Raw genomic sequence first — 72,089 nt, forward strand, 5'->3', positions numbered from 1 at the left:
GCATTACTTCCTGATAAAACATACCTGCATCACTAATAATAGTAACAGGGTTAAAGTGGAAACAGAATCCTAGTATGAATCCATCATTACTGTAGTTAAAAATCCCACTGCAAACAACAGAACAAAATAAATCCGAGATTATTCAGACATGATAACATCAAACAGCAAGTGCATTAACAGTATCAGAACAGTTCACAATACTGCATACCTGTATTCCTACAAAATTCACGCTTAGGAAAAAAAAAATGTCAGTATGAAAGTGCTGCAATGTGAGCTGAAAAAATAAGACATGCTGTGGGAGTGTGACTGAGAAGCCTGAACTGCCGTCTATGGGGACCTGCTTAAGTAATGAAGCCATTATTTAGCTTGTCTGATAAGATGTAGAGAATTTGGACAAAGTGCAATCTGCTGATACTACTACAATTTAATTTTAAATGAATGGATTGAGTGACTTATGAACAACAACTGATAAACATAATAAAATCAGGCAGCTACATTCATAAAATAATGTCATGAAACAGTATAACATGAGTGAGTGAGTGAGTGAGTGAGTGAGTGAGTGAGTGAGTGAGTGAGTGAGTGAGTGAGTGAGTGAGTGAGTGAGTGAGAGGTCAGCTGATCAGCTGGCTCCTGCTAAAAGACATGGTGTGACTGGTGTTTACTAGAGCAATGATCTAAAGCAGCTTTGCTTCTGCCATTTTACTCATGACTAGACCTGCTCACCCTGATGATTTAATCCTAAGACAATAAGTATCTTCAGGAGTACAAAAAAAAGCATGACGATTTCACCCACTGGTGGTTGCAGCTATTATACGAAGGAGAACATTGTATCCTACCTTAACAAATAACACCAAAACCAGTAATTTTGTGTTTTTTCCTTTTCTCATCATCGTTCTGCATGCATGTCGAAATTATTCAGTAAATGTTGCTGTAGCATAGCTTTTCAGATTCTACATGATCTGAATTTTACTTTCAGGTAGTGAGCAGTCTGATCTCCACAACCCCACAACTTGGTTACTGCTCTAGGGTATTGAGGATGACAGAGAGCTACTGCTGATGTATTGGTTGGATTGGGTACTGGTTAAACTTAAAAATAAAATCATAATTTAAACAGGCTACCTTGAATTTGTATAACAAGCTATTATTTCATGGGAAAATTAGCATTTTTAGGCACATACCAGACACCTGAGAGGTATATGTAGGAGTCAATTATTTTGCTTCAGGGAGAAGAGATTCAATAAATGTGCCTAAGGTTGGAACAGATATAGCAGATGTGCAATGAACACAAGTTCAAGTGTGGGAGTGTGAATGTTTTCACTGTGAGCCTGAGATATCTGAGAGGTGCAGACAGTATTCTCAGGATCACAGAATTGCAAAGATGGAAGCTGAGATACATACTTATAAAATGCCATAGTATGTAATTGATGGAATGTCTGGTTTGACACATGATACTGTAGAAATGACTGAGAAGAGGACTTTCCATCAGAAATGTACAAGAATAGAGTATTGATTTCCCTATCAATAATGAAATTAAGAAAAAACAGGGCCACAGTAAGGCTTCTATCCATAGACTTAAAGAGAGATGGTGGGGTGTAGTCTACTGGGAGAGGAGTATGGAAGAAACAGTAGAAGTGTGTGCTGAAACAAAAAAAACATAAGCAGGAGATGAAAAGACAGGACTGATGAAGCAGCAGGGAAAATAGAATATTTTTATTTTATTTATTTATTTTACATTTGTTGTCCAGGATAGTCCAACTGGATACATGTCCATTTTCAGCAGAGGCCCAGGGAGAAAAGCTCCAGACATTAAAACATTACACTGAAATTAAGCATGAACATTAAAAGCAATTCTTGTCAGACGTAGCTGAATCTTATATGGTTGCAGACAATCACATAGAAGTAGCTTGGTATTACAATACTGTTTTGTATGCTATAGTATGGGAGGAGTTAGTCTGGATTCTGGCAGGGGTAAAGCCAGTGTGTCATAAAATACTTTTTGAGATTTTTCTTGAATTGGTTTAGTGATGGTTCTAGTGTTAGATCAGCTGGAGGTGGATTCCAAATTTTGCCTACCGAGTTAGAAAACAAGGAGTCAACAGCTGAGCTGTTAGTTTTGAGTGTATGAATTAGTAGTTTGTTAGAAGATTGCAGTGGCGTAGTCTTCCTGTAGGGATAAATGATGTTTTTAAGTGCAGGGGTATTATCTGGTTGGGTGAGAATTTTGTGGGCTACTACAAGTTGATTGCACTGAAGTGAGCTAGTCAATTCTAGCCATCCTAGAGGTTTAAAGTTTTGACAGTGGTGAGTTCTGTAAGTAGAGCCAGTGGCAAATCTAGCAATGTGATTATAACAGCTTGAGAGTTTGCAGAGTTCAAATTTGTTCAAGTTAGTAAAAATGGAGGAGGCATAGAAAAGGGTGGAGAGAAGTAGTGGGGTAAGGAAAGGTTTACGTTTATATAGGGAGCCCAGATTTTTATTAATGGTTTTAATTGTTTGATTGATATGCACATCAAATTTAAGGTTATTATCAGTAGTTACCCCTAAGTGTTTAATATGGTTATCTTGGAAAATAACAGTTCCATTTTTAGAGGAAATCATAAAGGAAAATAGTGTTGACCTGTGATTGGTGGAGAAAAGTAGTAGTTTGCTTTTTTAGGGTTCAAGAGCAAATGATGACATGAGAGCCAGTTCTCAACTGTGTTAAATGTTTTCTGGGATAGCGTATGCAGGTCAGATGAGGTGGAGGCTGAGCAGATCAACGTGGAATCGTCTGTGCATTGTATACATGTAGCATCTGGAATGGCAGAGTAAAGATCATTAATAAAGATTGAAAAGAGAAGTGGTCCTAAGATAGAGCCGTGGGGAATTCCAAGGGTGAGGGGTAGTAGAGTAGATACATTTTCCTCCCATAGAACAGCCTGCTGTCTGTCATTCAGATGGGATTGAAACCATTGAATGGCATGGTTATTCAAGGAAATGGATTTCAAAGTGGCAGTGAGTAGTTGGTGGTTGATCATATCAAAGGCTTTGGCTAGAATGAGGAAGAGGGCTGAGAATAATTTGTTGTTATTACGGTTATGATTTATGACATTGGAGAAAGAGAGGAGGGCAGAGGAGGTACTATGGTGTGGCCAAAAGCCATACTGAGAGTTAGCCAACAGATTGTTGTGTATGAGATAGTGCAAGAGTTGTTTATGAATACATTTCTCCATTATTTTGGCCAGTGGAGAAAGTATGGCAATGAGTCTATAATTTGATAGTTCTGTGGAATTGCCACCTTTGTGGAATGGTATGACATGGGAAGTTTTCCAAATGGAGAGGATGGAGGCTTCAGATATGGTTCTATTAATCAAGATTGAAACTGGATAAACTATAACATCTGCAGCTTTTTGTAGATACTCTGCAGGTAGAAAATCTGCAGATAGGGTAGTCGGTTTTAGTTTTTTAAGCGGGGAATGGATAAGTGAGATAGGGACTGGTTGGAAACTTAAGGGGAGATGGGTAGTGGGTGAGGTTATGATAGAATTATTGCTTGTGGGTGTTAGCTGGGTAGCAAGGATCTGGACAGTCTCAGTAAAAAAGCTGTTAAAGGTGTTGGCAATCTCTTTTGGAGATTTATGAGTAGAAGTGGAAGGGATAGGAGTGTTGGATTGTCCTGGATGGAGGAGTTTATTTATATCTGCCCAAAACTTTTGAGGTTTATTTTGATGTCTTTGTTGAAGATTATAATAGTAGTTTTTTTGTCTAGCAGAATTGATTGATTTGTATCATTACGAAGCTGCCGATATCACAGATGGTCTAGAAGGGCTTTGGCGCCATGCCAGGTAGCCCATATTTTATTTCTAAGTTTGATCTTTGCTTTGGTATCCTTTGAAAGCCATGGTACAGTTTTTGTTTTAGTTCTAATGGAACGCACGGGGGCATGTGAGTCAAGTATGGCAAGAAATTTAGTAGTAAAGAATACCACAGCTTCATCAAGTGGCAGCCATTTTAGAACTGACCAGTTAGATGCTTTTAGTTAATTTTGGAAGTTGGCGGGATTGAAGTTCTTATTGTTTCTAATTGTTTTGTGAGTGGGCTGGTGGGAATCATCAGTTTTATGTCTGATGATATAGGTTAGAGAGTGATCACTGAGGTAATCAGGGAGGGTCCCACCTTTATACATATGTGGATGACTACAATGCTTTCTTTTTTATTGAGTTTACTGATCCTAGTGGGGGGGGGGGTTATAATTTGTGTAAAACCATATAGATTTATATGGGTGGAAGGGGATTCTAAGGAGTATGAGTTCCAGTCTATATTGAAATCTCCAAGCACAATGGTTTCCTGAGGGTGGATGTTGGTTAACCAGTGGAGTATGTCTTCTAGGATGTTAGTGTTATTGCCTGGGGGAATATAGATACAGACAATATTTATATATTTGTTTTTGTTAATTTGCAGTTTGGTGGGAAGAATTTCTGCTTTATCAAAACTGGGTGGTGGAAGGGGTTCTCTAGTAACTTTTAGTGTATTTTTATAAATTGTAGCTACCCCACCTCCCTTTTTAGTACAGAATACCAGATAGTCAGTGTTGTTCGGAGGCTGAATTAGCAGAATATGAAGAACTCCACGGTATCTAATGTGACGCTAATAGATATTCGACATAACATGCATCCTAGAAGGCAGTCTGAATAGCAGGGAAATGTGGCTGCTGAAACAGTAAAAGTGACAAAAGAGATTGTTTCATTTATATGTGAAATAGGTCAGCTGTGAAAGATGTGGAGATGAGCAGACAGGAAACAAGTATAAAATTACATAGACATATATATATATATATATATATATTTTTTTTTTTCTACATTGTTTTTATATTTATAATGCCAGTCTTTTGTGTGTGGGTGTATACACACACAGACACACACACACAGACACAGACATATATATATATATATATATATATATATATATATATATATATATATATATGTGTGTGTTTTTGAAAAAGAAGGAATGATCACATGACATGTCTGTGGGTCATATGACTTTTGCACACTATTTAAGAAAGGGGAGAGGTATATGATATGTAGGTGATGAAATTTTATGGATTGTATAACAAAAGTGTTTATACTATTAAAAAGTGAAAATATACATTTTGTGGGTGTGTTTGGTGTGTTGGTGCTTATTCCTTGTACCTGGTGAGCCTGTCTATTTGTTGAGCTCAACATCTGAGGTTGGGGTGAGTTGCAATTTTTTCTATAACGAAACAGAATTTAGATTATGCAGTAGCATCAGGTCCTAGACTATTTATGGAATTACATAATTTATAGTTGTCAAGAAAAATCTATAAATAGGTTTACACTGGAGCATCACAAAATATGTATGTTATTTTCATAAGGCATGTTTTAAGGCAGAAAATTGCTATTAGGTGGTTGAAGTTTATAAAGAAGTTGTACATGAAGGATATATTCCATAAAGGCAGGGTCAAAAGGTATTTCACCACGTGTGGACAGGAAACATTTAATCTTGGGAATCAGTATTAAAAAACTGAACAATCTCTGAGTAATTTGTCATTTCTTGTATAAGTATGCCAGTTTATAGTGAAATAGAACCACACAAAATAAGTGGATTCAGTTGGAATGAGAGGTTTTTGAGCTGAGTCAGCATGTATGGGGGGCACAAAAGACAACCTGTCTTTGGCAATGATATGATATGCAGTATTACTGAGTCAACAAGACCTCTACATATTGTGGAAAAAACAACAGATGTCCTTACAAATAAGTATATGTTCCACTAGCTCCCTATGGATTAGATACAGGTATCTTTGCATTGGAACCAAGTTTATGTAACTGCACAACTATGCATTCCTTCAAGGTACAGGAAGGCATCAAGCTCAGGATTTTCTTTTTCTGTTCAATCTTTGACCATTGATCTGTGTTACAATGATATTGTCTGAATTAGAATTTGCTAAATGAGTTTGTCCATAAGATGAACTTTGTCTTAGAAAGGCATTATGAGAAAAACAAAGACTTTAGCTGATAAGCAAAAGCCATGAGACAATAGATGATTCTCATCTTTGGCAAAGCAGAATGATCTTTTAAAAACCTCATCCTTGGCAGACACATGGTGGATCCTCCTAGAACAACACCCGTTGATTAGCTAACTGTTGATTTTAATTATTTTATCATTGATTTTTAGGCATCATTCTTCATAATGTAGAATACAGCACCAGTGACTTTCATTCCTACATGTCATGGGAGAAGAGCTTGGTAGCATTATTATCTATGTACTTCATTTTTGAGCACCTAAGGTTATCCATTCCCACATGGGCATCCACAAGGTCATGCTCATATTTAGGACAATGAAGAAAACTGTGTCTCTTGTAACATCCCTAATCCTAGCACCAGATGGACAGCTTATATTAGCCCACTGTCCTTGCCCACGCTGATAACTGGTGGATGGTATACAAATGAGTGCATAATGCCAAGCAAATGAGGGCATATATTCCAATGAATCTCATTTGTGTAACTGTGAGATCACCGAAATATTGATCATGTATTTTATGCAGGCCTGCAGGACCGTAAATGAGCAGGTTTGCAGTTCTTATGATTTGCAGTAGAGGTATTTATGGGTGTAGGTGTCGCTAGAGATACAAGTCCCTTGTTGGCTGAGATTCACTACATGGAAGCCTAGGAGTCTTAGGCTGATATTCTTTAACAACCTCAGCATACATTGGTAGGTTAATATGCTGCCATTTACTGGCATGAGGTATTGTTGAGAAACAGGTATTAAAGCTATGTAAGCATTTTCATCAGTTGCTTATGGAATCAGAGTTTCTGCAATTGTGAAGAGTGTTTTCAGTAAACATTAGAAAATTGCAACAGTGCCTTAAAACTTGTAGAGCTGGCAGATAAGTAATATAAGGTATAAGCAAGCAGTGAGTCTGTAATGATACAATCAATACTGGTTTTACTGGAAGTTTTAGTGGAGGAACAAAGCAACAGTTGCAGTGACTGAGAAACACTGCTGATATTGACTGCTACCCGACTATGCTTAGAACTGGTACCAACACATGTGTGCTCAGCTAGGAATCAACATATCTCTACTTATTCATTTACCAGGAGCAAAATAATAGCAGTAATCCTGAGTCAGGTCATGGAAAGTGCATCACAGTGTGTCTGGTGATCTGTGTTAGTATTCTAGATGGTAGCTGCAGTGGATAACACATGCAGCAGCTGAGCACAATAGAGCACTAAATGGTGCTAATGTCCAAAATTTAATCTGAAAAGGTTCCCAATAAAACAGTAAAAAGACCAGATGGGGAAGTCAAACAGGCACACACACTGCCTAATTAGAGTTGTCCAGGAATCATTGTCTATCTGCTTTTTAATCGGAACCAATGTCTATCTGCTTTGTAATCTTTCTAACAGGAAAAAAAAAGCAGTTGCATCAATTCAAAGCTGGTTCTTGGGTAGCAGTTTGCAGACTATTCAGTGATAAACAGATTAATCCTATGTAAGCTTGGAAAACAGATTAATGCAGTAGGTACTTTTGTGTGCAACTAGTTTATGGGAAGATGTGAAGGGGAGTGTATCTGATGTTTTATCAAAGGGAAGAGTTTTCCTAATCTGATCTTCTAATGTTAACTAACGTGAGTAGATGAGCTTAGACTGAGGAGAGCTTCTGATGCCTAAATTACATAAGGGGCAGGCAAATCAAAAAGCACTGAGTATAAAAGTACAACAGAGACAGGGTGGACAGGTTGGACAAAATTCCAAAATGATCAGAAGCAGCTTTGCCTAACAACTCACAACTAGTTCTGTGCTAAATGCCAATCTTCAGCTTCTCCCATGTCTCAGAATCAGTTTTCAGTCAAATAATGCAGCACAAATAATTAACAACTGATCATACCCTGGAAATATTTAAATAATCCATGAGAAAATAAACAAAGTAAAACAACAAATTTAAGATAATGAAAACTGCAATAAAAGAAGAAACAAACATGAAGCAATGTAAGTTAGCAAACTGTAAACCAAAAAATCCAAAATGGATACACAGCGCCTCGTACAGATGAATGAAGGTATTCAGAAGCATTTAGCGCATAGTTTAATCAGAACAGTATGAAGAGTGACAATGTACAGGGATGAGACAATTCAGAGACAAAAGCAGAGTGGTTGCACTATAGGAGATGTGACGGCCATGCTAAGGTCCAGCAATCAAGGAGCCTCAGTCCTTACCCCTAACACCATGGAGGGCATCTCATATAAGAGGAAAAGATAACAAATACACACAGTAAACTACGATTTCCCTTAAGTGCACACAGAGATCACAGTCAGTCTGGGGCTGGTTGCACCCTTGCTTTTTAGGTCCCCAATAAGACTCCCCACTGGCAAAGCTATAGGGTCCAGATCTCAGCCTAGCTGGCAAGCTAACCTCTAGTACCCTCTCTCTCCCACCAGTGCTTTGTGCCCCTGCCCAGGTAGCTGACACACCACACCGACTTTGAGATAAGTATTTATACAACTTCACAGACAGGAATCAGGACATCTGCAGGATGGTAGTTCCATATCACTGTGTTCTCAAGACAACCTACTATTGGCATTTTGTCTTTCCCACTTACTCACTCCCTCAGCTTTGGTTCCCTGCCTTGCCTCTGTGAACACCTGTATGGCACATGGCCCAACTGGTTGCATTCAAAACATTTAACCCTAGCTCCTGGACATGTATCTGGACTAGTGGCTTCCCCTGCTACTGGCAGATTCTGTTGCAGCAGTCTGTGCTGCCCACAATGGGTTCCTTTAGACCCATGAGCAATACTGGGTGTCCCCTTCCTGTGCAGGGCTGCCTTGCTTGCCAGGTATTGGTCTCCTGTCTTCCCCAACTCATCTGAAGTAGCACATTGTCTATAACTCAGCTAATCAGATCCTCATGTCCTCAGGCAAAGTGCTAAGGGCATGTTCCCTCACCAATAATTCTGCCAGCCCTTCAAAAGTGGTAACCTGACATCCACTCACCCAGCTATAAAAATAAGTGCTCAGTTCAGCAACATATTCATACACACTTTCATCTGCCTTGCTTCTATGTTCACAAAACTTTTTTTCTATACATTTCAGGTGTTAGCTTAAAACATTCTAAAAGAGATTTTTTACAGCAGTATAATCAAAACAGACAGAGTCAGGCATTTGTGATATACAAGTTACAGCTTTCCCATAGAGTAAGGGGGTCAGGAATCATAACCAGAGCATTTGGTCTACACTATACTGTTTGCATACCCTCTCAAACATATGAATGAAACTATCAAAATGATCCCCCTCTTTAATTTGCGGAAGATATTTACTGACCTGTTGTGCTTCTGGGGTCCAGTTACTCCCTTCCCCATTACCTCCATAACTCTGGCAAAGAGTCAGCATTTCCCTCTCATGCTTCCTCTGACACTCCTTTTCTTCGGCTTCTATCTCCAAATGCCTGGCCTCCAACTCAAGTCTCTTTAGCTCCAGCTGGATTTTTAAGTCCACTGCAGAAAGGTTGAGCTGTCCATTCTCTGAAGATATTGTATCTCTACTGCCAGTCTGATTGTCCTTCGCAGAAAGGTTGAGCTGTCCATTCTCTGAGGATATTATATCTCCACTACCAGTCTGATTGTCCTTCGCAGAGAGGTTGAGCTGTCCATTCTCTGAGGATATTGTATCTCCACTGCCAGTCTGATTGTCATCCTGGGTGCTGTTTTCTGATGCAGCTGTAACCAAGGCTGCAATCAGATCTGCCTTAGTCAGGTTTCCATGCACCAGTCCCCTAGCCTGGCACATCTCCACCAGCTGGCTCCTTGTCAGCTTTCCATACTCCTCTGCTGATATGCTGCCTTCTCACCCTGACTAACTAATCTAGCAAAAGAAATAAAACAATTGTGATCTGAACTCTGAGTATTCACTGTGTGGCTGTTTTAGAGTACAAAATACCTTCAGAGATCACTCTACATAAGCTACAGGATTCACTCTACCCACACCACTACTAGCAAATTAGTATGTGAAGTGGATCCCACCACTGCAAACCACAAGGGAGGATATCTTATCCCAACCACTGCCACCACAATGTGATGGCCGTGCTCTGGCCCAGCAATCAAGGAGCCTCAATCCTTACCACTAACACCAGGGAGGGTGTCCATATAAGAGGAAAGGATAACAAATACAGATAGTAAAGTACAATTTCCTTACCACTAACACCAGGGAGGGTGTCCCATATAAGAGGAAAGGATAACAAATACATACAGTAAAGTACAATTTCCCTTAAGGGCACACAGAGATCACAGTCAGTCTGGGGCCAGTTGTTCCCTTGCTCCCCAGGTCTCCAATAAGACTCCTCACTGGCACAGCTATAGGGACCAGATCTCAGCCTAGCTGGCAAGCTAACCTCCAGTACCCTCTCTCTCCCACCAGTGATTCATGTCCCTGCCCAGGTAGCTGACACACTACAGACACTTTGAGATAAGTATTTATACAACTTCACACACACTCCTGGGAAAGGCTTACACAGATTCTTCAGCTGTGCCCCTTTACCCAGACTATAAGGTAGTAAATACTGCGACCACTAGCTAATACTTATAAGCTTCCTGAAGGCCCTTAAAAGGGTGTCCAATTATTACTGTGCAATATTATTATCCAATTGTAAAGTGTGACTAATCATTCTAAGGCTTATTAGAGTGGCCTTGTACAATAAACTCTATAAACATGCAATGTATTATAGAGCTTAACTTGTCTCTACATAAATCAGCCACAAGTAAAATGTTTTTAAAATATTTAATAATAAATAATTAAAAACACATAACAATACTACTAAACCACAGTGCTATCCAAGAGATCAGAGATCACACAGAAACTTAAAACAATACAGTAGGAAAGTTCTGATATAACAGAAAAACACTTAAGTTTAATCTTTATAGTCCTAGCTATTTCTACAAGAAAACATACTTCTAAAGTAACTTACTTTCATAGAGCAAGCATAAGGCAGTGCTGAGAGTTGGATATCAAGATCAAAATGCTTACAGTTTCTCTCTCAGCAATAGTTTAAAATTACTAACATTTCTGCTGGGCCCTCCCAGATTACATCATTGTGGCACTTAGTCTGGAGTTCCCAGGCCAACAGTCTACATTATTTAGCAAGCTAACACCTGCTCAGGAAACTACAATAACAAAAGACATTTCACATGTACACTCTAGTAATTATTCTTTAAGTTAAAACAATAGAAGGAATGTGCTCAGCTAGCCACTAAGGCACCACTATCTAGATCAAAGGACAGATATGAAATAATTTTAACTTCAAAAGAAAGATTTGAAATGCTTGGCTTAGTTTTCCATACAGCAGATGGCAATGTTGCTACAATCTTGAAGTTCACATTTTACAGTGTTTTCTTTCATTTAAGAAACAAGCCTGTATTTTACATTTATATTTATAAATGATAGAATTATGTATCAAATTCTATTTGACTAGGCTGGCAGCCTTCACCCCTTCTCTACCAGTCTTCACAGGAGAAATAGTTTGTTATTGATGGTATGCAAATGAGTGCATAATGCCAAGCAAATGAGGGCATATATACAAATGAGTCTCATTGCATATGTAAATGATGAAATAAAATATGGCAGTTCTAAAAAAAAAAAAAAAAAACAGGAATCGCTGGTAATATTATGTTAGCAATGCCAGCACCTACAGCTGAACAACAGGTGCTACTGGCCACTTTTGTAGCCAGTGTCCACTACACTGCATCTCATTACCCTCTGTGCACAGACTGGATTACCAGTAACTAACATACTATCATGTCTGTTATCAAGATATTGTTGTGCATTACCATGAGGACGATATGAAAATTAATAAGTATGTACCGTGAGGATGATATGAAAATTAATAAGTATGTATTACCCACACATGGTATAAAAACTGGTGTATGGACTGTCCATCAGTGTGGAGATAAAGGTATGTATAATATTAAACTTCTTTCTACAGGGACCTTTCTACATCTGACAAGGAACACCCTAGAGATATTACAGGTATCATCCTCACAGATCTTAACGCTTGTTCTTGATGTTACAGCATGTTGGGGTGGATATTTGCTCTCCACTGTGAGCAGAGGAGAGTAACAGCACTATACGGGCATTTTACAACACAGGATATTTTGCTGAAGCCTTCTGAATCAATTAATGTACACTCATTCTTATCAAGGCCCCTTCCCCTCCACAAAGTGCCCAGTTCATCATCCAGAATGGTTACTTTTACAGATGAAGAATTAACATCTAAAATGTTGGGCTGTTTATAACTGTTGCTTATATTTCTAAACTTAAGAGTTTTTATTTTTCATTTTTTTCTCAAATAAAAAGCAAATTAAGTTGCTCTACTATTTTTATGCTGGGGAGCAATTGCATCTCTGTTGTGGTTTATGTACTCATCCGTCATGCGACTCACTGTTGGTGTACACAGGATTATTGAATGTGATGCAGATTTACCAGAGCCATTGGTGATGTTTGTCATTTGATAAGCTTCAGCAAGATGGGATGTTATAGCCACAGATATAGTAAACATAGTCTAAGATGAGAACATGCTGACAAAGGCATCATGGTGGGACCGTTCACATTTGTATCATTTGCAGTATGATTTTTAAACAAAAATGGAGGTACCCTTCCAGGAATATACATTTGTGCATACATGCAATATTTTGTATGTAAAATTGAATAAACAGCATACAATAATGTGTTTTTCATTTCTCAGACATTGTTGTGAGATAATTATGTACCATTGAGATTGAAATGATTTAAATTCTTCAGTCCTTCCACTTGTGTAGCTCACTACTTTTTCAGTCTTCTGTTTGGTGAATATTTTATTTATTTTATTTAGTTGGCATTTGTTTTCCAGGAAAATCCAACTGTGCATGACTCCCGTTTTCAGTGGAGGCCCAGGGAGGAAAGCTCCAACATACATAGTTCAATTGATAAACTACATAATATTATCACATGAAGTGCAGTAACAAATAGTAGAATTGACATACAGGATAAATAAACTCAGATCAGAATATCGTGCAGTGAAACTTAAACAACAATCACGGGATACTGAACACCTTGTAAAGCGCAATTGATAGTGATAACCAATGGTAAAGATGCTAAGCATTTTAAATATGGGCAAAAGACTAAGAGAATGGAAAGAGATGTTGCATTTTGGGAAGATTAGGAAATACAGTTAAAGCAGGGTGCTATCAGAGAAGTGACTGTTGTTTTGGCTGACAAGAGAAGGGAGGAAAGGAGAGTAGAAAAGAAGATCAAGGAAATGAAAAGGGAGAAGGAAATAAGGAAGTGAGGGGCGAGAAAGGAATAGAAGGAAGGAGTAATGGGTAGTATCAGCCTAGTGGAAGACATGTAGAGAGCCAGGAGTTGAAGATAAATCTCTTTAGATGTTGTTTGAATATGTGACTACATAGCATTGCTTTGATATCTGTAGGAATGCTGTTCCACGCCTTGAGTAGGAATATAGGCAATGGTCAATAGATTTTTTTTTGGTTTATGGATTTCAGGGAGGTTTTTCTCAGATGAGCAAGGAGGGTGATTAGGGAGGTAATGGTTAAGAATGGTGCTGGTTGCTGGGCAGGATGAGTATTTGTATATCATTTTATGAACAGAGAGGAGTTGGGTGAACTTGAGGTAGTGAGGTGATTCAAGCCAGTTTAAATATCTGAGGGTGGAGCCATGGTGGGAGTTGTATGACTGGCTGGCTGCAAATCTAGCTATTTTGTTATAGCAAAGCTCAAGTTTTGATCTTAGGAAGATCTGAATGTTGATGAAAATGGGTGAGGGATATAGTAGTGAAGGAAGGAGGCATGAATTAGCTAGAGTAACTCTTGAGGAGTTGGTAAGGAATCTTTTTTATCTATAGAGCATACCCAGTTTTTGGTGTGTTTTCATGCACTTTTGAATATGAAGATCACGTTTCAGTTAATTGCCTATTATGACACCAAGTAACTTTGTGTGAGGTACAACTTCCATTTCAGTATTCTTGAGAGAGGATATTTTGAATGTGTCTTTTATGTGTGTTTGGGATTTGGGGAAAAATAAGAGCAGTTTTGCTTTATTTGGGTTTAGAAAAAGCTGATTGTCACTGATTCAGTTTTCAATAGAGTTGAAAGTCTGCTGAGTGATAGATTGTAACTGGCAAGGCCTACTAGATGAGCAAATGACATCAGATTCATATGCATATTGTATAAGTGTAGCTTGTTGGGAGGATGTATGTAGATCATTTATAAATATGTTAAAAAGGAGAGGGCCAAGTATGGAGCCTTGTGAGGCACCTGTATTAAATGAGAGATAAGATGAGTAAGTTGAGAGCCATTTAGCTGATTGTAGCTGGTTAGATAGATAGCTAGAGAACCAAGTGACTGTTGTGGTGGAAAAGCCTAACACAGGCATTTTTGAGAGTAGTTTGGTTTGTAAGACTATATTGAAAGCTTTAGAGGGAGCTAAAAAGAAAGAAGAAGCTAAATTGTTGCTATCTCTGGCTTTAATGACATGGTGCAAAAAGGCAACAAGGGCAATTGTTGTGCTATGGTCTGAGTGAAAACTATGTTGGGTAGAAGTTAATAGATTTTCTTGATGTAAGTATTACAAAAGTTGATAAGGAATACATTTTCTAAGATCTTGGAAAGAGGGGGACAAGATTGCAATTGGACTAAAGTTTGTTATTTTATTGGAGTTTCCCCCTTTATAAAGAGGAATAATGTAATTTTTTTTCCAGAGACATTGGATATATGACTCACAGACAGACAGAGTGATCAAGATATAGCTTGGGTAGGCAATAGAGGGTGAAACAATCTTTAGATATTCATATGGGAGATTATCTACAGAGGGTGATCAGGGCTTAAGACTGTGTAATAATGTTTTATATAGGAAGTAGAGACAGATTGTAAGCTGAAAATGGCACTGTAAGACCTCTGAAGTTTGTCATGGGGTGTTAGGATTCTGTAGGGAGTCCTGGATGAGTGTGGCTATTGAGTCTATAAAGTGGGATTTAAATTTAGAAGCAGTTTCTAAGGGTGAGATATCTGCACAAGGGATATGGGTACTAGGAGTTCCAGGATGTAATATTTTCTTCATAGTGGACCAAAATTTTTGGAGATTGTGTCTTTGGTAGAACTGTGGGTTGAAGTAATAATATTTGGGTCTACTTTAGAATGACGAATCTTTGAAATATCGAGTGTTCACATGAGCAAATATTTCAAACCTCGATATTGCTATTTTTTTTTTGCACTACAGTGTGGATTAAAATATTTGCCCTTTCCTCACTGTAGTGCGATCTCGGAGTTGGAATATATATTTAGTGGGGGGGGGGGGGCACAGCCCCCCACAATAGCAATTTTGAGTTTTGGAATATTCTCTCATATGAGCGTTCAAGACATTGATCTTTCATTTTTCTGACATGGACCCTAATATTTATTATCAGCAGTAACTTGTTTTTTTGTCATGTTTCAAAGTTGTTTGTAGGTCTGTAGGTGAGCTCAAGATCTGTATTTTTGCCAGGTTCTCCAAGTTTGTCTCTCTTATACTGTACATTAATTGTCTACTAGAAGGGGATAGCCAGGTTGACTGGTTAAATTTAACTCTTTTTTATCTTATAGGAGCGAGGCTATTGAAAATGTCAAGAAATATTGTATTAAATTTTAGAACAACATTATCCAGTGGTAGGGAATAGAGGATGGACCATTTAATGTTATTAAGGATATCATTAAAGATCTTTCCTAGGATTCAATAAAGTCTATGTAGGCTCTATGTAGAGCCTACACAGAATAAATCCATAAACACATCCGAGTGCCATACATATTAATTATGGTGCATGCCCAAGGGAGGTCACAGCAACATGGATATTGAATTGGTGCAAGACTAACCACAGATCCACATACCTTTTGGCCTGTTAACCTTGACTGAAAGGTGTACAAAACATTTTATTTTATTAAATTGGATTTTTATTTATTTATTTATTTATTTTTTACATTTATGTGATTGCACGGTGCTGCACATTGCTTAGCTATGCTTAGCTTTGCTCACATATCTCAGACATAGCTAGACATTTAAAAATAGAAACCGGATGTATTCAATTTTTATTTTTTTTTCATGTACTTGCTTGCATGACGTGCCACTTTATTTAGCTATGCTTAGCACTGAGCACTCATGCATTAGACATCCATTAGACATCTAAAACTAGAAACCTGATGCATTCAATTTTAATTTTTTTAAAAAAACTTTATGTGCTTGTTTGCCCTACGTGCTGCATTATTTAGCTAGGCATAGCATGGAGTACTTAAGCATTAGACATTTGCTAGACAGCGAACAGCTAAAAATAGAGATCAGATGTATTCAATTGTTGTAGCTTTGCAGTGCTTAGCAATGTGAAAACCCATGCAGCAAATCTGTGTTATGCTTGCAGCTACCTTTACAGTATATGTAAAGATGTACAAGTTCCCTTCACTATCCCAGTGGTTAGATAGGTTGAGACAAGTCCTATAGTGTAGTAGGTCCTGGGTTTGAGGCTTGGCCAGTAATATTTTTTTACATATGGTGCTGTGAGACTATGTCAGGTGACTGAAACATTAGTTGACTTTAAATTGGATAAGTGTTACATTTAGTAAAGCTGTACAATGTTAAGCAGCACTTAAACATGGTCAATGGTCTTTTCCAGTTTGTGCATTGCTAAGCTTTGATTAAACATGGTTGGTGTGAGTTTGCATGATGCTAAGCGACATGACATGATTTTGAAATTTACAGCATGACATGCAAGGGTGGGAATGCAGCCTATTTAAAGGCTAATAGGTGGGATTTTTTAATTATTCCTTGGAGCCTGACGTTGAATGTGGGTATGGCTGATGTTGTGGGGGAAGGTGTGCACTTTAGGGGACAAAGGTGGGGTGTGCACGAGTCCAGGTACCAAAACACTTTTTCTCCACTCCTCAGGCATCCTCTGACTTTCCAAGATTTCATTAAACAATCTGGTTAAGAACTCCACTGCCATTTCTCCTAAGTACCTCCATGCTTCCACTGGTATGTGATCAGAACCAACAGCCTTTCCATTCTTCATCCTCTTCAAAGCTGTCCATTCTTCCACCTTGCTAATCTGTTTCACTTCCTGATTCACTATCCCACATCTTCCAACCTTCTCTCTCTCTCATTCTCTTCATTCATCAGTCCCTCAAAGTACTCTTTCCATCTGCTCAGCACACTCTCCTCGCTTGTCAGTATGTTTCCCCTCACTATTCTTTATCACCCTTACCTGCTACACATTTTTCCCAGCTCTGTTCCTCTGTCTAGCCAATCGGTATAAGTCCTTTTCTCCCTCTTTATTGTTCAACATTTCATACAACTCTCCATATGCCTTATCCTTAGCCTTTTACACCTCCCTCTTTGCCATGCTCCTCATCTCCTTATACTCCTCTACTTTCTTCATCTCTCTGACAATCCCACTTCTTCTTCGCCAGCCTCTTCCGCTGTATACTCTCCTGTAGTTCCTCATTCCACCACCAGGTCTCCTTGTCCTCTTTCCTCTGTCCAGATGTCACACCAAGCACCTTTCTAGCTGTCTCCCTTACCATCTCTGCTGTAGTTACCCAGCTATTCAGTAACTCTTCACTGCCCCCCAGTGTCTGTTTTAACTCTTCCCTGAACTCCACCTCACAATCACCCTTTTTCAACTTCCACCATTTGATCCTTGGCACTGCTCTCACACTTGTCCTCCTTTTCTTGATCACCAATATCATTCTATGCTGCCTAATACACTTTCCCCTGTCACCACTTTACAGTCTCCAATCTCCTTCAGACTGGCCCTCCTGCATAGGATATAATCCACATGTGTGCATCTTCCTCCACTCTTGTACGTCACCCTATGCTCCTCCCTCTTCTTAAAGTATGTATTCACCACAGCCATGTCCATCCTTTTCACAAAATCCACTACCATCTGACCTTCTGCATTCCTCTCCTTAACACCATACCTGCCCATCACTTCCTCATCCTCTCTGTTCCCTTCACCAACATGCCCATTGAAATCCACTCCAATAACCAGTCTCACTCATCCATCGCACGCCTAACTTGTGGAGCATATGCACTAACAACATTCATCATTACACCATCAATTTCCAGCTTCATAAACATCACTCTATCCGACACTCTTTTCCCCTCCAAAACACTCTTGGCATACTGTTCCTTCAGGATAACCCCTACCCCATTTCTCCTCCCATTCACACCATGATAAAAGAATGTGAACCTGCCTCCTATACACCTGGCCTTACTCCCCTTCCTTCTGGTCTCTTGCACACACAGTATATCAACCTTCCTTCTCTCCATTGTATCAGCCAGCTCTCTCCCTATACCAGTCATACTGCCAACATTCAAAGTTCCTACCCTCACTGCTACACTCCTAACCTTCATCCTCTCTTTCTGCTTTCAGGCATGCCTTCCCCCTCTTCTTCTCATTTTCCTCCTTCAGCCAACAGTAGCCCAATTTCTGCCAGCACCCTGTTGGCTAACAGTACTGGTGGTGGTCTTTGTTAACCCAGGCCTCGACCGATCTGGTATGGAAATCTGTATTGTTGTCTGCATATGTTATTTAGCAGAGGTTTTACACCGGATGCTCTTCCTGACATAACCCTCCCCATTTATCCAGGCTTTGGACCAGCACAAAGAAATGCACTGGTTTGTGCATTCCCATTGGCTGGGTTTTTGCACAGATATAGCTTGTATATTAATAAATTACTGGAAAACATACTTACATATCTGTGGGAGTGCCCATCTCTAGCCTCTTGGATCCAGGTGTCCAAGGTTCCCCTCTTCCTATAATACAGGTCATCATAGTGGTGATGACACTGCTCACCAGTGCGGGGGGGGGGGTACCAGTTGCACTGGTTAGGTCCCTAGCCAAACTATTCCAGGCCTCAGACTTACAGAATGAGAACCATCTTAAAAAGGCAAACTCCTAGCTAGGGGAACCATTGTGTATGAGAGTTAGTTTGTATGGTTAGCTTGTTGAGACAGTACTCACACAGCTATCTTTCAACAGAGGAGTATTGTACTCCATCAGGTATCCAACTATTTTGTTTCTAACATGATGCATGTGTTTGCATATACTTAGAGGAATTGGGTTTACATCATTAAGCCTTTCTTACAACTGTACTGAAACATGCCATTGATCTCCAGCTGCATTACACCTACAGAGGATGTAGAGTACAGCAAGGGTATAATTCTGTGTGATAACTAGGTACACAGTTCTCCTGTATGCTTCTTTTGTTAGCAGCTGTAATAGTACATTGCTATATGGTTGTCACTGGTGTTTGTACATATGTTATGGGGGGTCCTGTTATGGGGCGCACTACAATGGACTCCTGTGTCTGGTGTGATCATAAGTCAGTATCTGTCCCAGCACAAACAGAAGTAGTTCACTATTGCTATTATCCTGGTTGCATCCACAACCTTTGCATGTTTGGCACACTGTTGAATATGAGATGTGTAATCAAGCAGGGAATACTGATAGCCTTCTGTTTTGTCAGAGATGTAGATATTCGCTCAAGTGTCATCACAGGCCTGCTAGATGGATTGATATACTGCCTGCATGACTGTCAACTGTGCAGATATTTTCAGAGTGTACACAGTTTAGACTCATACCTATGCCTTGTAGGTGGGACCACAGTGATTGATTTGACAGGAATGTCAGGACATTACAGATTGCCATAACTGTCAGCTGTGCAGAGTTTTGCAGAATGTTAACAGTGTACATAATTTATGTTTTGCTCATGAAATTCTTGTTTAAAGAACTTTTTTTCCAAATAATTACAGATTTGGGTTAGAAAATAATGTCCTTATGTCCTACTACTTGAGTTTGGGGGTTATACATGTGTGTAGTAGTGGCAGCAATAGTATACAGCTTAACATATGTTGCAACATAGTACTGCAGAGCACAGCAGTGCAGGTATTAATGTTATGTGTTTCCTTTTTTATCACAGGTGACCAGTGAGGTTGGTCTTTGTCCCCTTCACAACCTGACATCAGTGTTTCTTCAGACGGTGATGATGATGGTGGACAAAGTGAGGCACAGCTGGGGGTTGCAGGGGCTGAGTATGACACAGAGGTTGACATCCCTCATATTCCCTCATCACCATACACACCCCGTATGACTACGCATACTCAGTCCCCTATGGCCACAGATATTGGACAGTCAGAATAGGGACATTAAACAGGGAAGTGTGGATACTGTGGCTGCAGCCACTGTCAACACTGGCCATTGCCAAACAGTTGCCGAGGTTCCACACAGGTGGATTGATAGAGATGCTCATAGGAGGCCAGCTTTCCCTCTACCACCTGTTGCAGGTGTCTCATCACATGTCGCCTGACGTATGTTTAGGGCCATCATGGTGGCACAGGCACATTCAGAAAGGAACTTCCAACAAATGCTCAAGGTTATGGATGCAGCACAGTCTGACATCCATGATTGCCTCCACAATGTAACTTGGATTGGTTGACTGACACAGCAGAAAGATGTTGATCTGAGACAGATCACACACTATCTGTCTTAGAATGCACATTGTCTGGTTGGAGTTGAGAGTCGGCTTCATGGACATAGGTCACATGTTCGAGGCCAGAGATGATGAACAGTCAGCTCTACCATGCACAGCTCACAACTGGCCAACATACAGACATGTAGGGCTAGCACTGATCTTGGCTATGTTCACGCAGGCACTCACACACCACTGTCAATTCAGGTCACCTACAGGCACACACACCACATTTCCATGGTCCATCTTGTCTGCTTCCCTTCCTGACTCACTCACACACTTGCCAACCTATCAGGTCAGCCAAGGCCTCCTACACCCCACACAACACCTTATGCAAGTGATGATACCTGTGCCACATCCCTATCATCTTTCTCATGGATGCAGGGAAATAAGGCTATATTTCTGATGCACAGGGTGCCTATCTGCATTAATATGAATTTGTTTCCTGCATTGTTATTACTTTTGACATGTTGCTTTGACTGGTCATTTACAGATATCGCATGTTTCCATTTATAATGAGTATACCATAATAGTGTGTGTACATTACAATGGATGCTGTTGTAATGACTGTGAAGTTTCACAATGAAAGGTGTCTCATGGAAATGTTTGTCTTACTTTCAGGATTGTGTAGGACACACCTATGGGTACACATCTACAATCAACCCATCAACGTCAGAGCACAGCATTGAATGTTAGCAGAGAAGAAAAATGACATCAGAAAGGTAAAACAGTATAGGTTCATGGGTTCATAGATCTATGTGTGTTTAATAGGCTAATGAACACAAGGTATTCTTTAAGCCTAGCCATGCATACCTAAACTCTGACAGGTTCTGATAGCCTTGATAAGTGTAAGCAGTGTTTTGGGAGCTGAAACATCTACAAGCTGGGGTGTGAAAGATGAACCATTTCCAGTTTCCCTGTGTCCATTAGAGACACTGGTCCTAAACCTGGAATGATTGTCCTGTTCTCCATCCAGTTGTGTAACTTGCACTTGATTTATGTTAGGGCAAAACTCTGCTTCACATGGTTGGGGAGCCTGTTCCATATAGGGTGTAATCTCCGGGCTACATACCTGTCTCTCCAGAATGTAATATTTATACCACAGACAAGGGGTAGGTCTGTAGAATAGCTAATTCTGGTGCTAGTTGTTTTGTGGATATGCAAGAAGTCCACAGTGGGTTCTGACACCACACTGTATGGCAGGCATACACCTCCCTTCCAAACCATGTAGGAGACAGAATATACGGATAGGGTCTTGACAGTCTGCATAGGACATGTTGCGTACAAAATGCATTGGTCTAGTGAGGAACCTCTGTGGTTGTTACAGTTGTCATATATGCCTGGTTAATTACATACCAAAGGTGGCATTGCACTCAATGACAGGTCTGATGAATGCTGAATACAGTGGAACAATGAATTCCTTGGATTTACATGCCATACCTTTACTTATAGGTAGCACAACAAAGAATGATTTCCCCAATATTACAGACATGTGACAGTCAAAGGCTAGATCACTATGTGTTCATAAGTCCTTGACTACTGAGTCAACTGTTGGGAGGCGTGCTATCAATACGATAATTACCAGGGGTGGACGACTTCCCCAAGGATAGTATTGTACATTTCTTGGCATTTAGTGTTAGACGATGGCGGTGACAAAAACTGTATGTGTGTACCAGCCCCTCATGGATAACATTTGTGTTAGTATGGGACTCAGTGACAACTCCTAATTTGCAATCATCAGAAAATTTAGCCAGCCAGAGGCCACTGATATTTGCTGTGACTGCAGAGAAATAAATGCCTAAAAGGAGCAGTGCAAGGAATGATTTCTGAGGCAGTCCACTGGTGACTGGCCTCATTGTAGAGGTGGACTGTCCAATACTAACTTCCTGGATCATGTCTGTCAGCCTCTTGGCTATCCACAAGCAGACATAATAGTTTGTACCTAACCCCTTGAGTTTGTCAACAATGCCTGATGGGTTTATAGTGTCAAATGCCTTGTCAGCCCATGGTAGATGGATTGAATCATTTTACCCTCATCCCTTGCTTTGCATTGCTCTAGCCTTGCTAGATTTTTCTTTTGGTTTTCATTGATTGTTTTTTTCAGAGTGACCTTTTTACTCATTGTTTTAGTTTGTTGGTTGGGACATTTTGCAGACACCATAATGGTTATGTATATCAGCTTGGTACGACAACCCTGTGCTTCTAAAGGTTAGCCAAAAATTTCATGTATATTGTACTGATGACGCCATAAGAAGGCTGAAGCATGCATGTCCACAGCTTGTGGGGTTTGGCTTTATTGGTCTGAATTTATTTGTCCATGAAGAGACTTAACAAAGAAAAAAGTTATGGACATTCAGAATTGCCATATAGCTGAAACACCGGATGTTCTTAAAGGGTCATTTGCATATATCCCATGTTGCCTCTAATACAAGAGGTTCAAAGAATCACACAATGGAAAGTCTAGCCTTGCTAGATTTTTCTTTTGTTTTTTACTCATCCGTTGCTTTGGTTAACTTCTCAAATAGGCCCATAAAGAAGGGTGGGCATGATCTGCTCTTGACAAAACCAAACTGGATTTGGTTAAGTGTCTGTAGGTGTACTACATCTCTATTGATCATTTCCAGGATAATTATTTGCATTGCTTTACATATCAGACAACTGAGACTTCTGGGTCTGTAGTCTGCAGAGTCTGTGGATGTCAAATCTTTGTGCAGGGGGGTGTCTGTTGCTGTTCTCCATTCATGAAGCACGATGCCTGCTTGGTGGCTACAGTGAAATACTAATTCCAGAGGCCCGCAAAGGTCATGTTTCATGTTATATAGAAGGCATGCTTCTTTTTACTTTACAATACAAAAAATATGAAGACAAAGCGAAAAAGTAGAAAAGGAGATTAGTAATGGAGAAGTTAAAGAAATAGAAACTGAGGTTACGGATTATCTGCAAAGTGAGGGATTCAGTTTAGAAAATCTAATTCAGAAAGCACCACAACAGGATAAAACAATGGACATCCAAATTAAGTGGAAACCAGTAGAATGGGAAGGAATAGGTCAGATGCCATATGGAGATATTTTTGAAGCCTTCCACAGGGAACCAGTATAAATGTTCACTTGAAGCTAGACAGCAATGGAAGGAACATAAAACTAGGAAACTACGACATGGTCAATGTTGAGGAGTGATAGGTTAGTGAGTTCCCATATGACAGAGCAACAGATGGCACAGGATGAAATTGAAGAGAATGTGCCGCAGCAAGATGCTATGCTATAGAACTTTCTATAGAATGCCCGCAGGAAATGGAAAACATAAAATGTGCCCTCAGTTTAGAAGAAATGAGCTAAGAGAAGAGTTGCACGATTTAATAGATAGATAGACATATTAAGATAAATGAAAGAAATAGACTGTAGCAGGTTAATAAAACCCAAAAAGTCAAAAGTTTGATAAAACAAATAAATAAAGTAATTAGGACTATCCATAGAGATCCATGTGATATAACAGAAGAAAACAGGATATATTACTGTGCAGCTAAATTAATAACTAATAAAGTTATACCACAAGAGCACAGGGTAGTGAAGGAAAGGAAGGGGAGAAATTGAATATCATCATGGAAGTATCGAACAGAGAAAACCATAAAGAAATTAAGACAAGAAGTGTCACTGTTAAAAGAGTTTAGAAGAGAGAACATATTAACAAAAATACTTAGAAAGATAGACATGATGCAAGCAATGTGCAGTATTAGAGCAGATCAGGATCCATCATGCACTATCACAAATAACAAACTAAAATCTCAGCACAGGCGGAAAAACTTAGAGATGCATAGGTAAATATAACGGAAAAGTACAAAATAAGCAACTTACTGATGACCCAAAAAAGTTTTATAGACAATTGGGAAACAAGGTAAAGGGAATTGAAAGACCACCAAAAAAAAGAAGAAATAAATACATTTTGGAGGAGTATTTATGAAGATCATGTGGAGCATAACAAAGATGCTAAATGGATAGGAGAAGTAAAGGGAAGAATAAGAAGTTTAAAGGTACAGGATATGAAACGGGATGAAGTAATAGCCAGATAGACTGAAACAAAGTTAAGAAAAGCCTCTAAATGCAAAACCCCAGGCCTAGATGCAGCACCTAACTTTTGGTTAAAAGCATTAACATCTTTGCAACAAGATTTAGCCATGAGTAAGAACTTTTTTTATGCCCATCCTGAAGAGACACAAACCTGGCTAACAACAGGGAAAACAATGCTCCTACGTAACAGTGAACCTGCAAGCTACCCTAAAAATTATTGACCAATAACTTGCCTTCTGATGACTTATAAATTATACACTGGAATTGATGCTGACATTATAGTCATTTAGAAGAAAACTCAATTGTGGCAATAGAACAAAAGGGCAATAAAAGAAACTCATACGGAACAAAGGATCATTTGTTATTAAAGTCATAGTGGAGAACTTTTAAAAAGGGGAAAAATCTAAGTATGGCATGGATTGACTACAAAAAAGCATTCAATAGTATCCCACATTCATGAATAAAAAAGTGCTTAAAAATATATAAGATACACCCTATACTGACTGACTACATTACAGTGACCCTTAAACAGTGGCAGATCACTTTGCAATTAAGCCATGATAAAGGACAGATTATTATCCCAGGCATAAAAGTTTAAAGGCAGATATTCCAGGGTGACTCTCAGTCACTGCTACTATTCTGTCTTGCCCTTAACCCATTAAGCTGTTTACTTAACAGTTTAGGCTATGGCTATAAGTTGGCTCCTAGAAAACAACAAAGTGTAAAGACTTCTCATCTTTTCTTTGCCGATTATTTAAAATTGTATAGCTCATCAGATGAGGAACTGAAAGCACAACTGCAAGTTGTCAAAACTTTTTCAACCTGCAAAGCAGGAAAACTGCAGCCCCAAAAAACATCAGTTTGGGACAAGAATGTGATGTAAAAGAACTTGAGCAAGAGGGAGTGTTTAAATATTTTGGAATTCATGAAGGATCAACAATAAAACACAAGAAGAAGTGAATAAAACTAGTAAGGAATACCTTAGAAGACTTAAATTAATCTTTGCAAACAGCATTGACATTTAAGAACAAAATTTAAGCTATAAACCAATTTTCTCTTCTTGTTCCAACTTGCAGTTTTGGAGAGACTGACTGGCCCCAAAACATGTTGGATAGATTAGACAGGAAAACAAGAAGGATGCTTCATGCTCACCAAATGATTTGTAAAAATCAGTGCATACCAAGATTATATATTCCCTGTTCTGAAAGAGGGATGGGCCTCTTTGAAGTTGATTACATGTATAGCTCTGCAATCGTGGGACTCCACACATATCTGCTGACCTCACAAGATCCAAACATAGTGAAAATTTTGAAGCAAGAGGAGAATACATTGAAGATGACTTCTCTGCTTAGTCTAGCAGAAGCATATCGGTGTCAAGCAGGAATGGAAATCAAACTAGAAATAGATAAAAATCAGCCAGCAATTGAATGTGCCGGAAAAATAAAAGAAAGAATATAAGGGGAATGACCACATGAGAAGACAAGAAATGTTGAAAATGCATGAATATAGTTGCAAGTACAGAAAAATTCTTGAAGAACCTCATGTTGATCAGAATCAAATGGAGGAATGGTTAAGGAGATGTGAATTCAAACCAAGAGATTAAAGGTTAATATTGGTGGCCCAAAACAGTGGGTTACATACACATTGGTTTACAAAGTCCATACAACATGTGGGAGAGACAGACAAATGTAGATTTGGTAAAACAGAATTGGAAACAGTTGCACACCTCATTGCTGGTTGTGACATACTAATGGCAAAAGGACTGTATACTGAAAGTCATAATAATGTAGCAAGACTGTTGTACTGGGGATTGTGCAAACATTATGGTATTAAAGTGGCTGAAAACACTGGAAATATGAGCCACAAAGCATAATAGAAAATTATGAAGTCTACATCACATGGGATCACCTATTACCAGCAGTTAAAAAGATAGGTTCTAGAAAACTGGATATAGTGGTCCATGAAAAGAAGACAAAAGTAGAATTGATCATTGAAATGGCCACACTCAGTGACTACAGTGTCTTGTGTACAGAGAGACACAGAGTCTTAAAATATCAGGATTTGCAGGCAGAAATGAGAGCAATGTGGAAGAAAGATACCCAGACAGTTTCAATAGTACTAGGAGCAACAGGTCTTATAAAAAAGAATCTACAATTGTATTTAAATATGTTACCAATACATGTAACCCCATATGAATTGCAGACAGAGTCATAACTGGGCAGATTGCGGGTGCTGCAAAGAGCACTTCTGGCTGACATCAAAGACTGAAAAATAGTAATTTCATGAACTTTAATTGTACTTTGACTTAGGAATGGAGTCCATTCCCATCATGGTATTAGAAACCTAAAATACTTGGGGAGAAATTAAAAAGGCATGCTGGGATATTGTGTGGGCCCATTGATGCAGTGTGCTTGGTCTTAGAGGGAGCATTAAGGACCTGACCTCAAGTTATAATAGGAGTACTTCTATTTGATGGTATTTCCTGAGGAAAGATTGAGGGGGAGAGAAAGAGGTAATGTCGGGGCCCAATTTATGAGCCAGGAGGTTTGCTATATCATCTGCCTCATTACAGGTGGTTCCAATTGCAATGAGATAGGCACACAATTGTGTCTTACCTTTGCAGTTGTGGACATAGCTAAGGTATGCTTTGTGGTTGGCATTGGCCTGGGAGCCTGAACTTGCATCAAATCTGGCTGTTGTAGACTTCATTTGTCCTCTGATTTGTTTACTTTGAGATTGCTTTTAGCCTACCATGTGCTGCAACCCTATTTTTTTGCCTTGAATTTCTTCTTTCTGTTATACAGCCTATCGACTCTGTGATTCCATCAGGATGGCTTAATTTTGAGTTAGGTCAGTGCTTTTCCCTGGTGGGTATGGCTGCCTCCATGCAGCTCGTAACATGCTCGTGCAAGGTTTCTGTGACCATGTCTTGATAGGCTGCAGTGTTTTCAGTGTTTATGGGGGCTTCAGATTTGGACAGTGTATCACCTAATAGCTGGAGGTCAGCCTTACAGTAGTTCCTGAATATTCCATGTGTAGATGGGGGTCCATGTTTTATTTCTACTTCAAAGGAGACCATTTGTGCTTGGACCTTACCAGGGAAGACATTATAGTATGGGGTGTGAATGATTCTGCCGTATTGCCGAGGCCCACACTCAGTATGATTGCTCCCCTGGTTGGTGTACTGGCTGTCTGGTGCAGGGAGTTGCTGTTTACAAAATCCAGGAATCTCTGTATCCATATATTTGGTGTCGTATAGGATTCTCAGTTAATAGTGGGATGCTGCAAGTCACCCATGCATATGGCATTGTATAAGATGGTTAGTGTTTCCAATAAGTTTAAATACATGATATGGGTTTCCTTGGTAATAGATGGGGGCCTAGAGCTTGCATGGATGTAGTATTGGATTTCACCTATTGTGATTTGAACCAGGCGCAGCTCAAGTGCATTCACTTGCTTGACCAGCCTGGAAGTGTCTTTAGTTTTGATGTACACAGAGACACACCTCCACCTTTAGTCCCTGTCTGTGTAAGTAGCTGTTTTAACTGTGTGGAAGTCATAATAACCTCGCACTGTTGTTGTACTCTCCGTGGATTTAAGTCATGTGTCAGTGACTACACTGACATCTTCTGAGAGCTCAAATAATATCAGCAAGTATAGTCTTGGTAGGAACATCACAGGTCAGCTCCCCTTTATAATCTCTAAATACTGACATCTTGAATTTCAGTATCTTGAGTCCATAAAGGTGAATTTTTAAAATAATGAAAGTGCATAATCGCAAATTCGAATATCTCAAATTCGCAGTTATGGCATTATGCTACATTACGTGTGGTAGTCTGTTTAGATGGTATTCAGTGTCATGTGTGGATTTAGGTGTAATTTAATGTACGTGGGTGTTTTGTAATGGTTTTGGGTGGGAGTTTAAGTTTATGTGAATGTGTTTGTAAGTTGTACATGTGGGTTTGGGTAGGCAGGTGAAAGTATGAATGTGAAAGTGTTGGATGTGTTGGTGTTTGTGTGTGTGTGATGTGTGTGTGTGTGTGTGTGTGTGTGTGTGTGTGTGTGTGTGTGTGTGTGTGTGTGTGTGTGTGTGTGTGTGTGCGCGTGTGTGTGTGTGCATGCGCGCGAGAGGGACTGTAGAATGTCTGGCTGTCTGTTTACTTTCTTTTTCTGTTTGTGCGATCTCAGAGTTAGTATATATAAATAGGGGGATGTGGGGGGTGTAGGGTGGCTTGACCCCCTGCTTATTTGTAGTGCAGGCTTGTGGATGTGTGGTGTTATGTTTTTGTGTGTTTTTTGTATTGTACTGTGGATATTGTGGTGTATGTGTGGTGTGGTGTATGCTGTGTGTTCGGGATTTTGAATTTCGTGGTTTTGGGTTGTCGGTGTTTTGTGGATTTGCCTTTATGGTTTGAGATTTCATTATTTTGAGATTATAAAGGGGAACCCATAGGTCATGTATTGCCACATGGACTATGACTAGGTCATATCATGGGATCATAGGAACATAGTAGGGCCCTGACAAGCCTAGCCAAGATCTAAACTTATTGTCATGATCAGCAACAATTGCCCCTGCCCAAGAGGGACACAGGTGAAACCTCTGGGATGACTTTACAGTTACATATCCAATCTTTCAAACTGCTTTTGGAGTGGACCAATGAGGTGCTCTGTTTGACATGAAGTGGGATTCAGTTCCAAAGGTCTGGTAACCTCTGTGGGTCAAATCTGACCCTCCAGCATGTTGTATTACTGTCACATACCAGGTTAAGCTGTCTAGAGTGATTAACCCGTGTATCATTTGATATGCAAATATGCAGCATTTCCAATAAAGCCTGGTCAAAGATTGCCTTATATGCAAGGCATAGATCTCCTCTCAGTAGTCTGCATGAAACAGAACAAAGTGACAGTGATTTCAGATGATCCACATAGGACAGATGCTGAAAACTTTTAATTATACTTACGAGGAAACGTTGTGGTCTCTCTAATTGCTGCAGGTGCTTAAAAAGGTGCATACCAAAAGGGACATTGCATTTCATTACTGGACTGATGAGGGAAGAGTACAGAGAGGTTATAACTACTTCTACTCTTTTTGTTGCAATGGCCTTACTTATGAGATGAGCAATATAGAATGCCCTTTTTACTACTGTGGAGAGATGGTGATCAAAGATAAGGTTACTGACAACCTGTGTGACTAGTTCTCTCACCAATGAGTGCATACGTAGAGTGTGTTTATTGATATGTGAGTTAGCAGGAATGTCACACTTACTGAGAGGGATCTTAATACACTTTTGTTGCATTGAGGTTATGGCCATGGGTTTGGTATCAATCATTTGTGTGTTTAAGACCCTCTTATAGGATGTTGTCATCATCTGGAGCTTCTATGACCACTTCCAGTTTGCAATCATCAGCAAACTTTGTCAGCCACAGACCTTTAATTTTATGTTGTACTTTGGAGAACTACATTCCAAACAGTAGAGCTTCTAGGACAGATCCCTGTGGAACACCACGGGTTACAGGTGTGCTGTTGGAAGTGGATTCCACTATTTTCACTCTATGGGTTCTATCAGTGACCCAGTTAGTGGCCCATCTAATGATATAAGGGTTGATACCTAGCTGCGTAACTTTGTCAATGATGTCTGGGTGGGGTATAGTGTCAAATGCTTTGGCTACATCTAGGTAGGCTGTATGCACAGATTTCCACTCATCCAGGTACTTGGTGACTGCCTTGAAGAAGTCCACAATGTTTCACAGGCATTATTTCACTTTGACAAATCAAAACAGTATAGGAGCAGCTGTTTGGAGCTTACCTATATCTTTGTTGATAAGGTCCATGATGATTCATTCCATGGCCTTGCAGATAAGGGTAGTAGGGTTAATAGCTGTATATTTCCCAGGGATAGAGGAAGTACCACCTTTGTGCAAGGGAATAATGGTGGCTGTTTTCCATTCATCTGTGAGAAAGCCAGTGCTTAGACTACATTTGAAAGGAGTACCCAGTGCTGTTGCTAATTCCTGTTGGAGGACACAGCCTGGGATGTTATCAGGTCATATAGATGTTGTGTGTTTAGCCTTAGAGAAGAAGTTTATGAGTTGCTCTTTAGAGATACAAGGTAGGGGACAGGTAGTATGTATGTCATGGGGTACTTGTGGTGGGGACAGGGGGATGAGGTATTCACAGAACCTGTCAGCTGACAAGTGAACTATGTCCACAGGCTTACTATCTGTGCTATAATTAACTACCAGTTTGGTACAGATCTAGCCCTGTCCTTTTAGGTGACAGATGTATCTAAATAGCACCTTTTGGTTGTCCTTGTGGAGGAAGCTAATTTGAATTCATAGTTTTCATGTGACAACTTCACAAGAACCCTTATCAGCTTGTCTAAGCTGAGCAGGGAGTATTTCCAGTTTAGGACTCACTCCCTCTTAGTCGTAAACAGCTAGTTTTTCCTCTTGTTGTAAAGCCTGTTAAAGGCAGTGATCCACCAGGCAGGTTTGCTCTTCCTTGCAGAGTTTGCTTTGGTCTTATCAGGTATGACTGAGCCAATGCAGTTAAATGGGTGTTTCCATGACACATTGGTGTAGACCTGGCCATAGTTTCAAGTTCCATCTGAGGGGGGGTGCAGTACAGCTATTTATACCATAACGTAAGAGGTAATTATGTAATTTGGAAAGGTATTTTAGTTTATTTGATAGTTGTTGGGGGAGTATGTGATAATTAGTTCATATGTGACTGACTTGTGGTCAGATCTCATTAGGGAAGACCTCATAGTGGGGGTGCTAAAGTGGTACCCCATATTGGTAAGCACAAGATCAAGGATGTTGGCACTCCTTGTGGGGTGTCAACCAGAAGGTCCAGTGCATTGGAGTGAACAAAGTCAAGGAATCTTTGGACAAGTGAGTTACACTGCTAGTAATTTACCCGGTCAATGGATTGGTATTTAAAGTCGCCCATAGTCAGGGTGTTTGGATGTACTTTGATAGAAACAAGTAGATCAAAATAGGCATTGCGGTTGTCCTGATTCACAGAGGGGGTCATGTAGCTGACAATGACTTGAATAGGTGTCCTACCAACAGTTAATTGCACTTGAAGTATCCCCAGGAAATCCTACTGTGTAACCTATCTGGGTGTGTATTCATCTGTAATGACTTTAGAAACATGCCTTCTTAAATTTTCACACCTTCAGTTTGTGGTCTGAATGCATGGAAGGAGGTGTAGGCCGATATGGCTGGGGGTGCCAGATCACCGTGGCTGCACAAATGTATAATTCTTCCAAGGTGAAGACTGCTTCCAGTAAGTACAGTTTTATGTTAAGACACCTAGCATTTAGCAGCATAATCATGAAGTTGTTATAATATGGAGTTTTCATATGTGGCATTTTGTCCTTGAGACACTGCCTAAAAAGATCACTATGGGAATGGCAAGAGCCTTGGCCAGTAGCCAAAATCTCAGCGGTGACAGATGAAGACCATGTCTAGCAAAGCATCAGGGTCTGCTGATCATGTCATCCCAGGCTGCCAGATACTGTATCATCTTAGAATGACACCAGAAACTGAGGTAATTATTGAGGTCAATAATTTTCTATTTGTATTGAGGCATCATCCTAGGTGAAGGTAAAATGCAGCTTAACAGTAGGGGCATACCTGCCTGAGACACATAGTCTGACAGTTCAGTCATATCCCTCTACATTTAGCCCAGAGAGGTACATCTCAAGTCATTCACACCAACATGGACTATGACAGAGTCACAATGTTATCTGTTTTGGGATATGTGAGTGCATGTGTGATATGGCGGATCATGTCACCTGACAGCTAGCTGACCGTGACCTCCTCCTTATCCAGCCTGGTGAGAGGGACATCTGTGTGTCTCACAACGGAATTCCATACGACAAATATGTTTGTTTTACTGTTTTGCTTTAAGGGCTTGACAGGTGAGAGACTGGAGCTAAAATTATCATGTGTGTTGCATTCTGCAATGGACATATTATGTGTAGCATGCTTATGTTTGTGTTTGGGAGGTATGTGCTGTTTATGTATCTTTCTGGTGAGAACCTTCACATGTGTAGGTATGTGTGATGTGGGTTTGTGTGAAGTGGAAGGTGAGGTGTACATGGTGACAACCAGCTCATTGCCGTATTTACTGACTGGTGTGTGAGAGAGCATGTATTTCAGGCTGTTAATATAGTTGTATCTCTGACATGTTGAATTTGTGCTGCTTGTGGTCCAGTGACATGAACACATACATAATGTGGTGGATCACAGCCCCTGATAAGCAGGTGATTATGCATTTCTCCTTATTCAGCCTGGTGAGAGGGACATCAGCGTGTTTCACAATGAAGTCTGAGATGACTAGAATGCTGGATTGCGTGTCAGCTTGCATTATGGGCTTATAGGTGGTCCTCCATGAGATGTAGCTCTATGTGTTGATATCTGTGTTGTTGTCACAGAGTGCATATGGGGCTGCTGAGGGTATTTATTATCTGGACTTTCTCTATGAGGTCTTTGTGATTTATAAAGGTTATATGTCAGTACCTCAGCTCATATCTGCTTTGAATTTTGTGTGATGGGTGCGACGTGTGTACCACTGACTACCTTATTGACATTAGGAGTACTTTTATGTGAGAGCTTTGCCTCCAATGACATTGTATATATACATCTTTTACATACCATATCAGCTTGTTTGAGAATAAAGTGGCTGTTGGTAAACATGAGGCGATTTCTGCATTGTCTCAGGAAGCCTATATCCACCAGGGTCGTAAAGGTCACAGTAGGAAACCTTATTTCCATGGCAAAAGATACTTTTTTGATTGATTAAACAGTTGTATTGAGAATATTACTCAATGTTAAGAGTATCTGTTCCGCAACTATGGGGACAGTGTTTGCCAGTGCATGCTGGTTGTCCTGTGTGTAACTCAGTATTGGAGTTAATTCCATCATGGCTTCCAAGAAAATGTCGCCTAAGGTGTCTGAACCTGAACAGATCACTGCCAAACACTGGAGGGGAAACTAATACGTATACCCTGTAAAGTTAAGGATAAAGTATTTAGGCGGTTATTCTGAAATTAGACACTAATCAAGCAGTACTTACTGAAAACAAACAATTAACTGGTGAAGAATGCTGACAAGGGGGGGGGGTTACCTTAATTGCTGCTGCCTGGCTACTACTACTACTGCTGGTCTCACCATGGCCTCAATCAATTGGGATACAAAGGTCCTATTGTTTTCCTCTCACCAGAAGCAAATCGTTAGCACCAAGCTCAAGATAAGAAGCAGGCCAAAGCCTGTTTTTTGATCCACACACTTATCCCAGATGATGCAAGGCTCTGTAGGCTTGTTGTAGCCTTTTCCAGGTATCAGCCTTGATAACCAACCAGATCAATCATTTGATTTTTCATGTATTATGCCTTGGGTTCCAAGGCTCATAGGATTTGATTAGGGTACTGACCTGATGGTGATTAGAAGCACAGCTGCTGCATCACAATATAATGTTAAATGTCAGGTGACATAGATGTCCAAGGTTGCTGTAGCAAGCTCCACAGTGGCAGTAATCCATGTTACGTAACAGTTTCACAGCAATTCATGCAGCCTGCCCTTCAACAGTGTAATGGTGGTGATCTACGTGACATGGATGTGAGGCCTACTGCGGAGGAGTGGAGAACTCTGGGCAAAGTTTCTGTCCCTCTCATATGTCCTAGGTGTGTCATACTGTACATGTATGTTCCTGGAACACAAAACTGTGCTCCTACATAATTTTACACAACATCTGTTTGCTGCCTGGTTGTTTGACAGGCATTGTATACTTGCAAGGCCAAAGTAATGACTACAAAGTTGAACATGTTTTTGTGCATGCACAGACATCCACATCTTCACTGCAAAGAGTGCCTACAGAGAGTGTGTTTGAGACTGTGAACCCCAAGGATGTAGCAGCATGACCCTTACTTTGCTGGAGTTGTACATTGTCACATTTGTAAGTATGCTATTTCTACCTTTCCTAATAACAAGATTATGGTTCATGCAAGTGTCACATGCCTGACAAAACAGCATACTCAATCTACCATGTTATCCCACACTGTCAGGTACTGTTTTACCCTAGAAATAACCATAACAGTAGTGACATATTACATTTAAACATCAGTCAAGCCACAGCCTAACCATGGTCTGTTGTGATGTCAACACAAGCAATAATCTATTGCTAATGGCATTATCACAGACTGTTAAAGAGATGTGGACAATGTCCCCAACACTCTACTCCTACTCCACACCAGCACAACGTGTGAGAGATGCAACTACATTAAAAACTTTGAATCCATGCTCTCACACACCAGTCAGTACATATGACAATGAGTGGGTTGCCAACATGCACACCTCACCTCCTACTCCACCCCAAACCCACATCACACATACCTACATATGTGGAGTTTCTTACCAGAAACATACCTAAACACCAGACACCTCACAAACACAAATGCAAGCATGCTACACATAATACTACCTCTTCAGAACATAGTACACATAATAGCTCATGCACCACTGTCTCACCGGTCAAACGCTTAAGGCAAAACACAAAATCAAACATATTAGTAATAGGTGAGTACATCATGAGACACTGATGTCCCTCTCACTAGGCTAGATAAGGGATAGGTCATGGTCAGCTGTCTGTGAGGTGCGAGGATACACCATATCACACAAGCACTCAAGTCTGTCAACAACAGGTACTGTTATGATTATAGAAGAGTAACCATTATCATTGCCTGACCACTTTCTGTCCTATGTTTTACTGGAGATTTTCTTTGTTGGCTTCTTTCTATATGCACATACAGATGCATGTGTACACACATGTGCAGTGCAGCTATTACAGTTTTATGCTGCTCCCATATATACACAATGTTCAGCAGTTGATGCTCCAGTGTTTTACCTAATGATGAACTAATTTATTTCTTAACTAGAACACTTGTTCTCACATTCATTGTGCATTAAGTACAACCCAAATCCATTTCCTAAAATGCACAACATCCTTCCTCCTTTTACCCTTTCTTAATATATCTACAAGGATCTACTTCATTTCGTTTAAAGCTCATTTCACTGAAGCTCAGCTGCCTGAGCACAATTCACTGAAAGCTCACGTCACTGAAAACTCATTTTACTGAAACTCATTTCGCTGAAAGGTATATGCCCTGTTCCCCATGATAGTGCAATCCTGGAGTTAGTATTAGTATTAGTAAGGGGGTGTGTGGGGTGCACAACCCCCCACATCGGGGGTTGTGGGGGGCATAGCCCCATATCTATTTTAAATGTTGTAACCATAGACATAGATACATACAAGCTGAATGAATAACTCCTTCCAGAAGACAATATATACCTAAACTATGTGGGGGGTTACTCCCTCCACACCCCTATATATATACTAACTCCAGGATCACACTACAGTGGGGAACAGGGCATATACCCTTCTATGAAATGAGTTTCAGTCAAATGAGATTTCAGTGAAGTGAGCTTTCAGTGAATCGTGCTTAGGCAGCTGAGTTTCAGTGAGATGAGCTTTCAACGAAATGAGTTTCAGTGAAATGAGTTTTCAATGAAATGAAATAGACCCATCTAGAAATGTTCAGTACACAGGCACAGTCAGACATGTTTATGGATTCTTCAATTTTTTTTTCATTTGCGCCTGATTCTTTAATACCTTCCTACCTTTTCATTGTAAAGGCCTATATGCATAATATTTTTACTTATCTGTTACTTTACCTTGTATATCCTAGCTCCTGCCAACAGCCCAAATAAAATTCCTTATTGTATGTTATATCTTGCCTTCTCATCCTTATAATAAGTGATTATGATAGCGTCCCCTTAGTTTCTTTTCTTCACGCTTCTCCTCATCTTCTCCTTCCTTCACACCGATTACTGATTTTACTCTTTTTGTTTCCATGTTTCATCTATTTCCTTATCTGTCTTGAAAGTTTATTTAAAATGAACTCCCTCTTCCTCCTTCAGTTTCCCTGAAATCTGCCCCTCCATCCCTGTATTCCTTTGCCAAAGTGCCTGATCTTCTGTTCTGTCAGCCCAACAGCCTATTTCTTCAATCCTCACATTGATTCTCATTTTACTGACTTTTTCCCTATGACCCAACCTCAAGTTTGAGTCAGAATAAACGCAGCTATGATATGTTCTCTGCTCTCCTAATAATTAATTTCATTCTGCCACTATTTTCCCCAAATCCTTCTTTCATAATCAGACTTCGGGAAAATTAATTATCCTTGTACCCTCCTGTCTACATTTTCTCCATTAGTCTTGCCAATGTCCATGTTCTTACTACTCTCCTTCATCCGTATCCTATTTCTCTCTAATACTTCCACGTTTCCCCATGCCTCTCCTCCAGCTTCTCCCTTTACATCATTATACTAACCTTCCCATTCCAATTTATGCACCATATCAGTAATAGTTCCTTATTTTCCAGCTTTCTCCCCTTATCTACATCCTCCTGTATTGCTTGCGCAAAAATTTCCACTAATTTATTTTTTTAGGTTGAATTCTCTTCCTCCATTTAATGTCTCTCCCCCTCCTTTTTATAAATAGCTCATGGACCTTCAGTACCCCAGCGTTCTACCTCTGCTCACAGTGCTGAGATTCCTTCTGTTTGTCCATCCTTTCTTGCTGTCAAAGCTCTTCTTTTCTTCCTACACCCTCTTCTTATACCGCAATTTTTCACTGCTATCCATATTGCCTTCTCTGACTCAGACATCATTGCTCTGTAACCTCTTCATTACGCACTCCTTTCTCCGTTCTTATTCTTCCAGCTTTTTTCTTGTTATCTCTATGTCTTAACCATTGCTGCCTCCAACCCGCAATGAACGTGATCAGGCATCTATTTAAGTTAAGCATTTCCACCACATCTTATATTAGGCTTCATTTTTTTCAGTCTACGATTACCTCTCCTTCCACATAAACGTTTCACATGAATATTGCACCAATTCATTTCTTTCTTCTCTTTCCTTGCTAGGCTCCTTCTAAGTGTATTACCTTCAGTAATACCATTATTCTGATTATATTTTTCCTTCCACTCAGCACTGCCATCTTCCATTTCCACATCTGAGGTTCAGTTCTTTTTTTTTAAAGACTTCAACAGTGACAATCATCTAGTGACACCCTGACCCCATGTGTAAAAATGGGAAAAAGGGAGTTGTGGGTGGGTGGTGGAGGTGAACATTCAAATAGCTATAGCAAATTCCAGAACACATTTTAAAATTTGATTTAGCCATAAGTAAATGTGCTGTGGAGTTCTCTATTAGCTGCAATTGACTATGTTTGGTGTCAGACAGAGCATATAAAGGGCACTGCAGCAGTGAAGACACAAAGAACTCAAGAGATGAATCATCTTGCAGAGACCCACAGCAATAATGATACTTTAATACTGAATATATTTCTAAGATGATAGCAAGAGGCCCTGACAGCATGTGATGTCTAGTCCCAAAATACCTTGCTGTCATTGAATATTACCTTTGGGTTATACTCACATATTACCTTAAAAATCTTGGAGTTAATATTTTTATACTGTGCAGTCCCCTTCCCCCTTATACATCAAAGAACTGTTAGTCTCCTATCAACATGCCCTTATATGTGTCACTATAAGCCTAATAGATGCTCCAGTTGTGCAACTTAAAACCTCCCATAGTGGCATGTACTTATCAAGCATCATAACTTTGCAATGCACTACTCATGGTCTTTAAGAGTCATCTACATTAAGATGGCACATCTGTGATCTGCTCTTATCTGATTGCAATTATATGTCAGTTTTATATTCATGTTTAATTTTATTTTTATGATGAGCATTTTTTAGCATTGCATTAGTATTTCATTGATATATTTGTATGACTTGTTTATGGTTTATTGTATTGTCACTTTAAAATCATATTAATAAAACGGAATTTAACATGAATCAAATTTTAGCTTTAGAAGAATTGGTTGTGTTATTACCCATATTTAGAAGGCCTAGGAAGAACAGGCAAGTTAGGAAGGAGGTTTGAGGGGCGAGGCAAGTTAAGAAGGAGATTTGAGGGGTGCTTCAAGTTAGGAAGGAGATTTGAGGGGCGCATCTAAAATGAGCGTTAAAGGCAAATGAGGTTGAGAATGAGAAACAACGGGAGGATTAAGAGATGAGCTGGCCTTAAAGCTGAAACCATTGTCCGCAGTAGCTGGAAACACTGAATATAGAAACCCATATTCAGGAAACGGAGGAGTATAATTTAGGAAACAACTTTAAATTGTGGGCAAAATAAAGATCTGCATTGTTTTTAAATAATCTTCTAAAAGAAAGTAGGGAATCTGTTCTAATCTGGATAGCTAAAACATGATAATAGAATTTCCAGGGGAAATATCTGTTGAATAGGATGCAAGGACCCCAAACAAGGGCATGGATATGCGTGCCCTTTCCTTCAGAATTTCTTTATATGAGGAAATGTGCATAGACAGGTCAGTTTATTGACAAATGCTATAATATTAAAGTTTTGTTTTTTATTCTGTGGAAGAAGGTACAAAAGTTCTTTGTGGAGAAATCACACTAATGGATAGGAGCCATTATACTGCTGGGAACATTGTTAACACAATATGCAAAAACATATGATGAGGTAGCATTTGTGAAGCAACTGTGTGTGTGTGTGTGTGTGTGTGTGTGTGTGTGTGTGTGTGTGTGTGTGTGTGTGTGTGTGTGTGTGTGTGTGTGTGTGTGTGTGTGTGTGTGAGTGTGTGCATGTGTGCATGTGTGCACGCGCGTGTGTGGGGAGGAATGCATGTGTAGGACAAGAATGGACTAATTCATTAAATGAATATTTGCATAAAGAGGAAAAGAAAGTGTTTTACATTGAACAAACGATATGGTTCAATATGAGGTTTGGTTTACAATATAAATGACCTTAATGTTATGCAAGCCTAGTGGAGATTTGTAAAGAAAACATTACAAGAAGCAATCTGGAAATTGTTTTAAAAAGTTATCAGTCACATTAACTTAGACTTAAGTAAGAAGAAGCAAACTGAATGAAGATTGGCATTAGAAATAGTTACCCCCACTTCCTGAATAAAGGAAAATGTAGGAAACACCAGCTTGGGGGCGAAATATTGCATATTGCGATATGAATTAAAAGCAGGGATTACGCTAACTTGCAAAATAAATTACTTCCTCCATATTTACACAAAGACTGGGAAAATGTGTTAAAATAATGTGGGTTGAGAATGTTATCTGTATTATAAGCCTTTCTACTGAAAATGTTGTGTGCTTATTGAAGAAGCACAAGAAACAGAGAATATAAAAGGTTAAGAAGCATTGACATTCCCCCGGATTCACTAATCTTCATTACAGGACTAGTCTAGTCCTGCACAGAAGTGGCCGTTTAGGAGGAGAATGGCAGCGAACCAAGCATATTAATGAAGGCGCGCTTCCTGACCTCCTAATCCTACACAGAGCGTGGACGAGTGCAGGGGGCATGTCTGAGAGCAGAGTCCTCAGAATAAACATGCCCCTGCAAAGTAGAACAGCAGAAAATGTAAATAAATGAGTGAGACCACTCATAGGTGTCCATATATCCCCACCAACAGTTCCCCATGTGTACAACAGCAACAGGACATAAAAATAAAAAGAAGTAACACTTGTATTTACTTCTAAAACTCCAAGTACAGCTACACAGTAGGTGCACAGATGTGCCCATCGCTTAGCTACCGTTAAAGCAGCATAAAAGATTCAAGAGTATAACAAGGAATATATAGCAAATGAAGCAGCACAGCAATAGTGCAGTGGTCAGAGCATCCGCCTAACGAGGAGGCATTCCTGGCTTGAGTCCCACTGCAGCACATACCATTTTCCATGTGAAATCTGTATACGAACATTTATTTACATTTTATTGCTGTATAACCTACTAAATAACATTTAAATGTGAACTGGAGTACTGCATGAAATGCACATGTGAAGAGTCAGTGTCATAATGAATAAGTCAGCAGTAAGCAGTCGTAAGCACAGATAAGCAGTAGTAAGCATATGTAAGCACTAGTAAGTGTGTGCAAGTACGTTTGGGCGGGGTGAAGCACCGCCGACACAGATCAAGCAAAGGAGACGCCAAATGCGTGTAAGACATTGTGACCGGAATTCAGCATTGCTAACTTCTGCGCAAACCCACTTACAATCGCTTGAAAGTGCCTTAAGCACACCGTATCCAATGGCCAGTGTCACGTGTGACTCTGTGTACACTATGCAAAGCATACATGGCACACAAAGTTGGCCGGTATGCACACAAAACACAGTATCCAGCAACACCAGTCAACATAACCAGATATGTAGCTAAAGATTTAGAGGTATATGTGTTTGCATGAATACCTATAACTATATAGATATATACATCCCCCTCTCTGTAGTACAAATGTATACATACATAGATAGACATAGAAATAAATGGATCTAGGACTGCTGAACGAAAACTATCCCCGAACACACTTTAACGAAAGCGCTTTTATCGAAAAAGTGCTTTTGCTAAAATGTGTTCAAAAGAAAAAAAAACATTGCATTTACGTTTTTGCAGGGTGGCAAGCCCCCCTGTACCCCCACACCCCCTACTTTTATATTCTCACTCCAAGGTCACACTACAGTGGGGAAAAGGGAATTTTCCCTTATCCCCACTGTAGTGCGATCTCCGCAACAGGCATACTTACGCGAAAGTACTTCTTCGGTGAAAAGCACTTTCATGTAAGTATGCCCGGCCATTTGTTCGAGCATTAGTCCTGGACCCAAATAAATACCCAAATATACATATGCAGACACCCATACATCCACATGTCGTTGGATATATATATATATATATATATATATATATATATATATATATATATATATATACATATATATATATACAGCAATATATATACATATATATATATATATATATATATATATATATATATATATATATATATAAATATATATATATATATGTATGCAAACATATACATATGTATATTTGTATACACACACATATATATATATATATATATATATATATATATATATATATATATATATATATATATTAATATGCATAGATATGCACAGATATATACCTATGATAAGATACAGCACCCAAGAATGACATATGTTCACAGGCCATGCCAATGGAGGTGAGGGGCCCAAGCAAGAAACGTGTAACACATAGCATGAATCCCCCCAAGCCAGACAGGGAAAACATACAAACAAACCCACAAACAATGTAAACAATCCACTGCTCCCCAGACCACAGGCAGGATACAACCAGGGGGGAAACACAGTGGACCTGAGAAGTTTAATCTTGGAACAGAGACTGGAGCGTCCCTTGTGGGACACCCAAAAATTTGTCTTGTTATAGGAGGAAGCCAGTGCGATGACCTATCAAGGCGGGGCATGTACATACCCGGACTACAATGATAGAAAAGTCTGATGACCCATGGGTCGAGACAACATACGAGATGGGTCCCGTGAAGTGGAGAGTGGGCAGTGTGTTTAAACCTGACATGCACCCAGAGTAAGGATGGGTGCTGTAGAGGAGGTGCGGGTGGGGAACTATGGGTATGTAATTATGGGTCTAGGCGTGCAGGAGTGGGTCTATTCGGACAGCTCCAGGGATGTAAGCAATAGTGTTCATTGGGCAGAGCCGCCGCCCAACGAGTAGCCACTCCCGCTACGAGTCCCACTACAGCACAGTCGATTTTATATGGCAAAGAACAGAGTAACCAGATGTAGATGTAAATATGTAGAGGTATGTGTGTGTGTATATATATATACCCATAACTACATGCAGATATGCCTCTCCCTCTCTGTAGTACATACATAGACATATATGTGTGTGTGTGTGTGTGTGTGTGTGTGTGTGTGTGTGTGTGTGTGTGTGTGTGTGTGTGTGTGTGTGTGTAAATATACACATATATATAGCTAGGATATGATACAGCAGTTAAGAATTACATATGTTCACAGGCCATGCCAATGAAGGTGAGGGGTCCAATCAACAAACGTGTAACACATAGCATCAACATGTGGGTTGGGTGGGTGGCCTAATGGTTAGGGTTGGGTGGGTGGCCTAATGGTTAGGGTTGGGTGGGTGGCCTAATGGTTAAGGTGTTTGCCTTACAAACACAAGGTACAGGGTTTGAATCTCACAAGGGAAAACTGGCTAGGCTTAAAATGGCTCACAAGGGCAGTTAGCCTAGTACTATCCTATGAACCTATGAACCCCCCACTAGACAGGTGAAACATACAAACACACAACAAAAGTAAACACACCACTGCTTTCCAGACTACAGGCAGGATACTACAAGTGGGAGAGACCCGCCAAGTCTAATCTTGAAACAAAGACAAGAATGTCCCTTGTGGGACCCCCCAAAATTCTATGATTTTCAGGTTTCCAGCCATTAGACAGATGTCCAACGGCAGGGCATGGATGTTCTCAGTCTACAAGGTTGGGAAAGCCTGATGATCCATGGGGTGAGACAACATACGTGATGGGTTCCGAGAAGTGGAGAGTGGGTAGTGTGTACTGGTGTGGCCCAGACCCGACCTGCACCCGAAGTAAGGAAGAGTGCCAAAGAAGATGTGCGATTTGGGAACTATGGGTATAAAATTATGGGCCTAGCTATGCAGGTGTTGGCTAGAGTGGGTCTATGTGGACCTCACCAGGGATGTAAGCTATAGTGTGCATTGGGCAGAGCAGACGCCTAATGAGCAGCCATGCCCGGTACAAGTCCCACTGCAGCAAAGTCTAGTTTACATGGCAAAGGACGGTATAACCAGATGTGTTGTTGCAAACCCAGTAAATGACACCAAAGAACACTTGGTCGCAACACCCCACTGTAGGCATGTAAGCCAAACTAATTGGCATCACAAGATATTATTGCTGTCCAGACCTCTCAACTGTCCCTGATCTTCAGGGACGTCTCTGATATAGACTCCAATTTTAGGTCTGTCCCTCTTAATCCCCCTGAAAACTAGTGAAGAAAAGGTGGTGAATTGCCCTTAATAAATAATGATAGTAATTCAGAGTTATAGACGTTTCACATCAGAAAACCTATATTAATCCATATTCTCTTATTCTGCAAATGTTTCAGGTTAATACTACAAATATTTAGAAAATGTCCCTGATAGTCCCTGATTATTTGAGGAGTTGTCCCTGATTCTGTTGATATTTGTCTCCAATCATTTGAGAGCTATGTTGCTGTCCTCACCGCCACCCAATGGTGTGATTGTCCAGACCTACCTCCAAATGCAGGGTATATACACAGCTGTCGCTGTAGAAGAAATGGCCAGCTGTGGACCTTCCCATCAGCTGTCCTGCACATTGCTGGCCATGTCCCCTACTATCAGCCCCTCTGTGTGGCCCAATAACACCACTTACCTATTGACCCCTGTTGCATTCATAGTAATATCCACAATCACAAGTAGGTGACACCCTCCACACAACTATATTGGCAGAACCTGGAACCCCCAACCCAGGTGTATTACTGCAGCTGTCCCAGACTACACATGTAAAAACACATGAAGGGAAAACCCAAGCACACTTGGATCACCACCTGGTGAAATCCGCCACCCCCCAATACCCCAGACCCCTACACCAACTACTGACAGTGACACCTCCTGTCCTATCTCACATACAGATCCCAATACCTTGCAAACCTGCACTACTGCTTCCCCACCAATCAGTTGAACAGCCTACTATACAGTTAAAATGTCACCCCCTCCACTTACCCACCTACACCTCCACTATTCACATCTACTCTATAACACAGGTATTGCATAACTAAACCTAACCCGAATACCTGAGTGTAGTCTAACCAGAAATGCTAAACTGAAATTACATTTAACCTTACACTGACCTTCATGAACAGTCATACCTGACATGTACACCTGACTTAAGCATGCATAAAAATGACATGCACATGAAGTAGCGTGGGGGTATGCGGCAGCAAGTGGGAGTACGCCTGTGTGGGTGGCAGTAAGCATTGCCTACACAGATTAAGCAAAGTAGAAGCTAACTGCTTTAAGAAACTGTAACCAGAGGTTAGCAGTGCTTACCATCACGCAAACCCATGCAAACCCATGGGTTCTTCCCAGCAACAAAATAAACTGCCTCTGCAAGGCTCGAACTCAGGACCCTGTACACTATAATCACAGTAGTCAACCACTAAGTCATCAGAGCAATACAGATGAATGAGGTATCCAAAAACTAATCCTCACCAAAGGAAAATCAAACCAAACATGTGAGCTGAATCTATGTACAGTGTGAAGTGGTATAACTTGCTACATAACATAACTATGTGAACTGGAATACTGCAGTAAGCATAGATGTGAGGTGTTATTGTAATTAAGTGTAGACGTCCCCAGGTCCCTATACAGTATATGTACACATGAATCATGGATACCAGACACATATATAACCTGTAATGAAGAATAAATCACTGCCAAAAGGCAAATTAACTATTAAGCAATGCTAACCGCAGCACAGCTCAACTTAGTAAGAGTTAGCAATGTGTAGGGGAGCCATTCCAATCTGCCTACCGGTATACCCCTTTAAGCACTGCCAACCTTAGGTAAGCAGGCGTGCCCATAGCTTAGCCTCTTCAAACCCGGCCAATCACAGAAAAGTGCGGGTAATTGGCCATATTTAAACCACACAGGTGGGAATACATTCCATAACTGGTTGTAGCTTCCTACTGCAGGCAGAATGGCTGGTGTGGGTGAAGGCACTCATTTCAGAGTGCAGCTCAGGGGAATCCAGGAGACAAAACTCATGGTATGGCTCCTGGTAAAACACCAAGTTGAGAGACTACTGCATGGCCCGTACCAGGGCTTGCAGTATAAAACGGCCTGGGACAGTCTTGCCTGTGACCTCACCAGTGCCGCAGGTACCCCCTGGACTGGTGAGCAGGTCAGGCACCACCATGCTGACCTGAAGCGGCGGAGGGGGGATGTAATGGAACAGTGGATCCAGGAGTCTCAGCAAATGGCTAATGCCCCAGTACTGAGTAAGTACTCATTCCACTAAGTAGTTAATAATGGCATAGCTTGTGTATACTATAGATAGGTATGGCTAAATATCACTGTATTTTTCTGACAGCTGCAGATGAGTGGGCTGCAAACCAGCAAGCCCATGATGCTAGGTTGCAAAGGATGTGTCGCGAGGCAGGTTAGTATTTCTCTGCATGTACTATCATAACAAATAAATATAAGAGCCTAAGAAAGTGTAATACCAGTAGGAATAAATGTGTAATATTCTGTGAATAAAGGTATAACCCCTGGAGTGCTTGTGTTTACTCTTCTGTCATATGTAGTTGAACTGTTGCATGCTATAAATAGTACTGTTGTATTAAGCAGTGTTACCCATGTTGTGGTACGCAGATAAAATGTGTATGAAGTTCTCAGTCCCACTGTACCCATTGAGGGTTCATCTTGCGACTTCCAAACACCCCTCCTCATCCAAAGTTTTTCCCCCCACATGTGTCATATACCACCCCTGTATGCAGCTTGCTTGTCTTGTCTGTTAACCTACCCAACCTACCTCCCCAATTATACCTACTACCCCTCCCCAACATCCCACTCTCACCTGAAAAAAAAGGACAATCTGTTCCCACAAAAAAAATCACGCCTCATACATAGCTGTGCATTCTGCACGCATGTCCACTGGACACATGTAATCTGGTCTAACTGGCATCACAACAAATTTATGTTGTCCTCACCCCTCTCCCAGGGGTTTGAGGCTCCAAATCTACCTCCATAGCCAGTGTATATGAATGGTTGTTGCTTTAGAAGAAATGGGTAGCTATGGACCTTTCCTACACCCTTCCTGCATATGCCTAGCTAATTCCTCTTCTGTCTTAACTCATTCACTCCGGAGCAGCTCAGGAAAAGCTGCCTGCTTAATTCCACCATAGGAACAACAGTGCAGCCTGAGCTCATTTTCAAAAAATCCATTTATAAAACCATACCCATAGACTCATAGACTCATAGATTAGTACTAGGCTAACTGTCCTTGTGAGCCATTTTAAGCCTAGCCAATTATCCCTTGTGAGACTCAAACCCTGCACCTTGTGTTTGTAAGGCAAACACCTTAACCATTAGGCCACCCCATACAGAAAACAAATGTTCATAACTCTTTAACTATAAGAGCTAGACTAAAAATGTAAATGTGAAAGTTGTTCAGCAGACACTGACCTTTCCAACAGTGTAAATGTTGATAGTGTATATCAAAGTCATTATTAAATATTTGGCAAGGAATGCTGATATTGTGCATATTTTTTACCTTTTTGGAAAGACAAAGCACAATATCTTGGTCAATGTACCATACAGACCCATACAATTTGAATGTAAGTTGTTAACATGAATGTCAGCTTTAAAATGATACCTTAACCATTACTGTGTGATGTTCCCTTCTTGAGATATTCACAGAAATATTATTAATATATTATTTTTCATAACTGATAAATAAACAAAGCATAATATCTCATCACCTGTAACAGACAGAGCCTACATATCAGTGTAGAAGTTGTGCATCTGAATGTCAGCTTCAAAATGATGCATCATTTGTGTGATCACCATGCTCCCTTGCAAAGATATGGGCATAATAATGAAAAGTATTGTAAATGTATAATTTTCATAATCGTACAAGACTAAACAAACTGTGATATCTGTACATGTGTAGAGTGCACAGACATAGTTCTTTTACCATGTTGTAAGGAGTAACACTGTCTTCAAAATGAGGTATTACTTGGCACACTGACATGCTCCCTTGCAAAGTTATTTACCAAAATATGAAAAAAATCATAATTTCCATAACCTAAGTCCGAAACAAACTTTGATATCTGCGCATGAGTACAACATACAGGCACCATTCTTTTACCATGTTAGAACTATCCATACTGACTTCAAAATGAGGTATTACTTAGCACATTCAGATGCTCCTTTGCAAAGTTATTTACCAAAATATGAAAAATAATCTTAATTTCCATAACCTAAGTCCGAAACAAACATTGGTGTCTGCACATGTGTACAACATACAGGCCCAATTCTTTTACCATGTTAGAACTATAAATAATCTTTTCAAAATGATGTATTACTTAGCACATTCAGGTGCTCCCCTGCAAACTTATCTACCAAAATATGAAAAAAAAATAATAATTTCCATTAACTAAATCCGAAACAAACTTCGATATCTGCACATGAGTACAACATACAGGCACTATTCTTTTCCCATGTTAGAACTATCAATACTGTCTTCACAATGAGGTATTACTTGGCACATTCAGATGCTCCCTTGTAAAGTTATTTACCAAAATATAAAAAAAAAATCATAATTTTCATAACCCATGTCCGAAACAAACTTTGATATCTGCACATGTGTACAACCTACAGACACCATTATTTTCCCATGTTAGAACTATTAATACTGTTTTCAAAATAAGGTATTAGCACAGTCAGATCTTCCCTTGCAAAGTTATTTACCAAAAATATGAAAAAAATCATAATTTCCATAACCTAAGTCCGAAACAAACTTTGATAGCTGCACATGAGTACAACATACAGGCACCATTCTTTTACCACACACACACACACACACACACACCTGGTACACAAATTAATTATTTACCCTACCAACTTTTTCATTAGTACATGTTCTACACACGTCCCTAAATGAAACAATCACCCAAATGACCCCTTCAGGAAAATGTTGAGATACGCACAATCACAAATATATATATATATATATATATATATATATATATATATATATATATATAGATAGATAGATATATGTGTGTGTGTGTGTGTGTGTGTGTGTGTGTGTTTGTGTGTTTGTGAACAATGTATATATGTGCAAGTACATTATGTGCATACATATATATATCCATGTACACACATGCACAAATTATATAAATTATATATATATATATATATATATATATATATATATATATATATATATATATATATATACACACATACATATACAAACACACACTAAACTCTTCCTCATTACTGAGGGGTTTATAATCTCCCCAGTCTGAAGCACATAAAAACATTGTTCATATATTTTTGGAGCACAGACTGCAGTACTTGCTACAGAGTTAATGACAGAGATCAAAATTTGCCTGCATTCTCAACCAAATGTCAGATTTCAATTTAGTAGTTGTCACATGGACACCGTTAATAATCAGTTTGCAAAATTCAACATGAGTTAATTTTTATGGGAGATGAACAGAAATATATGCTTCTTGATACAACTGGTATAAGCAAATAAATGAAATGTGGTCTTTAAATCAGTACTTACAGTTTTGTGGAAAACAGTTCAGTATGACTTCATTCCTATGCAACATGGTCCAAAATGTCTAGCAAAGTTGGCCCCAAAATGTCCAAGCTGTACAGTTACTTCTCTTTAGCATCTTCACAGTTTGTGTTTGTGTTTTTCGGCTTTTCCCGGTTAGTGCTCGCCATAGCGCAACTCCGGTCTGCTAATGATTGGTAGTGGATTTTTACGTACCGGGTTACCAGCCCTGACGCACAACCTTCAACGAAGGCATGCCCCATTCACGTATGCCTCCACACAGAAGACACTCTAGCTGAGAATTGAACAGGACATGCTCTAGCTGAGAATCGAATGGGACAACGTCTTGCTATGAGGCGACAATGCTACCGCAGCACCACCACCGCAGTTAATAAGTAGTAATAGTTCCCCAGGTATGAAAGACTGCTAACAGTGTCTTATACATATAAGGCAAACTCATCAGGCACAACAGTCTTCCTCTATCTTTCCTTTGCTGGATAGCAGATTCACTGTGCTAATAATGTATGTTTCTATTTGAAGATGGTAGGAACTCCTCCCTATAAATCCTTTTAAGGTTAGATGCAAGTGCACACACCGAATCTACAAAGCTCAGGCTTAAAATACATTGTGTTTTCCTCTCATATGACTTCCCGTTTCCTGTTTGCAAAACTTGTATCTGCTGTTAGCAATATACCTTCTTGAGTACAACATGGGTTCAGTCAGGGTTTTCCTACCTTCTACATTGTTCCTCCTAGTATTCAAAACTGGGAAAGCACCCACTACATTACAATAAATGTACTCAAGTTCACAAATGCATAAAATCAAAATAGTTTTACTGTAAAGTCAGACATTAGTGGTGCAACTTTTTCTCTTACAAACAAGTGCACCAAAGGAAGTAATTTTTGGTGATGACAACTAAACAAGGAAAAATGTAGAAAATACCTGTTTTTTTTCAATGTCTCAGAACCCCATAAACAATGGGACACACCGTCTCACACATATTCCAGTAATTCTCTGTTGGGTAAGAATTAATGTCCACAGCAGACAGACACTTCTACATATATTTTCTCTATTGGAAGATGTCCAGATTTCCTTAGGTATGATCCGCCATGATTCTTTTTACTCAATCTCCCTCCATGACAAGCCAATTTTATAGGTTCATAGGTCCGTAGGTGTATACTAGACTAATTGCCACTAGGACCTTTATGAGACTAGCCATGCATCCCAATTGTAGCCAGCATGTTTTATGTGCCTTATAGGTTATTTGAATGGGGTACATGTAAGCTAATGCAAGATTTATAGGCTGCCACTTTCCATTATCTGCCAGGATCCACCAAATCACGCTTGCACTCAAGTCATTGCTATACAGATACCAGTATAACACACACGCGGGCACTTCTACATTCATACACACACTCTGCATTCATTCATTTACTGATCGCTCTCTCATACACACATGCAGGCACTTCTACATTCATACACACACTCTGCATTCATTCATTTACCGATCGCTCTCTCATACACACATGCAGGCACTTCTACATTCATACACACACTCTGCATTCATTCATTTACCGATCGCTCTCTCATACACACACGCAGGCACTTCTACATTCATACACACACTCTGCATTCATTCATTTACCGATCGCTCTCTCATACACACACGCAGGCACTTCTACATTCATACGCACACTCTGCATTCATTCATTTACCGATCACTCTCTCATACACACACGCAGGCACTTCTACATTCATACACACACTCTGCATTCATTCATTTACCGATCGCTCTCTCATACACACACGCAGGCACTTCTACATTCATACACACACACTGCATTCATTCATTTACCGATCGCTCTCTCATACACACACGCAGGCACTTCTACATTCATACACACACACTGCATTCATTCATTTACCGATCGCTCTCTCATACACACACGCAGGCACTTCTACATTCATACACACACTCTGCATTCATTCATTTACCGATCGCTCTTTCATACACACACGCAGGCACTTCTACATTCATACACACACACTGCATTCATTCATTTACCGATCGCTCTCTCATATACCCAAGCAGGCGCTTCAATATTCATACACACAATCTTCATTCACTCCTGTACCATTCGCTCTCCCATACACACACATGCAGGCACCTCTATATACATACACACACACTTCATTCTCTCTGCACGCACTTGCAATCAGTGCACCAAAATACACAAGACTCAAACCCACTACCTTAGCCTACATAATGTCAGCTTAACTTACCAAAGGCGAAATTAATTCAGCAGTAAGAAGCAGTTTTTGTCACCGGCAGAAGAAAAAACACGAGACCTTCGAAACTGCAATAATCCAATTGGCTGCCACTACTTGCATAATCGTCCGCTTTACAAGTGATTTTCTTCAAAAACTTCAATATGAGTAGCATGTAAAAACACACTGAATCGTAGGTATATAAAGAACAAGTCAGACTACGATTTAAGCATGTTTTACATGCTGTCACATTGAAAATCTACATTGTAGTTTGACACGTCAGTGGAAGGTACTCGGTGGTAACAGCTTACAATTCCTATTGTCTCACAGCGCACTCGGGTGTAAGCACAGAGGCGCTGTGAGACGGTACTTGGGGTTAATGAGTTAACCTCTCTGTGCCTCTTTTTTGCCACTTTCCTATCAACCCTTTTTTTTTTTCTTTTAAAGAAATTAGTACGAGGTAAGTGGGAGTAGGCACTTGTAAGTAGCAGTAAGCGGGTTTAGGCTTGTTTGCATGGGGGTAAGCTATGCCTACACAGTTTAAGCAATTTAAAAGCTAACAGAGTATGAGAAACTGTAACCAGAGGTTAGCAGTGCTTAGCTCCCCGCAAACCCGGCAAACTCATGTACAACTGCTTTAAAGTGCCTTAATTGCTCGGTATCCAACAGCCCATGTTCTGCCCAGCAACAAATAATTTGCCTCTGCAAGGCTCAGACTCAGGACCCTGCACTTCATATACAAAGTGATTTACCACTAAACCATGACAGATACAAAGACATTCAATGTTGTCAGAAACATATCATCCAGTCCTGTCATGCAACAGTACAGAGAATGTATACCAATACCTAGATGTCTGTGTGTGTAACGATATTAATAACTAAACATTTACAACATATCTATATATGTGCATGTATATATACATGCATATGCCTAAATCGACACATATATGTGTCTACACCTATATGTCAACATATACACAGCACGTTACATATGTCTACACAGATATGTATCTATGTAGGTATATATAGACATGGTTATATATATGTTAGCAGATATATATATATATATATATATATATATATATATATATATATATATATATATATATATATATATATATATATATATATATAGGTATACATCTGTAGATAGCAATGACACATTAACAAATACACATATGTCCACATGCACCGTAAATGGGGTTGATAGGCCCCACACACTATACATCTCGTACAAATAGGCATCTCTCCCCACAGCCAAACACGTGCACCCTGCAATACATTACCAAGTACAGTCTGCCTCCCATAGGACATGTAATATGTGGAAGCCATCAACATCCCCAGGATACAGATACACAGACACAGATATGCAGATACAAATATACATTTACATATATATATATATATATATATATATATATATATATATATACATGTGACAACACATACACATGCAGATATATGTACAGTATGATACATATGTACCACTATGCCTACAGTTAACACCTGAACAACTGGACACTGTATGGGCCTGCAACATATACCCATAGAAAGGTCATAGGAAAGATGCACACACAGGTTTGCATAAATGGGAAACCTTTAATTGTGTACTATTACACTTCTATATGCCATGTCATATAGCTGATCAGACACTGACAACCATATAAACAGAGAACTGCAACTGTGAAACAGTTACACTAATGCAGTAGTCTGTAAAGGTTAACAACTGTTGCTGTCCAGGCCACACCCTTCAAATTGTACATTAGTGAAGACAGACTGGGCCACAGGATACCAAACAATCAACAGTATGTACTGCAGGTGTGTAGGTCAGCAGCCTCTGTCTACACTCTGTACAAACTCAGTAGGTGGTAAAGACATTATGTGAACACATGGGTTGTAACTGGTACATAACAATGCATAACTGACACCATCATGAGCACACCAACAAACAGAACAGTCTATATGACAGGAGGCAGTAGGCTTGCAGTACCCCAGTTCATGTAAGTAATGTAAATATAGGTGAAGTATACGGTACTGTATATCCAGATACCTTGCAGCAGCTCACCCCTGATACCCCCACATGTTGAAACAGCCTAGGTAATTTATGGTGCTCCCCACCTAGACTCCATAATACAGGCCCATATACCACTGTTACATACACTGGCCTCTAGAGTGCATAAGGGCACACATGTATTGTGTAGGTGACACCCACACATATATGGCTCTAGCCCCACTGTATGTGTGGGGAATACAACAGCAGTGGACTAAAGGCAGCAATGGCAGTGTGATATACTCACAGCCCACTACAGAACAACTCCCAACGGCATGACATATGTGCAAAGCTTGGTATGTTGATGGAGGACAGAGGCTGGAACACAGGCACATATGTGGAACACTGTTGCCATACACTAAGCAAGTTGCTGGTGTTACAAGATAGTCTGCAACGTACCCTTAGTCAGGGAGTTTAGGTTAGAAACAGAAATGGATGTAGTCATGTACTGATAGCATGCACCACACACACTGCCAGTGTAATATCTGACACAGGAACTGCATGATGGTCAGACAACACATGATAGGCATACCTCTGTCCAGTAAGAGGATAGGCCCACAGTAGTGAACTATGCAGACAGACTGCATTACAAGGTAAACTAGTATGTACACACCCTATAACACCAGTACTATACAAAGCATATCACAACTCTACTCACAGTCTGTCTGTAGTTCCTGATCCTCCTACAAATATGTGGATGCACAGAGGGTGCAGGTTCTCCTGTAAGTGGTATTGCTACCTGCTGTAACACTGATGGCCACACACAGGAAGGATGTCCATCACACAGGAAATGTAAAGGGACCACGCCCACATGATGTAGGGATTCATAGTGGGTGGTTGTCATGGAGGTGGTAATTGAAAGTACTACACATGTGTAATCATATACCTACATCTATCTGGATAAGTATATGTACATATATCTCCACCATATGTCCTGGACATGGAGTGTAGCCCTACCTCAGCCCCTATAGTCCCAAAGTTGTAGTGCAAGGGGATGTCAGGTATGTATAGTAGGTATATTACTAGACTATTGCTGCTGTCATTGGGATTGTCTTCACAGACATGGTGTGTTTGGAAGGTCACATCTGCTTATGACATGTGTGCCATTGGCTACTGACAGACATCCTAAGGAAATCATTGTAGAGTACCGCTGCTAGCATGTAATGCCCCTGTGGAGTGCAGCAAAGATATTGGCCAATATATGTGGAACTTCGGACACACAATGTAGAGTCCAGAGGTGTACACATAATCCCTTAGTGCACAACATGTGTACCATGCCTGACAATATGGATGTAGATAGCCATGTAGATGGATATAACACATAATGACTGGTATACATATGCCACCATAGGTTTTGGATTCGCACACTCCTGTCTGGCCTGACACATAATGACTGCTGGTACAGTGGTGCCATGGACACATACTACCCACTAGATATTGACATACATCTGTACAGCATCCCACTGCTCTGTGTGACATACGTGACATTTTAGGGAGGCCAGGCAGCGTACATCTGGCAAGTATCTGCACATGACATCTCACTGGGTAAGTACACTAAACTGCTAAGCATACAACAATGCACTGTGCAGGCTACAGGCAGACTGGCACAACACTGGCCTACATCTCGTATGGGGGAATGCACATGTACCTGCATATATAGCAGGCTCAACAGCCATGTCACAGCACAGGGTAAGATACACCTATGTGAAAGTGCATAACCACAACCAATGTAAACACAGCCACAGCCACATATGGTAAGCGAGCATAATATTATAGTATATGGACTATCTGTTCTGCACCATCCTCATATGTGCCACTCACAGAATGACCCTACATATACTGGGCTGCTACACAGTTTGGTCTGATGGCTGTCTGTGGTATGGGACATGTGTGTGTATGGCCCTACAAACATATTTGCCAAAATGGTACCATACAGTGGGGCAGAATGTAACATCAGATAGAAGGGGAGCTAGAACAATGATATCCACCACAGTCTGTACACAGGCTAAGATACATATTAACAATACACACACTGCCAACATTCACTATCATTACACAGACCTCAGTACTGTACAAACATCCACAGAATGTCCAGGTTATGTCATGAGATATAACCCCTACTGTACATGACATGTGTAGCAATATATCATATCACTGGCTTGTTATCAGATATGATGACACTATTTATGGTGTACAACACATATGCACCATTTCTTGCATGACATATGTACAAAGGATGACAGAGGTGTGGCTTACAGCACATACATAGGGCCAGTATAGACATGTTGCTGCGATAACCTCATAAATTTACCATTGTTACGTGGTTTGTTGCAACATATGTCCTATGAGGGATATGAAGTCGGCAACTGTCATGGCCTTCACCGTCTACAGACTGCAATCCTCACACTACCTTCTGCATTCCGCAGATAGATGCACCATGGCTAACACATGAGACCAAAGGCACAACATTGCCCAGTCTGCAGATGACCCTGCAGATGGGGATTCCTCATATACATGGAACTGACATGGCAGGTATTGCGACATGTATGACAGGCATATCCAGACAAACACTGTTAAACCAACATTACTCCAAATGCAGTTTAGCAGCACTTACAGTCTGTAGTCAGGTCAGGCACATCCCAGTCCTGTTTGTTGCCCTCTTGCCACAGTGTATGTTGTTAGAGGTAAATCCCCAATCCATCTGAGATGCTGTTTGCCAAACAACAGATCTAGTCCCTGCTCACAGTGAAAGAAAATGGCCAACAACACCATGATGTTCCCTGGTATTGCAGTGTGTTTCCATGCAATTGGCTATGGGAATGTTACCACAGCTGTTCCACATGCAATCAGCTAGGGGAGGGCTGCAATTCGGGCTATCACTTTCACAGAGGTGTATTTCTAGGTGAGTGACATCAGCAGCCTTGCCAAAGTTGGGTATATGAATTGTACGGAGTGTGTGTAGCCTAAAAAGCATTTCTCTCTACACAGTCAGAGACAGACAGATGTGCACACAAGCATACACTCACACAATTGCCAAGTCTGGGGTTAGAACTACTACCTAACTAGTTTATCACTACAGCAGTATGCCGTTATGGGACGCACCATGGAGATTACTGAGCTACAGCTCTCCCAAAGGTGCATTTCACATTGTATGATCTCAGCAAGCTTGTCATAATACTGCTATGGGGAGGGCAGTGTGTGCATGGGCCATAACCCATTCATGTAGGGGTTGACATGCTACATGTGGGCACACACAGGGTCATATGTGACAGGTACTTGTATACAGCTACCAGATGACTTCTTCCTTGTACAGTCAAGTTGCACAGCTGGCATGTACACCACATCGTCTGTCATGCTGATAGATACTAGTGGCTATTATCTGCAGTGAGTGACATCTGCACCACATGTGTTTGGGGCCCTTTGGCTGTGTGCTGGGTGGGACAGGCCCGGATGGCTGCTTTTCACGGTCACCCTCTTCCACACATCTATGGCCATCTACCTTTGGCTTATTATAGTGTGTTCTCCTTACATATATGTTTGTATTCCTATCCACTGTGTGTGCAAAGCAGGAGTGTTGCATACTGACATGTGTCTGCAGTGAGAACTGTGACTGCCAGATATGTCAGGTCCACTGGTGTTTGCAGATATGACCTTCATGTGTTTAATTGTGTGAGAATGCCCAGCATGGCCATATGTATTGCATGTGTGGATCAAGTCCAGGTAGTTTGTACTGCGGTGCTGACCTTTGGGTTGTACAGTGACAGGTTGCATGCTGTGTCTGCAGGCTATCCATCTGTCATTTGGCATTGACTGTTGCTATATTTCTGCATAGCGGGGGGGGAGAACCTGATTGTTTCTACTGTTCTACACAGGAGTGGGGGGCACATTTGACTGTTACTATAAGTGTACATTGGATGGGGGGGGCACACCTGACACTTGTACACATTTGCTAGGACTGTACTGGTATGTCAGGTACTCCATTTCAGTGTGTAGTCTTACCTATCCTTGTGGATAGAGGCATGCCAGTATACTAAAGATCTTAGCTTTGTTTACCTACAGATTAGTTTCTGACTTCCTAGCCTTCACAACTTACATCCAACTATCTGGCCTGCTGTGGTCTGTCTGTGTAGGCCTGGGGGAGGGGTTACCCATAGGGTTCATTCAGAGGCCATACAACAGTATTTGTTTGTGTTTTTGTGTACACCTGTCCTGCTGGCTGAGACTGTTATTGGGTATGTGAACCTTCCTGACTGGCATGTGTGGCTCTTATGGACACACATGTCACTCAGCCCATTTCCTGCAGTAGGTTTTGTCACCCTGTGTAGTACTGGCTACTATGATAACTCCAGTATGTGTTACAGATGTCATGGTGCCACTATGGGTGTCTACTGTCTGCTGCCTTATCATTCGGCCACCCAATTCCCTTGCATGCTCACATCCATACCATAGTTGCAGGTAACAACACATTCTACTCCATTTGGCAATTGGTAGGTTGATTGACTTACCTTGAGGGTGTGCCAGACTTGAGGGTGGTGCTGGAGGGCTGTCTATGTCGGATGCATATAGTACACTCCCTATACATTGTTGGGCACAGGTAGTGTCATGCTTGGCATCCCTTTTACTGTCTGTGCGAGTCAGAGAGAGGTGTCATTCCCTGGGTCCCTACTGTGTCAGTACATATGCTATGCATTGCCTCTTTGCCAAGGCCAGGAAATACTAGGCACACCTCCTTCTGCCTACTGGGGCAGGCTCAGGTTGTTCCTCCTCTGAGTCACTCTGTGCCTGTACAGGCCTTGGCATTGGTGGGGGGCTGTGTGTCCCTGCCCCATGGCCCACAGGATCATATTGTGTAACATAGCACATACCATAACAATTTGGGTACATGTAGCTGGTGAATACTGCAAGGCTCCACCGGATGTGTCCAGACACTGGAACCTTGACCTGAGCATCCCAAATACATGCTCTATTATATGTCTGGCTTGTGCGTGTGCCTCATTATGGCATTGTTGTTCAGGTGTGTGTGCATTTCTGATGGGTGTCATCAGCCACGGCTTCAGTGGGTACCCAGCATCCCCCACTAGGTGACAGTAGGGGATGTCCACATTGTCAAATCTGTGGTACAGCTGCGTCAGATGCCATATGTGTGAATCGTCATAGCTTTCAGGGCAGCAAGCACACACATTCATTATAATGTCCTGGGCATCACATACAACCTGGCAGTTGATGGAGGGGATGTCCCTGCAGTTGATGTAGGCCCTACCCTGCTCAATGGGGGGTGCTTCGATGCATAAGTGCGTGCAGTCTATAGCACCAACTTCCCCAGGGTATTCTGCTATTTGGTGGAAAAGACGCATATTGCTGGCCAACACCTCATGTGTGTTGAGGAAATATACTTGCTCACTGACATGTGCTGACATGGCATCCAGGAACTGGTAAAATACTCTAGACGCTGATGTCTGTGAGATGCCCATGATATCCTCGGTTGTGCTTTGGGAGGTACCTGTGGCTAGTATACCTAGGCCTACACATACCTTGGTATCCACTGGGATGGGTTCTCCTCGGCCAGTTTGGTGCATCAGGTGTGGCCAATACAGTTCAACAATTTGCTGTAGGAGATCTCTGTCCACCCTACAGCACTCCACTATCTCCAGCTCATGTAGCCACTGGTAATTTACCCTGGGTCTGTACACTCTTCTCTGTCTCCTCACTGTGGGTTGTTTGGCAGTATTCACATCCTCACCACCCTCAGCCTCTTGCACATGTTGTTCTATGTTGCCTGCTGCAGCCCTTCTCATTGTGTAGGTTGGTTTGTTAAAATTTCCCCGCTTGTATACACCGGTGGTGTAGAGTGTAGAATAACAAGAGGGGAAGGTGTTTGCTTAGTTTATAGTAGTGTTCTGGGCTGGTCTGGTCTGGCCTGCTGCCTGTGTAATTACATGATTCTGATACATTTCACCTGCCAGCTCAGCTAGTTCTCCTTGATTACCTTCCTACTGCTGTTTTCCCTTCCCATTGTCTTCCTGTTCAAATGTGCACAGAGCTGCTATTTCCTGGTTTAACTTCTTTTTTCTTCCTGTAAAACCTGGTGCGCAGTGCGCACACCCGCTTACACTTTCTAAAGGGTGCTAGGCAGGCTTAGACACACCCCTAGCTTAGCTGTGCTAAGCTAGGAGCAATCCCGAGCCACAGGGCTCCAATCCACTTACAGTATGCCTGACACCCCTCATGATGTTGCCTATATCCTAGTCTTGCACCCAGGTATTTATACTCTTACACTCTTGGGACCTGCCCCACACCCTGAAGAAAACTGGGATTCACTATCCTTCACCTCATTTGCATAGGACTGCCTGCTAATGCATAGTTACATGTCTCAGACTAAGCCTCCCCCTTAGCAACCATTACTCACTGGCCAGGTTGTCTTCAGCCTGCCACTGACTTGCATGGCAGACTACTGCTTTTAGTAGGAGTGCTTATTTTTGGTTTATTTTATTATTTTCCCCCCGATCCCATTTGCACGCCGCTGCCCTATGCTTCAAAGGATGTGATCGGCGGACATTTCATAAAAGTTGTATTTTGTACATTTGCCATTGTTTGCAATGCCAATGGCCTTCTACTTGGCCATTGGCATGCTTCCTCAATGCTACGCAGCCTTTACTTGGAGCTGTCATAGCTCTGTTTTGCAGTTTGCAGTACCGTACTCGGTTACTAACTGAGTACATTTCTGCATATTACACTAGTCCTGCATGCCCTGATTCCTGCTTCCTGGATGCCAAATTTATCTAATTTGCATGGTTTTCACCTGCAAATGGGGTGATTTGCATGCGGGGGCTGGGGACGTGCAGCACTAGTGCTACAGCACTCACGCACGTCAGACTTGCAAGTATGTGGATTGCTCGGCCGCCATATTGTTAATATTTCATCTAACACTAATCATGCACACCATGCAAACTTCTGAGAATCCGGGGGATTATGGTTTTATTGGCTATGTCGTAAATGCTGAGAAAATTGGAACATGGTACATGAACCCTTCACAAAGCATCTTTGCCCTTCATGAATATTGAAACTGTTTCTGAATCACAGAGGTTCTCAGGGTTTGCAGATGGTTAGCATAATGGTTAAGGTGTTTACTTTACAGACACAAGGTGCGGTGTTTGATTCTTACATGGGGTAAATGGTTAGGTTTAAAGTGACCCACAAGGGCAGTTAGCCTAGTACTAATTGATGAACTTATAAAAGAATGGACAAAGATACATTTCAATAAAGATTGGTTTGCCCTCTCTACATTGCAGGATAGGTTATGAAAAGAACTAGTATATGCTGGTGGAAAATCTAACTGCATGTTATTTAACAAATGATGGATAACATAGATCCACATAGTTAACACAACTTGGTGATCAGCAGCTTGTACAGTTCCTTGACTTCAGTAATACTTTTACTATTCCAGAAAATGAAAAACAGAGGCAAATAACAGCAAATGAGTAAAGGAGCCAATCTTCTAGAAAGGACAGATATTGTTTTTACATATAAGTGGTTGACTTATAATTGGGGAGCTTAAGTGGTGGCAGCGTCATGCTGAACACACACACACACACACACACACACACACACACACACACACACACACACACACATTTTAAAAATTAAGCAATAATTTCAGCGTATTTGATTGTGATGTCATTGATAAAACATTATCAGGAATGGCTTAACAACCTGTGCTGAAACCAAGTGAACTCTGTAGAAAAATACTTGAAGTATGAAAGAAATAAAAAAAATGGTTAAAGTTTTGCATTCTGATGACTAGAATGGAGTGGAAGCTTATTTGATAAAAGGATTTCCCACAACAGACAAAAGAAGGAGAGTGAGTTACAGGTCTATTGGGGATGTCCCCTTCCCTCTTCCTCTTGATGGTATTTCTCTGAGCTGGTATATATAAATTGTGAAGTTATTGGGTATATTGTATCCCACATCAGTGGTTGCAGGGATACTTCTCCCTCTCAAAACTGTTTTTTGTGGGTATTTTTAGTTCCAAATGCTGCTGGTATTTGGTATCTTTTGATGACTTGTGATCATCCACCATTACTCATGTGTGCTGACCTAACACTACCCTACCTCTGGCCCTAACCCCGACCCTATACATTAGGGAGCTAAGCACCCATTCCCTAACGAATTCAATATTGTGGCAAATTATGGCTGTAAGGTGGAAGTATTTTTGTTATTGTTATAGTTTTGTTTAACAGGTTAGGAAAGGAAATTGTTTTCCTTTTACAATTAATTTGATGGATCATGGAACAATGTTTCAATCAAACGTAGGTTAGACTGCTTTTTTTGTATAAAATGTGTCTCAGTAATTTGTGTGCATGATCTTTACTAATATGCATGCATATTTAGAGATGTCAGTGAGTTCATAAAGAAGTGTGTTAGCAAAAGACAGTTTGTCGAGACCTTTTAAAATAATTCAACTTGTCTGAATGTCTCACAGAATTAAATAAAAAAAAGATGGTCATCTGCCTATCTGTATAATCTGTTTTGGTACCTGAAATGACTGTAGGGTTACAAATGTGGTCTGATGGTGAGAGATTTAAGCTAGGTTAATGGTTGGAGGGTGAAGAATGGCTTTCTGATGGAAAATTTAAGCTTTTAGTCCAAGTTTATCATTAAGGATGGGAGTGTAGAGAATGTCCTTCATGAGTTATATGTTGTTTTGTTTAGAACTATGTTTGTGGTTGCATTTTTTGCAATTCCATTACCTGTATAGTTCAATTAATTGGTTTTCAATCTTATTTTACCCATATCACCACAGTAGTGCTGCAATAGTCATAAACAGTTAAAAACTACCATGGGAATGAAGGCTAGGCATTTTAGGATCCACACAAATCAATGGCCTAATAAATACTTATAAACCTATGAACACAACCAAACACATATGTACACACATGTATATGTTACAAACGTCTCTGAGTACACATATCTATTTATGAGAAATTCCTACCATGCCCCATCCAAGGCAACCCAGAATATGAAACTTAAAGCAATTCCTGAAATATTAGCATATGTACTCTAAAACATTCTAAAAATCTATCATTGCTTTCAGAGAAAATAGTTTTATTCTTTATGATTAACATTGTTCATTGATTTAAGTATTAAAATGATCATTGTATTTTTGGAGTCCTTTTAAAAGAAAATAAAGTTTATTATTTGGTTTATGTTTTGAGAGTACATTCACACATACACACTGATACACACTGATACACGCACACACACACACACACACGCACACATGCACACACGTGCTCACACACACACACACACACACACACACACACACACACACACACACACACACACACACACACACACACACACACACACACACACCAACCCAGTCTACTGTAATTACTTACAAACAAATATTCATGCATACTGTTTTTCTATTAAGGCTTCCATTTTTTAAGATTGATGTAAGTTGCTTTATTGCAAACACAACCAAAAGAAGCAGTTCTGTTATACATTGGGTTATAGTATCTGTTTCTCAGTTTGTATTTTCTTTGACACAGTTTTAAAGGAAAACATATGTATTTTGCCCAGTAATGTTTTTTTTTTCTGAAAAATGTAAAGTACTTTTAGCTGGTTGATAAAAGCTATGTCATTATAAGTCAAGAGTGCTACAATAAGCATCCCATTAGTTTTAGTGGTCACATGACAACTCACAGTAGCGACTTCTTTTGTGGCTGTCTTGCTTGGAAAATTTAACAACAAAAGAAATAAGATGTGATTCAATTTAACTCATCATTATTCAGCATAATTATTATATTACTTGCATTCTGATAAACACAACACATGGAAGATTTTTTTGTTGTATCATTATATGATGTGTAACTTTTCACTTTTTATTTCCTATGCATGTCAATCACCCATGTCATATTTTTTCTTAGCTTTTGTGACTGTTTTAATAATTTCTTCTGAAGATCTCTTTCAGCATGTCTTTATCTCTTTTACATCAGCATTTTTGTATTTTTTCTACAGCTGTGAAAAAATAACTGGATCTAGTAGGTTTCTTATTTCCTGCAATTAAAACCGCATTTGAAAATATTAAAATGCATTGAAATGCAAATTCGCAAAAAAAAGCTTTTAATTCAAGAGGAATTATATACTAGACTATTCTTTTTCATAAAGATGTAGTTAGAAACAAGAGAGCACTTGCTTTCATACACAACTAAACTCTTCCCCTTTAAGAATCTAGGTCTTTTGGAATATGCTTAGCTTACATATAATGCTGCTTGACGGATCACTTCCATTTTCTCTTACCAGAGAATTAGTTCTTTTAAAACTCATTTTCTGTAAAGTCAGTTTTCAATGAGTAAATCTACGTGTCATTTTTAACTTCCTAAATCTTAATTTAACTGATGACTTAAGCTATAATATAGATAAATATAAATATATTTCATTAACATGAATTGAAAAGCAATTTAGTATAACCTTTCATTTTTCTGCTATCTCCATGATTAAGTGGTAAAATGAATTAAAATATCTCATGTGTGATCTCACTTAACTGAATGCTTTTTCTCAATAGCGTGTTACTTATATATTCATTTAATTAAGTTTTTTTACACCAACTGAATGAGCTGAATGCATTTTTTCCTGACATTACTATTTATATATCTCTGGTATCATTTAATCTCATTAATGAGTGTCTTTGATGATTTGTGCTGCAATACGAAAGGAGTTGTATTCTTAAAAAAGAGAGCTGTGATTTTTTCATGAAGTATAAAGCTTCAATCTAGTTCATTCTTTTGCAATCTAGTTAATCAAAGATTAGATGTTGAAGCTTTTCTGTAATTACAGATTTAATTTCTGTACAAGAGTATTTTATCTGCACTTTTTCAAGATACTGGAAAGAGCCCAATATACTGGGCACCGGTGATATTATTAGGCTTTCAGCATGGAGTTAGCCATATGTCTGCCACAGTAGCAACATGTGATAATTTTCTGTTGTGAACTGCATAGTGTAACTTTTAAAATTGTAATGTTTCTGTTCTAACAATATAGCTGGTATAAATATCCCTAGCGACTCTGATAGACTACAAACCTTCTCGGTCTATTCGGTGTCATGCAGGGTTCCAAGGGATGATTTCTGTTTAGCATCACATGCAATGAAGGGCCCTACACTCTTTAAATGCCTTTTTATACAGATCTAGACCTATGCTACCACAGCAACGATACCAGTCAACAAGATGACAATGAGTCTACATTTATGGGTTAGATGAAACCATTAGTTTAGTCTGGCTGATGGATCATACATTTTCAGGTGGAATATATGGAGAATATCCACTTAATGGTTGACACTGTTAATCTGCCATGAATATGGGATTTTGTGGCTGAGCTTCTTGGTGGTCACCATCACTGTAAGCTTAAAAAAGATGAGATGTACCACCAAGGCTGAGATGAACACGTCTAAAAAGTAGCATGAAACAAAATTATAGGGTGGATAAGCACTTTCGGTAAAAACCTTCTTCAGATCCTTTGAAAGCACTTATCCACCCTAGAACTTTGTTTTATGCTACTTTTTATTGTTCGTATTAAGGAATTTGGCTTTTAACGTGACGTGTTCATCTCATGACAGCCTTGGTGGTACTTCTCATCTTTTTATCTCCATTTTCTCTACTCATTGAGACCACCTTTGGTAACATAGCACTTTTTGTTTTTATATATCACTGTAAGCTTAGTTAGGACCTATGGACCTCTTTCATCGGAGGGAGAAACTGGAACACTTTTCTTTCATTAGAGCAAGGACAACAGCAGGACATCAAACTGAAGACCAATGGCTGAACAAACTGCATTTTAAATGCCTTGAATTTTTGTTAGTCAGCTCATGGCAAAGAGGGATGAAGACTTGATTATAACCCAGATGTTCTGGGAATGACTACTGAACTGGGAACTGCAGGAACTGAACAGTTGATCTGCTGATCCCAGCTCACCCATACTATAAGAGAGCAGATAGTCTAGTCTACTGCAGTGTAATAACCTGGAAAGAAAGGTGTATACCATGCTTTCTTTGGTCCAGCGATGTGTAGCTAATTTTGTCATGCTCTACCTCCATGGTAGTATTCAGGACAGGTGTGTATGAATGTGCACAGTCACTATACATGTACACAATTACAGGGAATGAGGGAATGTGTTGCAGGCCCTTGCATCTGCAAGCATGCACATCAAGTGCTACAGAAGGGGTGCAACCTGGGAATAGAACACCTGTATAGTTCTATGAATGACAGCTGTGCCTTGACCAGCTTTCTCACTCCCTAGTGATGGGGGATAAATGGGTATGATTGCTAGGATAGGTAGGTGGTGAGCAGGCATGGAAACAACAATAAGATATGAAAAAGGAGTTTAGAATTTTCATTTTAGGAACTTATAATGCTTTTTCTAAAAACAAGGTCAGTAGCTGGATATGGTTGAATATAGAGCAGTATAAATTAAATAAAAAGCAATGTTTTCAGACTTGATGTGTTCAGTTCTTTATTTACACAAAGTGAGATGGGGAGCCCAGTGTGGTTATCTTTTAACCCTTATGCATTTACCTTTGCAATGGAGTTAATGCACTTCCCATTAACGGCAATTTATTGTATTGAATTAAGCCAGATATAGACTATAGAAAGGAAGTGATCAATATAAGATATATCATACAAAAATACTATTTTTCATGACCACTGGTTATAATGTAATGCCGTTGAACATGAAGCTTTACTTGTTCATAAAAGCAGTAAATACATACAATCTTAAGAATTTCAGATTGAAGGAATATCCCTAACCAAATTTTGGCAGTTTAGAAGGTAGAAATCAGCCAATGAGCTACTGCAAAGTTTGTCCTGTAGTTCTTGTTTCAAATCGCTCAGTTTTTATTTGCCTATTGTGTAGCTGTAAGCAAGTTACTTAATCCGACAGTGATCTGATGTTACGATAAGAGGTAACCATGCCTAGCAGCTTTTCCTGGATAATGCTGTAATAAGATAATAATAATAATAATAATAATAAATATATATCACTAATTTAAGTCTCATTATGTATAACTCAAAAAGTTAGGAATTTGCAAAATTTACAACTCACATTAGACTATGGAAAAGTTTAAGTATGTCTTTTGACACAGCAGAAATAACACTGATGTGCCTAAAATATAAGTAGAAACAGATCATAATGCAGACATATCTCTCACTTCTCAAATACAGGTATAAAATGATGTGTAGTAGCTGTCCATAGACTCTGTACTATTGTAGCACCTACCAAAAGCCATTTATAGAATATGGTCACATGCCTTTCCAGGTTTACAATACCTTGTCTCCATTCTTGGTCATGATTTTCAAGTACATATTTTCAAGGAACACTCAAGGTGTATAGATTCTCCATTCTGTGGATGTGAGTGCTGCATATATTTTCATTTTTTTTCTTTTTTATTTGCAGATCATGTTATTCTTTTAGCCTCAAATGACTGATTTTAAGCATGCAATCGAACAGTTTACTTTTATGTGTGATGTGGAAAATGTTTTAATCAAAATGGCAGCATGGCGTTTCTCTCCCCCTGGCTGAATATTGTGATTCATTTTTTTCTCTGCTGGGCAAGGTCATCTGGACCAATAAATTGGTCAGGTAGAGATGTTGGAGGGAGAAGAGAGGACAGAGGCACTGTAGTTGTGCACAGCAGGGTAGTGGTGTAGTCATAATTTCCTTGTATGTCATCTCTCCCCAGTCATAGGCCAGTGGCTATTATGACAGATGGTAAAGGAGTATCACTGCTACAACTGTAAGACAGCAGTGGCTACCAAAACCCGCCAGCAAGACTGGACTTGATAGTAGTCTGTGACTCCACTAGGACTTCTGAAGTCAGTACACACTTACATCAGCACATTACCAATAATCTATGTCTTCCCCATGACTTCTGAGGACACTACACCCTTATATCAGCAATGAGTCTTATCTCTCCTGCCAAAGAAAATCAGACTGACAATTATCATTCTTCTCACTTCCCACACAGTCCGACAGGTGCTCAGGCTACTAATAGAACTTTAGTCTTCTAGTTAGAGTTAGGACTTTATTATACTAATGGAACTTTGGTCTCCCAGTTAGAGTTAGGCCTTTATTATACTAATGGAACTTTGGTCTCCCAGTTAAAGTTAGGGCTTTATTATACTAATGAAACTTTGATCTCCTAGTTAGAGTTAGGCCTTTATTATACTAAAGAAACTTTGGTCTCCTAGTTAGAGTTAGACCTTTATTTTACTAATGGAACTTTGGCCTCCCAGTTAGAGTTAGGGTTTTATTATACTTGATAGCAGAATTAGCTCTGCACTAAAGGATTGTGGTGAAAATCAAAACCTTCAGTTAGAGGCCATGTTTTTTCCAAAAAAAGAGTGGATTGCTCTCTGTATGGGATATTGGAGCAGTTACATAGGCAGCAGGAGTTTTAATTGTCATGTAATCTTGTTAACGTGGGAGGTTTGTCCAGATCAGGAGGCTGAGCATCAAATGGATTAGCAGTTACAGCAGAACTGAAAGATCTGAACCAGATTGCAGTGGTGAAGTGAAAACTGTCAGTGGATAAAGCTTAGAATTCTCTGGTCAGTGTTAACTTCCCTGGATCAAATGTGGTCATGAGTTTTTAAAAGTGACTAAAAGGATGAGGTTGCAGGTAACAGCAGCAATAAAGTTAATTTGCAATGTAACTGGACTGGATCTCAGTGACCGAATGAAGAGCTCTGTCACACAGGTGGTCCAAGAAGTTCTCCCTTTTCTCTTCTAGGACTCTCCTGAGGTAGTTTGGGCTGAATGAGATCTCTTAGAGGTGTAGCAGGCCCAACCTACTGGAAGTACAGACAAGGCCTAGAACATGTTAGAAGGATTATGTCGCTCAGCTTACCTCAGAATTCTCGGGATGTCACAGCATTATTATAGGACAGTGTCTTTGGAAATGGAAGCCTAGTACACAGTTCACAGCTTTTTACTGCTGTCACCATCCCCAAGATAAGGAATTCAAAAAACAGATGGTGAAATGAATTATCAGAATTTTCTCTTATTCACTAATAACAACTTTCACCTTGCTTAGGATAAAAAACAATATTGACATCAGTTTCCCCACAGCTGCCAGATGGGGTCTATATTAATTAATTGAAAACTAACGTCAGTGAATGGCTATTCATCAAACATAAATCAGCGAATGTCCATTCATTGAATGTTCACATCAGGGAATGTTTTTCTCAGAGCAATGGGTTACTTGGCCAGCATTAGGAAATTTGTCTTTTTCCCCACTATAGTGCGATCTTGGAGTTGGGTTATATAAGTGGGGGGCATAGCCCCCACTTTGGTGGGTTTGATGGCTACCTATTGTATTCTCGAAAGCAGACAATGTTGAATCCAACATTGTCAACATGAGAATAGTGAAATTGCAGAATGTCGAACGGGTAAACGGAAATCTCCATAAGGGGAGATTTCCATTTACTTCAATGTAGTGCGGTCTAGGAGTTGGTATATTTAAGTAGCGCGGGGTGTGAGGGGGTGCAGATTTTCTTTTTTTTTTTCTTTTTTTTTTTTCTGAACATTCAAAATGTTAATGGTTCGATCATTAAAGGTCGACCTTTAGTGATTCAAACCATTAAACTTTCAATGTTCTAATATAGACCTGGGTTTGATATACAGTGGTATGTGTGATGCTCAGTATGTCGGCCAAGTAACTCACTTCCCTGAGAAACACATTCACTAATATGAATGTTTGATGAATGGCCATTCAGTGATTTATGTTTGATGAACAGCCTTTTGCTGAAGTTAGTTTTTGATGAAGTAATTTAGACAAACCAGCTGTACATTTTGATGACTATGAAGATCTTAATCCCACTTCCAGGAAAAGTTTTTTTCCATTATTGTAACTGCTCTGTGTTAAGTTAAAATATGAAATTGCAATAAGGGTATTTATTGTGTTTCGTCTTGCAGAGTTTTGGCCTTTTCTCAGTTATGCAGCCTCATTGTATGTATGGTACATTTAAGAGATATGGTATGGAGTTTCATTGTAGGGTTTCAGAATGCCTCACCAATTTGACAAAACAAGCCCCAGGATTCATGAAGCTTGGTGCAAGGATGGTGGTAGGCTTGCGCAAACAGTGCAGTGTGAAGATGGTGCAGTAGCGCCAAATGCATATTAATGAAGGCGCCCTGCCACCACAGCCACATGCACAGGAAAGGAGCGTGACTGCATAGGGTGCATAGAAGTGCCGCATGGAGGTGTGGAAATGCCAGCTGTCGACTTGCAACCTAAAATGCTTGCATATAACAAGTTGCAAGATAGTAATCACATATGTCAGTGTCCGTGGATACTGAAACGTATGCAAAGCATGCAAAAAAGTTCCTGCGAACACAAAATGAAGAAGCAAACACAACTGCACAGTAGGGAATAACGGGTCCCTATCCCACGAACAAATGACATGGTAGACCGTGTGGCCATAGTCCATCGCAGTGTAGATAGCTATACCAAGTGGAAGTGAAATGCATCATATGTTAGCGAGCTGCCAGTAGGCATGTCCAGCCCAATGGTTAGGGTCACCAGCTGGCCCATAATGTGAGGGAGGGTACACAGCTGGGCAGATGTGTCCATAACAAAATACACGATAAATGTACATATCTAGCGACCGTATGTCCGAATCATATCCCACAAGGCATGTAATAGTCACATACAAAAGATATGTCAGTATTTCACATACCAAATGTGATAGGAAATAGAATAAGCATTAAATGAAACAGAAGGAGCATATAAACAGCTACAACAATAAGGAAACATGTAAGCTGAAAGGAACAGTATTATCTGTACCGTCGGCTGTGGGTACATACTGTCCAGTACAGTCAGATATGTGTATGGAATATATCCCATCCTGGACATAGAGAAAGGTGGCATCCTACCAATGAGTAGAGCAGTCTGCCAAAATCCACAAATCAGCGGTACAAGCCGAACTTGTCAGGATGTGTCACAGCTGAACGGGTAGTACCCGGATATACCAACCATGTAATGAAAGTTAAGTATGGGCGTGTACCTATGTGCGTGAGGTATAGCATGTGGAAAGCAAACATGGCAGGATAGTCCACACAACCATACAGGTACCCGACATATGTAGGGTATTCAATGTTTTACTCTGGCCGTGTCATGGGCCAACAACCAAAGCAGTGATGTATGGGGTGTGAGGAATATGTGTGTGTGTGGGGATGGGTAATGGTACAATTCTCCAAGGTGATACTGTGTCGTATGCAGAATAGGTGAACTGGAGGTGTATGAGGGAGCAGCAAGTGAAGCTGAAAGAAACACAAAAACATGTATAAACAGCTGCAATGCAACCAGACAGGCCATACTGTAGAACACTATCCCACAAACATATGAATATTGAAATGTGCGATACAAATGTATAGACATGCCACCAGCACATACCCACAGATTGGTCCTGATGGAACTGGCAATAGCAAATGCAACACACCTGGATGCATAATGGACTACCCAGCATCCCTTCTACATCACACAACCTGCTCCCTTACCTGAACGTCCACCAAATCCAACCATACTTGGCCTACTGGTTTATTGCAGCCACATCTACACATAGTGACCACTATGCATATGTAGTAGGTAGTGTCACCCTAGGCAGTTGCAGGATTGCACACTATGTATCCCTTGCATGTAAACCCCCCAGCACATTTTCATAATGCCAGAAAAATGGTCAGTATTCGTCTTGTTTTGGTCTTGTCCAATTTTTGGGATATCCCTCATGGGATATGTAACCTGTGTAAACATTACAATGGAAGACACGAAGTCCAGTCCTGTAGATATCTGGACACAAGTTGGAATGTGCATTAGTGGTGCACGACACTGTCCAGCCCTAAATGGTCATGCATAACCTACTACCCAGGATCAAACACCTTCCCATGATGCACGTGTCCCGACACGAATAAGCAAGAGAATGTATTGCACACATTCGCATAGTGGCACATGGTATAAGGGTGATGAAGGCACTGATGTAAACAGGATACCCCTGCTCCACTGTGTGAGGGACAATTAATGTGTGTGTAGGTGTGACCTGACCAACACTGGTACAATGCCAAATGTCTTGTGACCGTAGGAAATAACTATGCACCATACTGCATGTAACAGTTGCCTAAAGCGGTCATGTCAGGATAGAATATACGTAATTCATACAAGAAACAAAAGTGCCAAAGGTATAAGGCTTACAGCTAGGAAACAAATGAATGTTCTAAACCTACACTGACCGTGGCTATGTGTTGGCCCATACAATCTGGTGTCCGCAGTAGGGTTATCATCTGTCCCGCTTTGCAAGGGACAGTCCATCGTTGGACAGTTGTGTCCTGACAAAAGACATTTCAAATGGCAAATGTCCTGGGATTGTAGGACATAATTATGTCCCATATGTTATGTAATAGTAGCAGAAAATAATTATTGCAGTATCTACAATACCTAAATGTTACAAGAAACAGAATCAGCAAATAAACCGCTACAACAATAGGCTTTTATGTAGGCAAATAAGTAAAGTTCTATCCGTTGTACTGACTGTGGGTATGTGTCGGCTTGTAAAATCTGGTGTGTTCCGAAAATGTCCCATCTTGGCCATTTGAAAAGGTGCCAACCCTAGTCACCGGAATACAGCACAACCTGTACATATGACAATGTCAACGATACCAATGGTCAGAACATTCGCACAATAAATGGCCAGACCCTTAAAAACTCAGTGACCTTTGGGGGAAAGGTGTTGAATGAGAATGACTACTTACAACAATGAAGAGTAATAGACGCATTTAACTGCAGAAAATTAGTAGTATTACGAATCTGTCAACAC

The sequence above is a fragment of the Protopterus annectens genome, chromosome 10.part0 (assembly GCF_019279795.1).
Source record: "Protopterus annectens isolate FY-2018-M chromosome 10.part0, PAN1.0, whole genome shotgun sequence".
Classification (NCBI taxonomy): Eukaryota; Metazoa; Chordata; order Ceratodontiformes; family Protopteridae; genus Protopterus; species Protopterus annectens.